Source organism: Conger conger, chromosome 4 (genome assembly GCF_963514075.1).
Source record: "Conger conger chromosome 4, fConCon1.1, whole genome shotgun sequence".
NCBI lineage: Eukaryota > Metazoa > Chordata > Actinopteri > Anguilliformes > Congridae > Conger > Conger conger.
The window spans coordinates 34,222,299-34,275,607 of record NC_083763.1 but is presented as its reverse complement, the minus strand read 5'-3'; the positions used below and the strand labels follow the sequence as shown (position 1 = coordinate 34,275,607).

At 41.3% G+C, this 53,309-nt stretch overlaps 1 protein-coding gene across 3 annotated transcripts; it reads right to left on the bottom strand.

Annotated features, from left to right (window-relative positions):
- Nucleotides 1-5,611: 5,611 nt before the first annotated feature.
- On the bottom strand, nucleotides 5,612-43,191 carry cip2a (cellular inhibitor of PP2A). Of its 3 annotated transcripts, none has more exons than XM_061239988.1 (22): nucleotides 43,053-43,191; nucleotides 42,707-42,809; nucleotides 41,885-42,032; nucleotides 39,480-39,595; nucleotides 39,043-39,137; nucleotides 36,127-36,223; nucleotides 35,042-35,164; nucleotides 34,072-34,217; nucleotides 33,703-33,778; nucleotides 33,163-33,396; nucleotides 32,882-33,041; nucleotides 31,713-31,854; nucleotides 31,047-31,146; nucleotides 30,472-30,590; nucleotides 29,992-30,163; nucleotides 28,967-29,041; nucleotides 28,389-28,499; nucleotides 10,401-10,597; nucleotides 9,113-9,226; nucleotides 7,595-7,677; nucleotides 6,943-7,082; nucleotides 5,612-6,195 (listed from the first exon to the last, which is right to left on the bottom strand). In XM_061239988.1, the coding sequence occupies exons 2-22, from the start codon at nucleotides 42,806-42,808 to the stop codon at nucleotides 6,046-6,048; spliced, it is 2,700 nt and encodes an 899-aa protein (XP_061095972.1). In that variant the 5' UTR covers nucleotide 42,809; nucleotides 43,053-43,191; the 3' UTR covers nucleotides 5,612-6,045. The 3 variants fall into 3 exon arrangements, with proteins under 3 accessions (XP_061095972.1, XP_061095974.1, XP_061095973.1); XM_061239990.1 differs by having other exon boundaries at nucleotides 28,967-29,035; XM_061239989.1 differs by having other exon boundaries at nucleotides 39,480-39,592.
- Nucleotides 43,192-53,309: the final 10,118 nt, after the last annotated feature.

Sequence of the window (53,309 nt, the reverse complement as noted above, 5' to 3'; positions counted from 1 at the left end):
GCTTGGTGTGTGTGTGTGTACGTGTATACACAGTACTGTGCAAAGGTTTTAGGCAGGTGTGAAAAAATGCTGAAAAATAAGAATGCTTTCAAAAATAGAAATGTTAATTGTTTATTTGTATCAATTAACAAAATGCATGAACAGAAGAAGTGAATGAACAGAAGAAAAATCTAAATCAAATCAATATTTGGTGTTACCACCCTTTGCCTTCAAAACAGCATCAATTCTTCTAGGTATACTTGCACACAGTATTTGAAAGAACTCAGCAGCTAGGTTGTTCCAAACATCTTGGAGAACTAGCCACAGTTCTTCTGTGGATTTAGGCAGCCTCAAATGCTTCCGTCTCTTCATGTAATCCCAGACAGACTCGATGATGTTGAGATTAGGGCTCTGTGGGGGCCATACCATCACTTCCAGGACTCCTTGTTCTTCTTTACGCAGAAGATAGCTCTTAATGACATTGGCTGTATGTTTGGGGTCGTTATCCTGCTGCAAAATAAATTTGGGGCCAATCAGATGCCTCCCTGATGATATTGCGTGATAGATAAGTATCTGCCTGTACTTTGCAACATTGAGGAGACCATTAATTCCGACCAAATCCCCAACTCCATTTGCAGAAATGCAGCTCCAAACTTGCAAGGAATCTCCACCATGCTTCACTGTTGTCTGCAGACACTCATTCTTGTACCGCTCTCCAGCTCTTCGGCGAACAAGGTGCCTTCTGCTACAGACAAATTTTCAAATCTGTCCAGAGAACCTGCTGCCATTTTTATGCACCCCAGTTCCTGTGATTTCAGCACAGTTGAGTCGCTTGGCCTCGTTTCCACATCGGCTTTTTGGCCGCAATTCTCCCATGAAGACCGCTTCTGACCAGACTTCTCCGCACAGTAGATGGGTGTACCTGGGTTCCACTGGTTTCTGCCAATTCTGAGCTGATGGTACTGCTGGACATCTTCTGATTGCGAAGGGAAGTAAGCATGATGTGGCTTTCATCTGCTGCGCTAAGTTTCCTTGGCCAACCACTGCATCTGTGGTCCTCAACGTTGCCCCGTTTCTTTGCTTCTTCAACAGAGCTTGGACAGCACATCTGGAAACCCCTGTCTGCCTTGAAATTTCTGCCTGGGAGAGACCTTGCTGATGCAGTATAACTGTCTTGTGTCTTGTTTCTGGGCTCAGTCTTGCCATGGTGTATGACTTCTGACATTTAACTGTCTTCAGCACCCTCACCTTGGAAGCAGAGTTTGGCTGTTCCTCACCCGGTTTTTTACCCTGTTTGTTTCAGTTAATGATTGTGTTTCAACCTACATATTAAATTGATGATCATTAGCTCCTGTTGGGTATAATTGGTTAATCACACACCTGACTATATGCCTACAAAATCCCTGACTGAATTGTACCTAGAAGAATTGATGCTGGTTTGAAGGCAAAGGGTGGTCACTCCAAATATTGATTTGATTTAGATTTATCTTCTGTTCACTCACTTTGCATTTTATTAATTGATAAAATGAAACTATTAACATTTCTATTTTTTAAAGCATTCTTACTTTACAGCATTTTTTCCACACCTGCCTAAAACTTTTGCACCGTACTGTAGTTCTTGCAAAGCTTTGAAGTAACTTCAAAATCCTGAAACCTTCTGTTTATTTCCAGGATTACATGATGATTACAGGATTTCCAGATGTTACTGCTTCTCTGTCTCTTGAGGATTTAGAGAATATAATACAAGTTTCCAGGCTCAAGGATATATGGCCCATCTTATGACTAGAAAGCCAGAAAAGACACTTAATCTTGAAGCCTGAAAACAAGATGACTCTGGGAGACCATTTCTGTTAGTTATTTCTGATTTGTAACGGTTTGTGTAATGTTAGGGGCTAGAGGTCAATGTGCACTCATCATGTAGGAAAAATTCACAGAACAAGACTAGACTAAAACATCAAACCGTTAGAGTTGAGCAAGCTGGTTCCTCCGAAACTCTCAAAGCTTAATGCCAAAAGTATACCAATATGTATGCGGCCTATAATCAATATATATCACATGTATGCTGCCTATTACTCATATAATCAATATGCAAGCCAATTAACCTATATCATTAATTGCAGATGAGCTTATGGAAACGCAAGAAACCACAGTGTCAACTGTAGAAAATGTAATCCAATGAACCTATGTCCTTTATTACAGATGAGCTTATGGAAACACAAGAAACCACCATTAATCAAATGTTAAAGTATGATTGAGTATACCTATATATTTTCAAACTGATGAACTGCTAATTTGTGCTAGAAGTATAGTGACCCATATGTAACCTGAATTGAATAAAATAATGCGTATGCTTAAAAGGAAAATTGGAAAGTACCGAATAACACCATGTTTTGCATGATTCATCTTTTATGATTCCTCTTTAGTAGAAAACAGCTTGCAGGGCAGGATGTCTTGCGCTGTGGGGGTGGGCTAGCTTGGTCAAGGACCGTTTTTACAGCTGTATGCCTGTACAATGTGATAAGAACATTTATAGCTTATGATGCAAAATGTCAGTTATTAATCAGCTGGTATTTTCTAGGAGGAGTTATGTTGAAAGAAGTGTATAAAATGTGTGTGAAACCAACAATCGAGGTTCAATTCTGCAGAATTGATCCGGCTTTGTGCACTTGTGTTAATAAAGTTTTCCTGAAGAGCTTGCTGCCGTGGTGTCTTTTCCCTCGTAAAGTTGTTTTTCGACAAATTAGAGATTGGACCCGGGGGCTCGTCCGGGATACGAAAGAGGGATTGCTGAAGCTCCCGGCGCCAGGAGATGAGGGCGGAGGGTACTCGCCCCTTAAAAGCTGCAGCTTATCAAAAATTGAGAGTATTTAACAACTTGTGTTTCGGATTGGGGCGCTGTTCCCTCTGACCTCCTCTCCCTGATGCTGGAGGCGTCGTCCTCTCGTATAACTAACCCGTCAACTAACACTGCAAATTCAGGGGAAGAAAGCGGTAAGCACACCAGGAAATGTACGCACCGAACCGTGAGTGAATTGAGTGTGGTGTGACGTCACAACTTGTGTTAAAAAGTGCTTTTAAAGCAGAGCTGATATTTCAAAAAGTAGGTCTGAAGGTATATCATGGCTGCTGATGCTTTAAGTTGTTGCGGAGCTGATATTACATTACATTACGTGGCATTTAGCAGACGCTCTTATCCAGAGCGACGTACAACAAAGTGCAAATCAAACACAAGAACAAGTGCAAAAGTGGACCTGAGAGGACAGTACAGTTCCGAAATTCAGAACCCTTGAAGAGTACAATCAACTTTCAAACTAGCATACCACAGTTGGCAGCTTGAATACAACAGCCAATAAAAACAACAATACCTATACAAGTAACGATATCTATACATAAGTGCCATTACGGTCTAAGGCTAATCACGGTGATTGTGAGTTGGGGAGGGAAAGGTGTAGCCTGAAGAGATGGGTCTTGAGTCTGCGCTTGAAGGAGGTCAGAGACTCTGCCGTTCTGACATCCACCGGGAGGGCATTCCACCACCGTGGGACCAGGACAGACAGCAGTCGTGAGCGTGAAGTGCAGGTGTGGCGAGGGGGAGGCGCCAGACGGCACAAAGTGGCAGAACGGAGGAGTCTTGTTGGTGTATAGGTCTTGATAAGGGATTTAATATATACAGGGGCTGATCCTTTAAACTGCCTGGTATGCGAGCACCAAAGTTTTAAATTTGATGCGAGCCATAACAGGCAGCCAATGGAGGTTGCTGAGCAGGGGGGTGACATGTGAATACCAGACGGGCTGCAGCATTCTGGATGAGTTGTAGGGGTCTGATGGCAGATGCTGGAAGGCCAGCCAGCAGAGAATTGCAATAGTCCAGGTGGGACAGGACCATTGCTTGAACAAGGAGCTGGTGGTGGTGAGAAAAGGGTTGGATTCTCCGGATGTTGTACAGGAAGAACCTGCACACATTAAAGCAGGGATGAAGATCACCTCCGTCTTGCCTGGGTTGAGCTTTAGATGGTGGTTGCCCATCCAGCTCTGGATGTCTCTCAGGCAGGCGGAGATACGGGTAGATTATATTATGGCTGCTGATGCTTTAAGTTGTTGATGTTGTAGAGGTGCCAGAGACTTGGAAGGAGAGAAACCCAAGAAGGGCCGCCTGCAAGAGCTCTGGTAGAAGCGCGTTGGGTAAAACACTGTCATCTAAGGTGTGAATGAAGAGAAATTGTTGGGTGTATTGTTGCTGCTTTATGTTGTTGATGTTGTAGATGTGCCAGAGACTTGGAAGGAGAGAAACCCAAGAAGGGCCGCCTGCAAGAGCTCTGGTAGAAGCTTGTTGGGTAAAACACTGTCCTCTAAGGTGTGAATTAAGAGAAAAGATTGTTGGTAAGAAAAATGCTGTTAACGCTGTGCTTATGCTTAGATGCTTGTGCTTGAGCGGATATAACTTTGTATTGAGGCAACGGAGGTAAAAATCGTAAGAATCGTTATGTACAACCATAAAAGGGTGAAAAACAATAAACTAAATTTAGTTAAGAAAGATATAATATAGATAATAATAAGAAACTTAAAGGTTAAAGATATAATATTGATAATAATAGGAAAATTAAAAGTTAAATATATAATAATATAGATAATAAAATAAAAAAAATAATGATAAATATATTGAGGGAAGCATAAAATAATGGAAAGGGGAAAGAAAACGCCGGTTGATATAATCGCAGGAGTATATCCTAAATGTGAACAGGAGATAGAAACTATCTTAGATAAATGGACAAAAAGGACTAAGAAAATGGCCACAAAATGGCCAAAAGGTGGTACATTTGATAGAGAAATATGCGACCAGATGGGAGGAGTAATAGCAAATTGTAGAACAGGAGATAAAACACAATTAAGAAAGCAAAAACGGGAACAGGAAAAAGCGATCCTAGGGTGGTTCAGGTCCCTTTCCCTAGGAAAGGGAATGTGGGTGGGTAGAGACCACTGCAAAATAATGACTCCTCCTCCGTATGCCCCGGGACGTGATTAAATACACATGCTACATGCCCCCAGACTCCAATTCCTCCTCCCCCTCTGCCTCCTGTGGTCAGCTCTCTGACATTATCAGAGAGCTTATTACGATGCAAATCATGTTACGTCACATGAGAAATCGTAAACATTTCGGAAAAATAGCAAGACCCTACAATATGAATACTTCTACCAAAATTTCACACACAAATCAAAAGCTCCATGATGATATGAAAAGCTCAAAAACATGAAAATATGTGTGGGCCTTTAGAGTCGCAGCTCTTGTTCACAATGCAACAATATGCAAGTTCATTCACTCCCACTGTAACCTTGACGGAAACCACTTACAAATTGCAGACAGAATTAAGGTCAGATTAGAAACATCTACAATCAGAAAATCATAAAACCTATACTTTGTGTGTGTGTGTGTGTGTGTGTGTGTTTAACCAAGTGAATCTTACCTGAGCACACACTCTCCCACTCACTCTTTTGGTGATATTTATTACAGTCAAATCTTCCCAACACCATGCAATTTTGTCATTTTTTCTGTTCCTGTATTTTCTTTACTGTACGACCTACTGGGGGCGAAATCCAGGTTTTGATTAACAAATCACTTCAGTCAAACATTCAGTCTAAGCCAAATCATTTATTAAAAGAGACAACAATAATACAAATATAAAACACAGATATGGATGTGAACAAGATTATATAAAATTATTTTATAAAACATCTGTCACACAACTGTAATAATCAAATACAGGTTGGTACTGATAATATTAAATCCTGCATATCACTGCAGGTAATGTTTTCATGAAGGCAAGATTTTAACTATTCAAAATTGAGTTTGCTGACAGCAAGGACGCTACAATAAGTTAAATTTTAAAATAAATGTTGCTTGCAAAAACAACTTTTTTGCTTATGAACAGCTTGACTATGTGTGGGTGTGTGTGTGGGTGTGTGAGAGACTGTGTGTGTGTCTGCATGCATGTAGTTTGGGGTGGTGGTGTTGGAGGGGGTGGTTAGTCATTGGGACAAGCTGATCATTTCAGCATGTCTGTGTGTGCATTACAAAGACAGGTTGACGGTTTCATTCTTCAGCTTTCCACCAGTAAAAGTGTGGATCATAGCAAGCATCTGACCGTGTTTACTCAGCTCCTCGTCCTTCTTCTGCAGCTTGGCCTCCAGCTGCGACTTTTGCAGCTCCAGGGAGGAGGCCTGTGATACAGGGGCAGAAAACAACCATCTTCAATCTGTGCCTACAGCCCTTTCGAGTTCCACCACCCCAAACACAGACACTTTCTCACTAATCCACATTGTGTAAGCTGGTACACAGGGCACTAAGAAAGGTTGCTTCGCTCCATGTGTATCATTTATAATAATTACCAATAATACAAAATGTGCAAATAATTTTCATGGTATGGGGGTGGCTAGCCCTAAACCCAGTCCTCACCCCAATACTGCATTACAGAGCTTTGGAACAGAACACTACAAATTCAGATTCATGTGTGCAGGGAAACACACAAATGATACTGCTATAGTTACTCTCATGATTTGTTGACTTACCAAAGGTGGAACTAACAGCTGTTCTCTATGATCTTTAGTTTTCCGCAATGGTGTATTTTGAAAATTCACATGCTTCAACTTTGCTACCCCTATTATATTGTCAAGCTATAGTTTAAACATTATGTTAGTGGAATTCCAAGCTGGCTGTTAACCCAACTAGCAACATTATAGCCATAATTCTAATGGTAGCCTCTTACCGTTAGAATTAATCTTATAATTTACTAATAAATCAACATTTAGCAATATTCCATTACCTGCCAAATGTCTCATGAAAAACAATTTCCCATTGATTTCATAATCTTTTTAAATGCTGTTTATACAGACAGATGAGTGAGTGAATTTGAGAGGGTGGTCCTCAGCTGGTGTTTAGTATGATGCCCTGCTGATGTGAAGTTTCACCTTGATGCTGGCATCTTTCCTGGCCTGCTCAGTCTTGTTAAGCTCCTTCCTCAGCACGTCGATGGTGTCCTCCATGTCCATCCTCTCTCGCTCCCTCTCTTTGGAGCGTTCGTCCTGCCGCTTCAACTCCTGCTGCAAGTCTGAGCCAGCACAAAGAGAAGAGCCTTGAGGTCAGATTAGAACACACAGGTAACCTGTAGAAAAAAATGCTCAAGCTAGGTTTTGAAACAGCTGATAGCGGACCAGCTACCAGCACTAGCTGGTTGACCAGCTCATACCCAGCAAGACTAGCTTAAGGCCAGGTTGACCAGCTTAATTGTCAAGCTGGTCAAGCTGGCATAGATAGATTTTACAGCAGGGTACTAGCGTGTGTAGCGTAGTGGCTAAGGTACATGACTGGGACCCAAAAGGTCACTGATTCGATCCCTGGTGTAGCCACAATAAGATCCGCACAGCCATTGGGCCTTTGAGCAAGACCCTTAACCCTGCATTGCTCCAGGGGAAGACTGTCTCCTGCTTAGTCTAATCATCTGCACGTCGCTCTGGATAAGAGCATCTGCCAAATGTCAATAATGTAATGTAATGTGTGAACCTAAAGAGGAAAAAATTGATGCATGTGAGCAGCCTGAAAAAAATGGCGCAAGATGTGTACCTGAGATCTCTCCTCCTCTCTCCTGTAGGTCTGAATCGAGGCCTTTGATCTGCTCCTCCTGTTCTGCCAGCTGGGTAAGAAGTCTGAGGGCGAGAGAATCAGCTGCCATTCATCACCCCAAAAATGATTCTTCCCCAGAGAATATTGACACTTTTTAAACTAATTTCCCACAACTGACTAACCAATGAACAATGAAATTTATACATGACAATTACGGTATTTAGAAGATGTTTTGAGCACTACTGACATTAGAATTCATACAAGGTGTGAATCAATGCTACATGGAAATGATAGGTTGTTTCATTCTGTTGAACAAACCTCTACTATGCTGTAACAACCCAAAATACATGAGCATTTCACTCCATTGTTTTTTTGTTGCCATCTGAGATCAAAACATTTAGCCATATATGTTCAAAATTGTCATGTGAATGCCATGGCCTATCAGTCCCGGCATCCATAATTCAAAACCATTGTAAATCCCTTCCTATCATTGAAAAAAGCTTACTGACATGTTGACTCACCCTCTACCTGTGTTTATAGTCCAGGCCAGGGTTTCAAAATATGCAGTTGACGGGCCGGCACTATCAAAACATCATTTAGCTGTACAATAATTCAAGCTTATTGGTTGAAAATTGGTTCTAATTGCCACGGCCAATGGTGTTTCAACTTCAGTGTGTTCACAGAGAAGGGGAGGGATAAAAAGTGTTGTGGTTTGAGCGTATTTGTTGCTGCTCTCTTGACCGTTAGAAGTCCGAAATTACCTATTGTACCAATGGAATGGTTGCAAACTTGCCACGTTGACTCCACGGACAGTGAAGAAGATGGTGAGGGAGGCCATAAAGAACCCAAGCATCACAGTTAAAGAATTGCTGAGATTTGTTGCATCTTGGGGACAAAGTCTCAAAAAGAAGCATAAAATGGCACCGCTACACCAATCTTTGGAAGGGTGGCAGGGTGGAAGACAGCCCTTACTGAGCACAATAAACAAAATCAAGTATCAGGAATTTGCCAAACCTCATTGGAATTATGACAGGAAGAGAGTGCTATGGTCAGATGACACCAAAATGTTATGTTTTGGCCATAGACACCATCCATATGTTAGGCGCAAATTTTAAACTAGAGGTGACAATCATTGTGATGCTTGTTTTTGGGGAAATGCATTTTTCATTGTTGATTCTATTGAATCAATAAGGCACACTACACTTTTTTTCCAGTATTTTAGATATAGCTATCCACCAAGAGAAGGATAGATATAATGCAAGATAACAAATAATAATCATCAGTGTCATGAGTATAGTCAACTATAGAAATGAGAGGATAGGCTATATGGCAAAAATGTGTTTGATATACTTTGCTGTTATTGAAAAAGTTTGGCGTTTCCAAGACCTTTGGCCCATCCTCAGCCTAGTACAATTGAGAACCCTATCAACCATGTTGCTCATTGTGTAGACACTGCTTTATTCTACCCACGAGTCTCACACCTGTCTTGACTCCCCCTCCACCTCTGCTGAGTCTCACCTGTCCTGATGTAGTTTTAGACTCTCGTTCTGCTTTCTCAGAGTATCAGCCTGTTTGTTCAGAGAGATGTGGGCAGTCTGCAGCTCCTTCAGCATCCTCTCACACTCACTATACCTATAGGACACAGAGAGAAAGCATAGGAGGTATACTGACAGCTGATATATCCTCAAGGACACATTAAAGTTATTATGAGAGCTTTACATGACAAAGGTCACATTAAAAACATTACTTATTTTGTATGTCTTACATTTAAATTTCTCAGAGCAGCAGTGCAGTGCAACTGGTATGAGGTTACCCTGCCCTGTTCCCACTGGCCAAGAAATGTGTACAAGTGTGATTGTTTAGCATACTTATGTGCAGGTGTCGGGTACTTGTGCTAGTATAGGATACTACACAGGTAGTATAGAATACCTGTGCAGGTATATGATACCCATGCAGGTGTAGTGTATCTGTGCCATGTAGGATATGGGCGTCGTTGTAGGATACCTGTGCTAGTATGGGATACCTGTGCAGGTGTAGAATACCTGTGCATGTGTTGGGTACTTGCGCTAGTATAGGATACCACACAGGTAGTATAGGATATCTGTGCTGGGATATGATACCTGTACAGTCTTAAGACACATGTGCTAGTTTATGATACCTTTGCTAGTATAGTATACCTGTGCAAGTGTAGGATACCGGTGTCATTGTAGTGTACCTGTTTGGTGTAGGATGCCGGTGTCATTGTAGTGTACCTGTTTGGTGTAGGATGCCTGTGCAGGTGTTGGGTACTTGTGTATTATAGGATACCTGTGCTGGTGTATGATACCAGTGCTAGGATAGGATACCTTTGCAGGTGTGGTGAACCTGTGCAGGTGATGTTTTAGTGTACCTTTGTTGGTGTAGGATACCTGTGCTAGTATAGAATACCGGTGGAGGTGTTGGGTACCTGTGCTAGTATAGGATACCTTTGTCATTGTAGTGTACCTGTGTTGGCATAGGATACCTGTGCAGGTGTAGGATACCTGAGCTAGTACAGGATACCGCACAAGTAGTATATGATACCTGTGCAGGTGTAGCGTACCACACAGGTAGTAGAATACCTTTACTGATGTATGATACCTGTGCTAGTATAGGATACCTGTACTGATGTATACCTGTGCTAGTATAGGATACCTGTACTGATGTATGATACCTGTGCTAGTATAGGATACCTGTACTGATGTATGATACCTGTGCTAGTATAGGATACCTGTACTGATGTATGATACCTGTGCTAGTATATGATACCTGTGCTGGTGTAGGGTACCTGTGCAGAAGCTCATTGTAGGAGCCCTTTAGACTCTGGTGCTCCTGGGAGTCAGTCTGCAGGCGGGTGTTGTGCTGCAGCAGCTGCTCGATGTCAGCCTTTGTTCGCTCCGCCTCCAGCATCTGAGTGCTCAGGTCCCCCTGCAGCTCCTCCTTCCTCCGCTCTGCCTCCTTCAGCAGGGACGCCAGCTTCCGCGCCTGTCAATCACCACATTCACGCATTCTGTATGTGTGCATACACCTGATTGTGTGTGTAGTTACCCGTGAATACACATCTGTGTAAGGGTATTATCATGTACATGTGCATTTACAGCCGGTGTGTCTGAAATGGCTTGCTATTCACCAATTACTCATCCGTAACTAGTGAATGTCCATATAGTGTGCTATATAGCTTACTAAATAAAGTCAATTTGGAGAGCAGAAGTCATCTTTTGCAAACGGCGTCATCACGTAGGCAACATGATGTCACTGAGTGAGTGACATCCAGAGCTGGATGGACAACCACCATCTAAAGCTCAACCCAGGTAAGACTGAAATGATATTCATCCCTGCTAATACCTCTCCCCATCTGGATCTCTCCATTTCCCTCAGAGATACCACACTCAGGCCATCACCCAGTGCAAGGAACCTCGGCGTGGTGATGGACAGCAAACTGTCCCTTTCCGAGAACATTGCGGCGGTGACCCGGTCATGCAGGTTCTTCCTATACATACGGAGAATCCGCCCCTTTCTCACCCCCTACTCGACCCAGCTCCTGGTCCAAGCGATGGTTCTGTCCCGCCTGGACTACTGCAATTCCCTCTTGGCTGGCCTCCCAGCGTCCGCCATCAGACCCCTCCAACTTATCCAGAATTCAGCAGCTCATCTGGTCTTCAACCTTCCCAAATACTCACACGTCACCCCCCTGCTTACTTCCCTCCACTGGCTGCCTGTCATGGCTCACATCAAATTCAAAACATTGGTGCTAGCCTTCCAAGCAGTTAAGGGGTCTTCCCCAGTTTACCTACAAAAAATCGCCAGACCCTACACCCCTGCCAGACGTCTTCGTTCAGCCTCCACAGGCCGCTTGGCACCTCCCCCTCTCCGAACCTCCATCTCACGCTCACGACTACTGTCTGTTCTGGCTCCACGGTGGTGGAACGAACTCCCCGTTGAGGTCAGAACTGTAGAATCTCTCCCCACCTTCAAGCACAAACTGAAGACGCACCTCTTCAAGCAGCACCTCTCCCCATCCCTCCCTACCTCCCTGTGAACCTTAATTGTTGTCTTTGTGATTTACTTTGTGTTTCGGTATTTTTAGTTGGCTAAGTAAGCAGTATTTGGATAGTTAAGTTTGGTCACTTTTGCTTTGTTGTTTGTTTGTTTATTTGTTTGTTTAAAAAAAAAAAAGCGCACTTATCCCTGGTTATGGGTATGCACTTTGTTGTACGTCGCTCTGGATAAGAGCGTCTGCCAAATGCCAATAATGTAATGTAATGCAACGCGCTGCTGCATATAGCCAAAAAACCATTAACAAACTTATATAGCCGGTCCTTAAAACATTATTTTAGGTGTGGGACATGTAAAAGAGCACATTTGCACTAAACGTCTACAACACATCCGCCCTATACATTTATATCCGAAAAATAAACAGAACACAGGGTTAGAATAATGCTGTTGGCGCTTTAATTCAATAGACTGGATGTAACTTACTTGTTCGTTACACATAACATTAATTGTCAACTAAAAGACATTATAGCGTTTTAGCTAGCTAACAAACAGTGCCACTTACTGGATGAACAGGGTTTTGAATTATTGGATAATGAATACAGTATATTAGGTTTTATTAGGGTAGTTGTACTTTATTATAATGCCCAATGGAAACGCATTTGTCATCAACGTGGCAAAACCCAGAAGAGCTATTCTTTACTTTGAATTGCTCCTGGACCACGCCATTGTCTCTCACAGCTTAAAATGAGAATGAAAAAAAGGTTTGTGTACACTATCATAAAGTTAGGGAAAATGCTGGTTGCAAAGCATTGTGGTTTCGTATCCACCTTTCTAATGACCACAGTTGTTCACTAGATTTTACGGTGGATTGTGGGATATTTCTAGTGCCCTCAAAATGTGAGTAAAATTGGATTTTTGAATTTGGACACTAGAACATGATGGCTGACAGCCAATCTAGTTTAATAGTTAGTGATTAGTGACATTTCAGACACAGCCAGTGTCTTTAGAATGCGCTAGTATAGGATACTACACGGGTAGTATAGGACACCTGTGCAGGTACATGATACCCGTGGAGGTGTAGTGTATCAGCGCCCCTCCCGATTTCCAGTGAAGGGAAGGGAAAGGTGTTTTGTCATTGTATAATCACACTTATAGAGAAGAATAGCCGCCCAATGCCAGCCAGGAGTCAAAATATAGCCTGCAAGTGCGTGTGTGTGTGTGTGTGTGTGTGTGTGTGTGTACTCATACAATATGCATGCTATACGATAAGTCCTAACTAATCATTGACTTTGTTATATTTTACTATATGCTAATGTATTATCATGTACCAATCAGAGGTAGAATTATGTAAATTGTTATATTACACTCTATGCTTATGTATTAACTGTGCACCAATCAGAGGTAGGATAATCTATGTATTAGCAAGACACTTTTTGATTAAATATAGCGGAGACTGCCTCCGCCTCTTCAGTTCATGTTTGATCACCTTTGTGTGTGTAAGAACTGGACTCTTTCTGCAGAGAAATAAATCTGTTTCTTCTTGGATATACTTGGTCGTGCCTGGTCATTATACGGAGAAATTCCTCAGCTCAACAATTGGGGTAGTCGGCAGGATCCTCACCAACCACCCCCTTGCCCCTTATCATATCCGGCATTGGACGGTGAGTATATTGCTTTACCACATCCTTAGGTAATGCTGAGATTGACATGCTATTTATAGGTGAAATTACAAGAGGATAAAAGAACAGTTAATTTTGAGTATAAAGGCATGGGAAAGACCTGGTGCATCTAATAGGAACATGCGCTGGCAAAAATTCCCCTTGGGGGAAGTACGGGGGACAAACTCTACAAGTCTTGTTTTCTGGTATTCAGTTGTTGCTTGTTGTCTGTTGAGTGCTGAAATAAGTCCTCAAGGTGAGGTAAAAGTCCTATATAAGAGAAGCAAAAGTCCTCAAGGAGTAAAGGCTGTCCTCCAGCGGTAGCTGAAAGGCAAAACTTAGTATTGGAAAAAGTCCTTAAAAAGAGAAGGCACAAGACATTTCAGGAGAGGCAAAAGTCCTGCAGCTGTTACTAGCAGGCAAAAAAATAAAAGACCACTCGTGTAGAGGCAAAGAGGCTAGAAGAGCTTGTCTCGAATGTCTGTATCGTATGCAACGTGTACAGCAAGTAGCAGGCTGATTATTGTTGGAATATTTGTTGAGGTATTTGTTGTGTTGTGGGTCTGACCAGTACTGTGTTATTTATAATGTGATTATAATAACTATAATAGGATTATAATATAACATTGTATAATATAATAATTGGAGAAAAAGTGATGGATGCAGAAATGTTAGATAGATCCAAGGTACAGGCAGTAGCAGGGATCATAAATCATTATGTAGAGATAGAATTGCTGCAAACTACAAAAGTTAGGCCATTGGTACAGGGAGTGCATATTGTAAATCAGTTCAAATTGTCTGGTGGATCAACCAGACCAGACATTTATAAACATTAGGAGACAGCAAAAGAAGTAGACTATAATGACAATTTTAAATTAAGAAAATGCTAATTTAACAGGTAATATATACATAAACTACTAATAAGCATTATTGGACTTGACTAAAGGTAAGACTATGAAATAAATAATAAATAGAAAGTCCTCTGTTCCATCCCCTTGTGTACTCATTACACCTCTGATTCATTAAATAATTAATGTGATAGGTCTAAACTATAGAAATGGGTATTTTGATATAGCAAAATAAATGCATTTAAAGATATAATAAGACACCAACACCCCATGGAAACAACAAAATAACTGCATCTACTCAGGGTAGGGTGTTGTTGCACTATAACCAGTCAGAAATTAAGTCAATGCACAATATATAAGATACTTTGAGCCCCCAATAAACAGTTAATATCTATTATAGATACATATACATACACCAGAAATAACATTTGATATTACACCAGATTAAGTAGCAATATGGGAAACACAACTTCAAAAGTGTGGTTAAAAAAACAGGGAAGTCAAGAATTATGATATAAGCTGTAAAGCATTACAGCATCTGATAAGCATTAAAACTCCCAAATCGCATTGCTAGTCTTACAGTGAAAGTCCTTAACTCAAAACACAGAGGGGGGGAAAAAAGAAGAGAGGGGGGATTGAATAGCTTCAGCTGCATTTTGATAGTAAACCCACATCATTTTTCCCCTTTGCAAGAGAAGTTTACCAGGGCAAAACCACTGAAGTAGGCTACAAGCGTAATGCCCTTCATGGCCACAGTTCTTAGTGGAATACTGCAATTTAACAATCCACATGAGCAGAAGTGATCTATACCTAAATAATTTAGCTGCCAATGTGTTGGCACTCACAAAATGCTCTGCAGTGACATTCAAATGGACCAAAATGTAATAAAAATAAATTCTTGTGAACTGTGATGATTTAAAGATTTTGCAAAGGTTTTTCAACAAGGGATTAATAAAAAAAGAGGGACCAGATGTCAGCCAGCTGTTCTACTGAGAATGAGAACTGGGCTGGACCCTACTAACTTATGTAATTGCTGAAATAATAAAAACAGGGTTGTGTCTTTTGATTTAAGTTATCCTCCAAAACAAATGGGGAAAGACATCTGAGACAAACAACTAGCCATACAAATAATGTATGAACCTACCACACAATGTTCCCATTCAATCCCAGAAATAGTCAAGCTCATTATAACATTACATCTTGCATTTTAGATCAATTCAAACAACAATAGTGCCACAGCTGGAATATGCACATATTTTGTCCTGCGTTGGATATAATTTGACGTGGCACCAGATTACACACGTTAACTGTGCTGTTTAAGATCTGCCTCATTCACAAAATGTGTACGCAGGGCCAAAATATATAGTACAAATAGTATGCAGTACCATTTGCTGATTGTGTAATGAGCTGTATCCTTTGTAAATAAGGCATTCATTTCAGGCAGACTGCGACCACACCAACATACGCTCGTCAGGCGCATTTTGCACTGCGAGCGTCAATCCAAAAGTCAATCCAAGAAGGTCTCTTATGAAACACTGATATTCGGACTAATAACACTAACATACAGTCCCCTCCAAAAGTATTGGAACAGCAAGGCCAATTCCTTTGTTTTTGTAATACACTGAATACATATGGGGTTCAGATAAAAACAAACAAGAGTTCAGAATTTTACCTTTTATTTCCTGGTATTCACACCTCAATGTGTTAAACTACTCAGAACACAGCACCTTTGGTATCAGACCACCCAATTTTTAGGTAAGCAAAAGTATTGGAACAGAATACAGAGTAATAGAATATAGAGTATTTAAGCAAATGAAAGCAAATAACACTTAATATTTGGTAGCATATCCCTTGCTTGGAATAACTGTATCAGGCCTGTGACCCATTGACATCACCAGGGTTCAGAATCTTAGCTTTTAATTTCCTGGTATTTACACCTTGATGTGTTAAACTACTTAAAACATAGCCTAGTGGTTATGGTACATGACTGGGACCAACAAGGTCGGTGGTTAGATCCCCGGTGTCCACAATAAGATCCACACAGCCGTTGGGCCCTTGAGCAAGGCCCTTAACCCTGTATTGCTCCAGGGGGGGACTGTCTCCTGCTTAGTCTAATCAACTGTCCGTCGCTCTGGATAAGAGCGTCTACCAAATGCCATTAATGTAATGTAGTATCCCTTGTTTGCAATAACTGAATCAAACCTGCGACCCACTGACACTGTTGCATTCTTCTTCTGTGATGCTTGTCCAGGCTTTTACTGCAGCCTCCTTCAGTTGTGGTTTGGTTTGGGGGGGGGTGTTGCGTTCAATCGTCAGGAGGTGAAATGCATGCTCAATTTGGTTAAGGTCTGGTGATTGACTTGGCCAGTCTAAAACTTTCTAAAAGACTTCTTAATTCATTGCTGCTTCCATCATTAATTACATTATCAATAAAGATTAGTGAGTGCACTCCAGAAGCAGCCATGCAAGCCAAGCCATGACATTTTGGCCTTTCCATTGTTTTGGTAGAGGTTAATCTTGGTCTCATTAGTCCATATAACTTCGTTCCAGAACTTTTGTGGCTCATCTCTGTAGTTCTTCGCAAATTGTAGTCCCGCCTTCCAAAATCTTACTACTGGCGAGTGGTTTGCGTCTTGTGGTATAGCCTCCATAGAGCTGTCCTTCTTCGGTTGGTTGTGTCAGTAACTAGTTTTGATTATTGGCATTGAGACGCAGGTGAAACCTTTTGTAAATAATTTTAGCAAACTTGCATTGTTCACATTACTGAAGTAGCCTGCTCCGTTTTAATCATGTGGAATGCTGTCTGGTTTGTCTCTATCACTGCCCCCCCTCCCCCTCCACAAAAACCACGCTGAGAGTTTATTACTTTATAGCTGCCCACTCCCCCACCCAACCCTGCCGCCCAACATTCCACATGCTGAAAGGAACAAAGACCTTTTAATTTGAAGTTAGGATCTTACTGAAATCATGTTGTTGCATCCTTATGGTTGAAATCTGCATTTTAGAAGCAATTCCAGTTTCGAGTAGAAACCAAAGAGGTGCAATTTGGTTTTGTTACATGGAACACGTTTTTCTTGAAGGTGTAGTTTGCAACTGACTGTATTTAGCAATTATGTGTCTAAAAGTATCACCTTTGTTGTTGGAAGCAGAAGGAAACTCTTTCTTTAGGTATACTATAATAACTGAGCTTGAGTATCATTTAGAAGGTTTATGTTCGGTCTCCTTAGAAAGAGACTAAAATCATGAATCACAATATTATATTGAATATAAAATTGAATGAAAATATCATACTGCTCAGCCCTGCTTCTAACAAGAAAAGGTAACTTTAATAAGTAGATTGCCAGTTCAGCTAAGTCAATTCTGCCTCTCCCAGTTTCCAGTTTTGCCCCTCTGAGGGCAAGGTTCTCCCCTCCTTTTGTTTTAAGCAGATAAAACCTTCCTTCCTTCACATGGTTGGCTTTTTTTACATTATTGGCATTTGGCAGACGCCAAATGCCACACCGTGACACACCGTGACACGTCCAGGGAGTCAAGAGAGTGAACATAAGGGGTGATACTGCTGCTGTGGAGTCTTACAGCTGCTGTGGCAATTTTCATATTTTTCCATCAATGATTTCAGGAAGATTCATGTGATCTGCCTTCTGATCTTTGAAACTTTCATTTCAGTTTCGTGGGTCTGTTTTGAGAGACACATGCTGGGGTTTGGCACTTTCTTTCATTATTTTCTCTTGTGCCTCCTACATGTCTTTGTTTGTTCCTTCTTTGTTTATGGTCGTTCCCTTGTCATTAGATTTAGACATTGATTTTTATGTTTTATCTTAATAAAATCTTAATCACAATTTCCTTGTGAGTTGTGCAGTTTGATATATGTTGATCCAACAGGTTGCTCTGCCTATCAAATAATTTTGCAATTGATTTGATAACTGATATCTTTTGGTAATAATTAATAAATTAAATCAAATATTTGTGCCAAATGTTAAACGAGGGTGTTGGCTGTTAAAATTGCTCTGTACTTCACCTTAAACTTCACTTCCCCAACAGTTCAGATAGCCTCACCCCTGCCCTGTGGAGATCGTTTGTGATGTGCGGTCTATTACCCAAATAATGTGAAACAGGGAATGGTAATGATAGCTGTCTCGTTAAACTGGTGCTCTTATGTTCTCTATGAAATAACCATTGAATGTCACCAAGATTCTAATCCAGATATAAAGCAAACTGTGTATGAAATGTTAGAATTATATATGTGCAAAAATAACCTATAGCTATCCTGTAATACCATTCATATGCTAAAGTAAACAGATTTATGGGGAAAAGTGTGTGTAATCATACTGTAGACTGTGATTCTTTAGGCAATTTATTGTAATTACTATACCGGATGTTGTTATTTAAATCAGCGGTTTCGTATCAGTGCAATACTATGTGTATTTTTCACTGTCATTTTCTTAGCAACAGTGAAATTCCTTAGCAATCAAACAATTATTGTACTGGGCAATCAACAGGGTGTGTAGGTATGCTCAGAGCAAAGCCCTCCCAGTGCGTCAGCACCCCATTCCAGTCTGCTCTCTCCCCTACAGAAGGCACTTCCAGTGTCGTGGCCCTCTATGACGACGGAAGCCCTCCAACCTCTGCTGTCCCCCCCTGACCCCCTGTGAGAACTTCACAGTTGCAGGGGGGCTATGGAACTGCCAGTCTGCCACACGGAAGGCTGACTTCATTACTGATTATGCCTCCCTCCTGTCCCTACAGTTCCTCATGCCTCACCGAGACCTGGATTACACCAGAGAACACTGCCACCCCCGCTGCCCTCTCATCCTCCTTCTCACACACTGTACATCCGGCCGTGGTGGTGTTACTGGTATGGCGATCTCCCCCTCCTGGAAATTCTGTTTTCCCCCTCTTTGACCTATCCTTATCCACTTTTGAATACCACAATGTCTCAATCACCACCCCATTAACCTCCATATTGTTGTTGGTTATCGACCTCCAGGGCCACTGGGAAGTTCTCAATGAGCTTGACACCCTACTCGCCTTGTTTCCAGAGGCGTTCACCTGGAAGTCTCCCAGTCTGCTGCCTTCCAACCACTACTCAACTCCTTCGACCTCACCCTGCAGCACCCCAACCCACAAGCCTGACAACCTCCTTGACCTGATCTTCATGAGGAACTGCTCCTCTAATTTTTTTGGTTTCAGATTTTTTCCAAATTTCTCCCAATTTGGTTGGCAATAGTAGCCAACCGCGGCACTCCTGAACCGTGCATTTTCCGCTCTGCTTTCCTCTCTCTCCTCAGCACTTCACTCTCTCTGTCCTCTTGTCCCTAGGCCTGCACGATCTTCCCCTCCCAGTCCATGGATGTCTTGACACTCTACACCTACGAGCAGCTGAGAAGTGGGGGAAATCCAAAGACCCATCTGACCCTTTCTTCCTACCAGTCTCTCCTGATGGCATTGTCTTCTGCCATTACCACCACCAAGGTAGATTACCATCAAACCAAAATGTATAAGTCCACTTCTAACCCTTGTCAACTGTTCTCCATTTTCTCTTCTCTCCTTCTCTTCTCTCCTCAGCATACCTCCCCCGCCACCTCAGTCCTCCTTCACGACCACCACCGCCACTCTGCCCCGCACCCTCTCTGTGCCTGCCCTGTTTCTCCACTTTCCCTCTCCCCACGAACACTGATGTTTCCTAACCACATGTACCTTCGACCCAATCCCTTAATCTCTCCTACCAGTCCAGCTTTAGACGTGGCCGGCTCAATGGAGACTACACTCCTCTCGGTCAATGAATTGCTTCAGGCTGCACAAGCAAAATCCCTCTCCTGTCCCGATCCTTCTAGATCTCTCTGCGGCCTTTGACACAGTCAACCACTCCATCCTCCTATCCTCCCTGGCAGCTACAGGGATCTGCAGCACAGCCCTAGAGTAAATTGAGTCCTACATCTCTGGTCACTCCTCCCAGGTTATCAACCCCTCGTCCCCATATTACAGCAGTTCTCCAGGGCTCAGTCCTTGGCCCCCTCCTCTTCTCCATCTACACTAGCACTCTTGGCCCTGTTATCTCTGCACATGGTATGTCATACCACGGTTATGCTGATGACACCAACTTTCTCTCCTTTCTCCCATCTGACACACAGGTCTCTACCTGCATCTCCATCAGCTAGAGACATCCAGAGCTGGATGGACAACCACCATCTAAAGCTCAACTCAGGTAAAATGGAGCTAGTCTTAAACTCTCCCTTCTCAAATTTTTCCATTTCGCTAGGGGACACCACAATGACCTCGTCCCCCAGTGCAAGAAACCTCAGAGTGGTGACGGACAACAGGCTGTCCTTCTCTGAGAACATTGTGGCCGTGACCCGGGCATGCAGGTTCTTCCTGTACAACATCCAGAGAATCCATCGCTTCCTTACCACCTACTCAACTCAGCTCCTTGTCCAAGCAATGGCATGCGCCGTCAGACCCCTAACAACTGATCCAGAATGGCTTGTCTAGAATTCATTACATTACATTAATGGCATTTGGCAGACGCTCTTATCCAGAGCAACATACAGTTGATTAAACTAAGCAGGAGACAATCCTCCCCTGGAGCAATGCCAGGTTAAGGGCCGTGCTCAAGGACCCAACGGCTGTGCGGATCTTATTTTGGCTACACTGGGATTCGGACCACCGACATTGCGGGTCCCAGTTATGTACCTTAACCACTATGCTACAGGCCGCCCTATTCAATGTCCCCAGACACTCTCACGTCACCCCCCTGCTCATAGACATCCACTAGCTGCCTGTTTTCACTCCCATCAAATAAAAAAAGGGGCGCTTGCTTATCAGGCAGTTAAGGGATTAGCCCCAACATACATCCAAAAGCTCATCAATTCAATTACATTTATTTTTGTACAGCGCTTTTCACAGGAGACTGTCAGAAAGACAGAGTACAGAAGATAATTAACACAGAAGTGAATTAAACATATCAGCCCTAAGCCCCCGATAGCATACGAAGCAAACAACTTCCTTAGGGGAGGAAAAACCCTCAGTGGCATGAAAAAACTTGTTGATGGGAAGAACGCCGCTATAGGCACATGCCCATCCTCCACTGGACTATAAGTTTGATTTGTGAAACTACTAAGTAAACTAGAAACTCCATATAACCTATCATATGCCCTACACACCTGCCAGACCTCTCCGTTCCACTACCTCCGGACACCTGGCGCCACGCCATTGTCACACCTGCATGTCCCAATAAGACTGCAGCCTGTTCTGGCCCCACAATGGTGGAATAACCATCCTATGGACGTCAGTACAACAAAGTTTTGACCATTTTCAATCGCAGACTGAAAACTCACCTCTTCAGGCTGCACCTTTCCCTCCCTATCTCACTGTAATAATTAGCCATGTATGCCATACATATGCTATATGTAATAATTGCACTTATTTTAGTATGTGGGGTGTTCTAGCTGGCAAACGTGGTATTGCTACTTGGATAGTCATCTGATTATTCTACAAGGGTTCAAGTATTTATCTACAGTGCCCATAAAAAGTAGGCTCTGGACTTTTTCACGTTTTATTATTTTATAACATTGAATCAGAATGGATTTAAAGGCTTTTTCAACAGAAAAGGAAAGTGAAAATTAATCTCTACAAATTGATCTAAATAAATTACAAATGTAAAACAAAAAATAATTGATTGCATAAACATAAAGTCAATATTTAGTAGAAGGACCTTCTTCAGAAATTACAACCTTGAGTCTATTTAGGTAGGTCTGTATGAGTTTTGCACATCTGGACACTGCAGTTTTTTCCCATTCTTCTTTACAAAACTGCTCCAGCTCTGCAAGTCCTGCCACAAATTCTCAATTGGACTGAGGTCTGGACGTCCACTTGACCACTCCAGGGGCCTCATTTATAAAACTGTGCTTAGGATTCACGTCAAAAGGTTGCGTAAGCATGAAACCTAGGACGTGCGTACGCAAAAAAATATTCAGATTTATAAAACAGTGCATACGCACGTCCCACGCCAGTTTTCCTTTATAAATCACAATCAACTCTAAATGTGGCGCAACTTTGCCAGCTTCATGTCCCGCCCACAGTTGCCTATAAATAGGGAGTGAAACACCCCTAATGAATATGCATTTCACGAAGACGACAATGGCAAACGCTGAAAAGAAGGCCAAGAAAAGGGATTTCAGCCATTTGATTGCCTCTGAAAAGCTACAGGTGTGGGAATTATCCTGATTGATTGTAAATGACGAACAGTTCTGCACAACGAATGTGATGATGACGATGATAATAATAATACACGTTATTTGTCTAGCACCATTGAAAACACAGTTACAAAATTAAGAGATAAAACAAACAAAAATTAATAACAATAAACACATTATAAAACATAATATATGAATATGATAACAATATATGAAACTATGCTCGTATCTGCCCGACTGACGCATTGTAAACGGCATCAGTGCAGCGCAATTTGTCCGACTGTTCACCATATTATTTATGAGAATACATTTAATAACATGAAGTATTGTTTAACAATTCGTCTACATATTTGAGGGATTTTACAACAACATCTCCGTTTATATTTATCATCCTAAATCATATTTTTTGGGCACTCCAGGGAGCATCAATCAAACAGCTGTTTGTTTATTCGTTGTAAGAGAGGCTTTTATCCGTTTTTGCAAATTAACTCTTCGTATATGATACGTGAGAGGTAATATTTCACTACATTACATTGCATGGCATTTAGCAGACGCTCTTATCCAAACTACAACAAAGTGCAAATTAAACACAAGAACAAGTGCAAAGAGGACCTGAGAGGACAGTATAGTTCCGAGTCCTAGTGTAAACATGCAGAAAATCAGAACCCTTTAAGAGTACAATCAACAACAATGAATTTCGATTTATTTTACACAGTGGCATCTGTTGTATATCATTTTCGACTTCTCTCGTCGCCAAATGTTGTGTTGCACTTAGGAAGGGAGATAACCCGTATAGCGAGATTCAACAACTCAACACTTTAATAAGTATAACAGGGACGAAGCACGTTCTTACAGCAGCCATACCCAGCCACAACTCCCGGCAAATCTTTATACCTTTTTACATCCTGTTTCACTTCCCGTTTTCCTGGTCTTACGTCACGAGCATTAAAGGCACAGTTTCTCATTTCTCCAGTTAATGTGCGTACGCATGGATCAGAGTTTCCGTGGAGAACCGCACATTTTCCCGTCAAGTTCGTTTTTTATAAATGCCAAAGTTTGCTTAGAAAGTGGCGTACACATTATTTTGTGCCTACGCAACGTGAGGCCCCAGGACTTTTGTCTGTAAGCCATTCCTGTGTGTTATTCACAAAGAGGTAACTAAGATACGGCAAACAACTCCTCCTCGGAAGTGGGATGTTTTTGGATGGCTGAGAGGTAACTTGAGAGGACACTGGTATTGTGCAAGGCCTGTTGCTACTCGGCTTCATACTGCACCTTTGGAGCTTAAGCCTCTACAGGTCATGTATGCCTTCTATTTCATTGTCATTATATTCTGGGTATATTGTGGGAATTTTAATTGGCTCACGAAATATAGCTCATACGGCATTAACTGTGTCATTTGTGCAAAGCATTAATATGTGCCCACTTCTACTAATGTGCAGAGAGAAGCTGTCTACCAGTGGGAATTTCCACTGAACTGTAGCAGCGTGAGCAAATATGTGTCATAGGGCATGAATACCAGTAAGATGAGAAAATCAGAAACATGTGTTTCAAATATCATCATGAGCTTGCAGAAAAACAGGACCGGAAGGTGCCATACTGGATTAACCCCAGAGCTTAGAATTGTTGGCAAGCATGCCTTAGAGGGTCTACAGTGCCTAACGCATTATTATTTTGTGGTTGTGTTTTGTATTTACAATAACTTAAGATTATTCCTTTCTAGTGGCCAGGTATTTGGCATCTTCAGCATCCGATTTTACATTTAAAGACTTATACAAATGAATGAGCTCAATACAACAGCTATTACCATCATAGTTATCAACCATTTGCTCACTTTATCCTATTATTGATTGGTTTAAATTAATATTTTACCTGGCCGCACCACCACCACATTTTAGAGCTTTAAATATCATTATTTATTGCATATTGTGACATTTCTTGCAGTTGCCCCACCTGACTTACTGGTTGTGCCACCTGATTTTTGCAGCTAATTTCAAATTAAACAAGCTTCTACTTGGACACCTGTATTAGGTTTTGGCATTGCTATCAAATCCATACATATAATTTTAAAATAGTATAAAGAGTTTTATGATAAAATAAAATTTTCCTAGTTTTACATTGGTTGTGCCACCTGACATGGAAATTGTTGCCAGCCTACCTACAAGTTGAAAGTACCTATTTTCATCAATATTTGAGAGAGATCTTCAAACCTTTTCACTCTGCCATAAAGGTCCCTTGGGGTCCTCTTGATGATGCAATATCCTGTTCACTGTTCTCTTCACTTTGTAATAAAAGTCCCATGTTTACGGTTGTGCCACCCTGACATTTGAGAACATACAAATTGCCGGACAAAAGTTTTTCAATTATCTCAACCGCTTTAAAACTATTGGTATTTGTAAAATTAGGTTTATTTGAAAGGTTTCAAACATAAAATCATGCCAGTTTTTTTATTTTTTTTTATTGGCATGACCTTTTTTTAAAGTACCATTTTTAATAGTTTTCTTTGTCTGTACATTTGCTCGGATGGTTGCACCGCCTGACATTTTGGGGGTTTGAGATGCCAAACATAAAATATGTATTATTTGAATGTACCGAAAATGTATTCAAATTAAATTTGAAGTTTTATAGAATAAAGTGATACATGGCCTGAATTGAACACATTTTTTGAAAAGGAAATAATGCACTCGGACACAAAAATATGCATGTCATGTCATTGACCCTGGACCCGATATGCATATTGAATAAAGCTGTTGACTCTCACTTGTGCAGAGCTGTTATTGTGTTACAGATTTGTATCCAGCAATATGACCAAATGTAACTGACTGTGCTTAATCAACTGTCCTCAAACAAAGACTGTTGTTTGTACAGAATGATACTTAACTTATTAACCGCACTACGGGGATGGGTGAAATTATGTGAATTTAATGGTCTTTTCTCACAATGTTTTTCTATTTAGTGCCTTTTACAAGGCAGCATAAATTGCTCCAGAAGTAGAAGTGCTGCCAAATAATCCCTCCATGTGCAATCAGCTCTCTTAGAGTAAAACTATTCATAGCATCCTATATGAAGTAATTCAGTTCACCGTTTGTCTAAAAAGTATAAAACTATATTTTCAGAAAACTACGCATGTTTGTATCTCTCCATGATCATGTAATAAAGCTTTTTATGAAGACATTTTTCATATAACCCAGAGGCAGACATTATGAATAAATTGCTATTGGGTTCACGCCCAAAAAAGTGTTGTGTCGAGTGGACCAAACTATTCTTTCTGTTGTTTTTTTTTGTGTGTGTGTGTGACTACGTACGTAAGCCTGGCTGTCATTTTTAATTTGTCCATGGTAAACCCAGACACCCCAAGCAAGGGCACTGCAAACGAGACCTGATCCAGATTTTCACCAAATGGAGAGTTAAATTTGTATTCCTTCTCTGATAAATTAATTTTCTTGTGTTTTTACTGGTAAATGTAACTGGTAAGCCGGAACCATACGTTAAATCACAACCGGTTCATTTTTCATTGCTGTTCTAAAGCATGCATCAGCAGGTAAATACAAGCTGTCTGAATGACGATGAACGTATGTTACAGCCAGTGTGAACATAATGAGATCCATAAACGATAACGATTCTTTTACAATCGTTACACCCTTTACAAGTACCAAAAGAAAGTTACACATGATTTACAAAGCACCTGCAAGGTGAGGAAAGCTCTATGTAATGGCGACACCATGGGCCGTCTGGAGCATGCATATATAAATTGTGTTATCTACAGGAATTTCAGAGGGGTGGACAACCCAGCTTTGTGCAAAGACACAAATTCTTGGTCATTACCAGCCGAGTCCTATAATGATACAATTGCCTGACAACAAAGATAACACTGAATCTGCCCCCTGTAATTTGTTTTCCGCTAGAAGTAAATTGATTCACTGCTGAGACAAATATTTAGACAGCTGCAATAATAAAAATAAACAAATAACCATGTGTCCAATTCTGTGAACTGTTGCTCAAGTTGTTCCAAAGAAATACCGAAGAGGTCCATTGTCAGAATTCAACCAATCTCATCTGTGGTTCTGGCACAATTACTGAGCTCAAATTGAAGTTAATACCTTGTAATAATGTAATTCTACATGAAAAAATTGGTGTGTGTAAAACCAGCCTTTTACTTTGTGTACAGATATCATCATGACTTTAAATTATAAAACAACAGAAACCAGGTGTAGCCTCAAATGTTAACTAATGCAGCACAAAAACTGAAACTTGGCATGACCTTTTTTTCTGAAAGCTGATAGCTGATAGCCGATAGCCGAAACATGTTTCTCAACCTGAGATGTGGATATTGGAACTTTGGACTTGGGTCTTGACTTGACAGAAAATAAATGTCAGTTTTGCAGCTTTACAGAAAATAAATGACTTGAGACTCGACTTGGACTTGGACGTTAAAGAATGATGACTCAAATGACTTGTTTCTGTTCATTTAAGGTTTTCAGTTTAAATATTATAATAAATATTAAACACGTTAAATGTTGAAAGTTACACTCCAGCTGTAGACTATTTCTGGTTAGCCACACACACACACACACACACACACACACACACACACACACACACACACACACACACACACACACACACACACACACACACACACACACACACACACACACACACACACACACACACACAATGACAGTATGATACACAGCCGGATCTTTTGGCTCCGGGGCATTTGTTAGTATGCACATGAGCCTCATATATTACTCAGTTGATTATTCGCAGCTGTATTAGTTCACAGCGTAAAAAGCCAGCCATGCGCAGCTCCCCCAGATTATTACCCAGCCCAGTTATGGAATTGATTTTTAATATCCCCTTTTAACATTAACTTGTGTAAACCACAAACAAAGTGTAATTGCCAAAATAACCTTTACCCCTCTTTTAGAGAGAATTTGTTGACGCCACTTATAGCCCTGTTGTAGCCTATTAATCCAACAAAGATAACGATGATGCTGCACAAAAGCCATCTGCTTAGTAGCTTAAGTAGTAGTTTATTCAGCTGTGAATAAACATTAAGAAAAGTTTTATCTTTTTCACTAGCTCGAATTATTATACATTATATATTGTAAATTATAATAAAAATGATATTCGTCGTCATACTTTTTGAACAGGTTTGATAGATTGGCCAATAATATAATTATTAGACAGGCACTAAAACCGTGTCTTTGTTTTCTCTTTATATAGGTAAGATAAATAAAAATAATAATAATAAAAATAAGTGACTTGGGGCTTGACTTGCCTTAACTAAGGACTTGGCTTCACTTGACTTGTCCAAGAAAAAATGACTTGGAACTTGCTTGAGACTTGGACCAAATGACTTGAGACTTACTAGTGAATTGAAAAAGAGGGACTTGGTCACATATCTGTCCTCAACTAAAATTTGACACATTATTGTACTTGTGAGCAGCAGCTGAAAACCCATCAACGGCATGGTTCCTTTAAATCAATACTTGAGTGAATCATCGTTAGTTTGATTCACAAACCTTTTCGAGCTGTGAAAGTGCTCAAGTATACAATTATTTTATCGTCAATTGTCTGTCCGACCCAAGAGTTGTCCATCATTTTGTCCACATACACGTCTGTGTGTTTGTGTGCATATATACAGTGGGCTCCTGAATTACTGTGTGTATATATATATATATATACATACACACTGTAAACTAAATACATGTGGCTATTGATATAACCTTTATTTTCCAACATGTATAAAGTATTGTGCTTTATTAATGATGCAATGGAATCAACTAATCTTTTCAAAGAAAAAATTATTTCCCCAAAAAAACAGGGCTCAATTATTGGTACCTCTGATTTAACACTTTGTGCAAACATACCTGAGTTTTTTCTTATAATACGGGTGAAGAACACATTGGAGGGATTTTTGACTGTTCCTCCATACAGAACTCTGCAGAATCATTGATATCCGCACTCTCCAGTTCAGATGACAAGTTTTTGTTGGGATTTAAGTCTGGATGAGTGTGTGCGTGTGGGTGTGTGTGTGTGCGCGCACGGGCAGGCATGTGTATGTGCAATTCCTCACCTCGGCCTCAGCCTGTGCTCTCTGGCAGCGGTACTGTGCGATGAGTCGGTCAGCCTGAGACAGCGCCAGAGCTTTGGCCTCCAGCAGGTCCTGCAAACGGCTCTCCTTAGACTGAAAAAGAAGAGAGCAGAGCAGTGGGTGTGCAGCAGTGATGCAGTGAGTATGTACTGTAGAGCAGCAGTGATGCAGTGAGTATGTACTGTAGAGCAGCAGCAATGCAGTGAGTATGCACTGTAGAGCAGCAGCAATGCAGTGAGTATGCACTGTAGAGCAGCAGTGATGCAGTGAGTATGCACTGTAGAGCAGCAGAAATGCAGTGAGTATGCACTGTAGAGCAGCAGCAATGCAGTGAGTATGCACTGTAGAGCAGCAGCAATGCAGTGAGTATGCACTGTAGAGCAGCAGCAATGCAGTGAGTATGCACTGTAGAGCAGCAGCAATGCAGTGAGTATGCACTGTAGAGCAGCAGCAATGCAGTGAGTATGCACTGTAGAGCAGCAGCAATGCAGTAAGTGTGCACTGCCAAGGCAGAAGAGGATACCGCTGTTGTGTGCAAAATGAGAATTTCAGGTACATACTGCCAGTGCACAAATCTTCTGCTCGTACACATCCATGATCTCCGACACTCGCACGTCCTTCACCTGCTCCTGTAACTAATCAAACAGATACTTCATTCAGTGTTAACTACCATATACACAAACCCACCCCACACACAGACACACACACATACACACACACACACACACACACAGGCTCTGTTCCTTTAAAGGCTTGCTATTTTTCAACTTAAAAGTATCAAAAAAACAACTAGGATCAGACTGTGTTCACTTCTGCCCAATTGCGTACTTACCTACCTGAATTGGTAATTATAAAAATAATAATAATAATTAATAATAATAAGTGTTATTCTATAGACGTTTCTGTGCGTGACCCTTCTTTCTTTGTGTACTGTATCTGAAAAGCATATGGCCAATGGAAGGAGGAGGAGCGCAAGAGGAAAAGTGTATGGATTGGCTGGACAATGGTGCAGCTTTCTTAGTGAAAGAAAGGGTGGACTTGGTGGCTAACCACTAACAAAATGAATGGTCAGCGTTCAGTAACGTTAGGTAGTTGCCATTATAAAAACCTAAATTAGCTGAATGTTCAGTAGTGTGCTTTTGTTGCTACAAAGGTCGGCAGCAGGTTGTCTAGCTTACTGCCCCAATCTACTGAAGGGGAAAGGCGCCCACCCATGTAGCCACATTTGTTCTACCATAGATACATTAACAAAACTAGACAATATATGCAAAAAAATAAATGTGACAATGAATTGATGCATTTGAGAATATGCCTGCTTATGTTACATCATTTTGCCGTGCGACAGGCGCTAATGTAGGTCTGTCCCATCCTCATAAGCTAAGGCCAGCTACCACATAGCTTTGCTTCACTGGACAGCGAAGTCAGTCGTGCCAGAATAATCTTGCAGTTTTATTGGTGGGTGAGCTTCATAATCTTTGGGGTGCAGGCTGGGTTGAGAATGGGGAGGTGACGTTTTTTTATTGTAAACACAGAAGTCAAGCAAGGAAAGAAATCCTGCATAGCATGCCTTTAATTGAAAACGCACCTCCATTCCGCTCTGAAGCTTCTCGATGAGGTTGTGTATGCTATGGGGGGACGAGCTGGGAGGGTTAGCACTCATCGTGGGGAAGGTCCTCCCTAATGTGGGTGGAGACTGTATGGACAGCTCCACCTCCCGATGTCGGTATGCATTGTTGGCAGCAATACATTCTCCCAGGCTGAGAAAAAGGTAGAGGAAAAGTGAGCCAAAGAGAGGGAAGAGTGATAAAGAGGGATTGAGAGAAGGCCAGCGAGAAAGAGAGGGATAGAAAGGCTGAGCAAGGATATTTCCTATTCATAATCTAACTTTGGCACCAATTTATGTTGTGAAGACATGCCAATAAAAAGGCAGAAGTTGGAAAATGGTGGGTGAATTAGAGGGAAATATGTGCATAAGAATCACAGGTGGAAAAGAAAGACGAGACTAAAAGAAGGAGGGACAGCGAGGGAGGGAGAAAGAGCATTCCATTGTGACAGGGACATTTACACAATTGCAGGGAAATCAGGGAGGGGTGCAGCTTCCAGAAGGATCCGCAGTGCAGTTTGCACATGTTCCCTGCGGTCCGAAGCCAGGGCCAGGGACAAGGGCGTGACCATCCGCTGGTCCTGGAGGGGCAAGAAAGAAGGCGTGGCCAAAAAAAAAAAAAAAAAAGGAAACAAGCCGATCAGCCACAACACTGTTCCTACAGTTCCTCGAGCACAAAAAAACGAAAACTTTCTTTATCAAACTCAAAAGCATTCCACATGGATTTCAAAAGATTCCCATATTAAACTCAAAAGTGTTCCATATTAAACAAAGGTTTCTCAAAATCTTTTCATATTAACCAATAGAAACCAACAAACACGTTTGGATTTTACAAACCTGTTGGGCTAATGCGGACATATCATGAAATTTCATGTTTTGCACGGATGGTTGACTGTTGTGCTAGAGTAGTGTTAGTTCTGCAAGATCCTGTGAAAGGTTCCACAAGATCCTGCAAAGTATTTTTTCTTCTTACCATTAAGGGGCTATGTAGAGAAGCTACAGATATGGAGGGGAAAAATAATCATTAAAAGTTATACCTGCAAAATCCTGTAGAAGCTGGTTTCCATATCCCGGACGACCTGTTTGAACTGGCTCATTAGCTGCAGAACCTTCAGGACCACCTCCGCACCCACCTGGCTTTGGGTCACAGTAAAGTACAGCTATGACTTTACCTGCAATAACACTGGAAACTGTATGCCAGGCAGCTTGTAACCTCAACAATGTTATCAGGCCAAAGCAAGTTGCATTTTTGAGGTCGGTGTTTGTAATAGCTCAAATAGGTCAATCCAAAATGAGATGCGTTAAATCCAACTATGCTTTGCTGCCGCCTGTCGAACTATGTAAATTAAGTCCAGAGAGAAATAGTTTTCTTTGCTCTGATTTGATAAAATCCTTTCAAGCCCCAACCCTACTAGCAATGGTGCAGGGGTTGCCATTTTCTGACAAAATAACATTCTTACATCATGAGCAACATAATATATATGTCTAACATTCCCAAATGTCAATTGCCTGTGTCTTGCCTGAGTACCTGTCTCATGTACACCTCACCTGGACTGCCCGTCTCACATGTGCATCTGACCTGGAGTACCTGTCTCAGGTGCATCTCACATGTACCTTTCATTGCTCCAGCATTACCAGTGTAATTTTATTTATTTAATTTTTAAGAGTATCATCTCTCAGCTCTCTCTCGGCCACAGTCTCACCTGAGGTCAGAGCTGGTGGCTGGGCAGCCGAAGCCTGTGTCCATATGGCTATTGGAGAGCAGGAGTTCCACCTGTGACACGCAGAGCTGGGAGCTGAGCTGCTGGGACACTTGCATCTTCATCTCATCATGCGAGCTCAGCAGTTAGCACGTCAAGGACCAAACACACCATTCATCTCCATCATGCATGACTAATACTAACTCACCACAACATACAGCTCCAAAAAAGAAATTACCATTTCATCACGCACAGCTAACACGGCACAAATTCACCATCATGCACAGCTTAAGGTATGATAGGGTCAAGTCATCATTATACAGTCATAGTGCTAGTTCAGTACTAACAAACCAGTGTCTCCATTACACATGCTAATACAATAAGAACACACCACTGATTAATACTAATGCAGTACTAAATCACCACATAGTGCCAACAATAAAAAGCATAAAACTCTGATCACACACAGCTACTGACACATAATGCCAACTCCCCATCACACCCAGCTAATGTTACTGCAGTACTCAAGCTAGGAGTAAACTGGATAAGAAGGTGAATTGAGCAGAAATCAAACTACAGCAGAACACAGCTCCACATACAGAAGTGTGTATACTCATTGCATCTGAACTGTTTGTTTCATGACAGTGGGGGTGTGCAGATTTTGATTCTGTGGTTGTGATGTGCACAGGAAATACGAAAGTAATGTTTGCCACAGCAAACACAGAAAACAATGAGCTAATGCAGCATTAACTCGTACACAGTGAATGCTAACAAAGTGCCAACTTGCAGAAAGCTAAAACTGCACTATTTTGCACACCGCTAATGCCAATGTCACACTAACCCATTCACAGCTAATGCTAGTGGTGCATTAGCTGTGAGTTAGTGTGACATTAGCATTCTCGGTGTGCGAAATAGTGCTTTGTGCAAGTTGCCACTTCATTAGAATTATCTGTGCACCACTAACTCACACACAGATCATTCTAATGAAGCGCCAGAAAGCTAAAACACTAATTTGCACACAGCTAATGCTAATTCCGCACTTCCGAACTCAGAGTTCATGCTAATGAATGGCAACTCCCACAAAGCTAATGCAGCACTAATTCGCACACAGCTAATGCACCACACTGTCACCTCAGTCAAACACAGCTGGCCCTAAACCAAAGGGAGGATATCAAGCAGCAGATCCATCACACGGGCAGCCCGAACACAGTGCTTCTTCACCTGCAGCTCACTGAGCGGCATGCCTGGACCCTGAAGCAAGCCCAGCAGCACCGGCAGCAGGAGGTCCAGAAAGGCTCGGGCTGACCCAGACGGGAGAGACACGGCCACCTCCTGAGGGGGGAATCAAAGGGGAAAGAATGGCAGCAAGATGAAGAATGGAGAGGACAGCGGCCACAATAATATATACAAGGTGGTCCTATCAAACAGCCTCTCTAGTTTGACAATGATGCACCTCAAACAGCTCCGCGAACAGTGTCAGAGCCTGCAGGTAGCAGGTTTCAGGCCTGTCCAAGGGCAGGCTGGCCCACTGCAGCAGCGCCAGCCCTGGGTCCGGCTCCGGCCCGCGACCCTGCCCATCCTTCTTTGCCAAAGCCTGCAGGCGGGGCCCCGGGGCTCGTAACACACTCTGACACAGCTGCCTGCGCAGGCCCGGCACTGAGCACAGAGCAACCAGCAGCTCCAAAACCTGCATCAGCACAACAAACAGGGTTAGAGTCTGAGCATATCTTCAGAGCCACAAATGAGCAAAGTGAATGGTACAGGCAAAGAGGAAAACTTCCTGGAGAAATATTATGTTTTAATACATGGAAAGGGAACTTTCGTATAGGTTCAAAATGATTGAGGACAAAGCCATCCAAATGGTTTCTCTTGAGCAATGCTGCATTAACTCGTACAAAGATAATGCTAATCCCACACAAACTCATACAGTTAATTCCAATGCACTAATCCATACTTCTCTGCATTAATGCTCTGAAAATCCTCCCCAGTTTACCTTGGCGGCCGAGTCTGGGTCCTTTCCATGCAGCAGGCCAAGTACTTGAGACAGACAGAGCGAGAAGTGCTCGTACCTGCAGACAAAAAGCACACCTGTGACATCGGCAAATAAGCTTTGTGGCTCAGTTCATTATCTTCACCATCCGAGTGGAGCAAACCACCAATTCTAAGGCACATTAATCATCTTCCAGGGCATCACAGTCTGCAAGAACCACTGATATTTACATTATCTGTACAGCCAAACCCTATCATGACACAGCACTGGCCAGTCAGCATAGTCCATGCTGTATAGCAACCACAAATGCCATTATTATGATTTGATAACGTGTGTTCGGGTCATGAGGTGTGTCATGCATGCAGGTCTCACCTGGTGAGGTAATCTGCAATCTTGGGGTTCTTCAGCAGATCCACTAGAAGATCTACAGCATACTTGCAGGTCAAAGTTCCATCACCATTGACAATGATGTTGAATATGAGCTGGAAGGTCTGGTATATGTTCTTTGCATGGAACAGCTGAAGAAACATATGTCCAATTAAGCCCCCCACAGCAAACAGAATGCTATTCAGCCCCACTAGACACTGCTCACCATTCAACCCAAAACAGTTCAAAGCACTTTTCAGCCATGTACTGCTCACTATTTAACCCCATGCTACATACTGCCCACTGCATTTCCATGCTCAGTATGCATTTTCCATAAATCGCTCAATGGTATACACCCAGTGATTACTTTATCAGCCAATATCATGTGGCAGCAACTCAATGCATAAAAGCATGCAGACATGGTCCTGTTCAGTTGTTGTTCAGATCAAAAATCAGAATAGGAAATTAACGTGACGTAAATGACCATGGAATGATAGTTGGTGCCAGTTTGAGTATCTCAGAAACTGCTGAATCTCCTGGGGTTTTCACATACAACAGTCTCTAGAATTTAAAGAGTCAGGGGTAATAATATAGGAATCATAAAACAACACATTCATTTACACAGAAAGAAACCCCAAGAGGAGTACTCAACCAATTACAAAACATGTTACGAAAACAACTAAAACAACATTCACAATAATTGGTGTAAAACTTGCCACTATAAAGCCTCGATACCATAGGGCAGGGAACATCAAATCATGGTCCTGCTTGCTTTCCACCCTCCTCCAGGTGTTAAGACTGGCCCATCAGTAGCACTAATTGTTCAGCTAATTACCAGTGAGAAAAGAAAACCAGGGCCGAATTTGGATTTGGTTGGTGGAGCAACTCCAAAGACTGGTGACATGTCATTCCTTTCCCCATTCTAATATCCCCAGTGACAGTACGGCTGTGATGCATTGCGGAGGGCATGACTTACCTTCTCCCCAACCTCTTCGTTCAGGGTGAGGCTGGCCAATATGGATAGTGCAAACACCACCACAGTCAGGCTACTGTGTGCCAGGAAGTTTATGAGTGTCCTGTAGAAAGCTTTAACATGGCTCTGCAAGAGTAGGCAGAACCCCAGACATTATCATAATTAATCAGGAAGTTTATGAGTGTCCTGTAGAAATGTAAAGAATTTTAACCTGAGCATCTATTCTATACAAATCTGCAAATGCTACTGTGAATAAGGAATACATTGATGTTCCCAAATTCTGCAAACCAGGAGCAGGCAACCCTGGTTGTGGAGTGATTAAGATGTTTGGCAGTTTGGCAACCTAGTGCTTTGTTGGGCTTTCTATGAATTTTAAACTTCACAAGCCTGTTCATTTCTATGTAAAAGTAACAGGTTACAGCTCTGAAAACATGGGGCTTACAGCATTTTATGAGAAATATATAGTGAGCTTATTAACACATATTATATATTTTAATTCAAACAATGTAAGTAACTTCACATAACTGAATACAACGCATAGTTTCTGATTTAAACCTGGGACACCAGAGGAGTTAAATACCTGAGGTGCATTCAAGACAGAGAACGTTCACAGCGAACTATGTTTGCAGCAAACAGTTACTGTTGAATGATTTTAACATTCCATTTAGCTTGCCTATCAATGCATTCTGAATATAAATGGATGCAACTTGGATTTAACGATGCCAGCTAGCGGATTCCTTGATTAACTGTGATTTTTTTTTTTTTTTTAAGGTAAGAGCAAATATTACATTGACTAAAGTGTATTATAACAGCCATAAGATTGTCAACTTTGTTCTCTCCGCGTCTTCCTGGTCGGCAGCCATTTATGTTTATGGTACACTACCTTTTCAAATGTTTGCGGCAAACAGAAAAAAGTTTTAATATGTTCGCAAATGTTAGCTAACGTTTGTAATCTTGAAAGCACCTCTGGCCAATTAGAGGCATTAATCGATCAATTAGATGACAGGTAGAAAAGAAAACCTGCAGTACTACTGGCACAGAGGGCCAGATTTGAGTATCTCTAGCCTAGTCTCCAGTGCATCTCTTACCAATGATTTGACGTGTGTCTGCACAAATGGATTGCTCCGACACAGGTTTGCCAGTACACCCAGGCAGGGCATTGTGAGGTCTTCATTAGGAGATTGGCTGAAGGACCAATGGGACAGAGAAAAGGCCTACATTAGATAAATGACGGAAGGAAGAGAGAGGACGCAGGTGGAAGACGGAAGGGGGTGTGTCCCATTGGACAGAAAGCGCATACTCCTTCACTCTACTGCCACCCTCCTCCACTCCGTGCCCCAGAATCCAAGCTTTGTGGACTCCCTCCCTGTCCCATTTTCAAAGGAGAATAACAAAATGGCTACAACACACCCCGGGTGAATTCCACCCATTTCTGGGTGACTTTTGAATTTCTTCCACATGACATATTACCAATACATTTGCTACAGATGTTAGTGGGAAATACTTGTTTTTCAATATGAACACTGAACATTGGAAAACGATAACTGACATATGAAGCACTATATAGGCTAGGCTACGTTTCAGTAATCTACAGAAATGTTTCTGAATTAGCGTATGGGAGATGCAACTAACAATAGCCAAGAACATAAACTGTAACAGTACAAGGTGTTCAGATTAGACACCAGGATTCTGGGATTACAGTAAATAGTTATGTTTGTTTTTACTTTGATCCAATGTTGCTGGTCATGCTTGTGTTTTTACAGGTTACTGTATCCTACTATGCAACTTATGCTTGAAGCTTACAAGCAATTTTGTAGCTTTAAATGGGCTGACCACGTGCACAATCTCTAATTGGCTATGGGAACATGTGTGGGCTCTGCAATAAATAACGATTATGATCAGGCCATTTCTTCAGCACAGGACGTCGACTTTGATGACGAAGCCGAAAACCGTGTCCCAATTTTCTTCATTCCCCCTCGTTCACTCCTTTGCTCCACATCCTTTCCGAGTGGGGAGTGGAGTTAAGGAGGGGAGTGAAAGATAATGGGACGCAGCCCTGGGGTCAAGGTCTGCCATCTTTAAGGACAGTCCAACCCCTTAAACGTTCATTCTAGGAGCCAAACGTAAAAGTTTTTTTTTCCATAAAGTATGACATATGGATTGTTCTTAATCGTGGCAATTTCCTTGACGATGTTCTGGCCACGTTGGAGGACAAGTGGCCAGAGCAACCCATTCATTTTTGTAGTCAAACACAGGGGTTAAACTAGGCCTAGATGAGATGGAAATGATTATGATGGTGCCCAGTCAATATCAGTTTTCATATGAAGAAGAAAGATCTAAGTGGGGGGGGGGGGGGGGGACTTCACTGCTGCAGCAAACCTCTGTGCGCCTTCTGTAGGACTGGGGACCAGCTGCACTCAAATGTAGCCTAGTTAGTTAAACTTCAAATCCTACTAATACTCTTGATTTATGCATTACAAACATAAAAGCAGTGGCACCACTGAAACAATGTAACTACCTAACAGTCCTAAAGCCTACAGCTACATTCAGCAGGTGCAATCACAGTCACTCACCAACGGTAAAACATATTTCCTGCACACAGCGTAATTTTTTGGTAACATTGTGGCATTTGGCAGCTTGGTAATCAAGTACAGGTTTCATTTATGCATATGATATTTCAGTAGCGATCTAGTTAACCAACTAGCCACTAGACAGTAATCGTGAGGAGATAACATTTCCCTTGTTGTTCATTGCTATCCACTTGTCTTAGTAATGAAACATGTCCAAGAGTTAAGATATAACCAGTTAGTAAGTAATCACGGTGCCACAGCATTAATTAGCTCATAGCTCGTTAGTTTGGATTTTCCACTGGTCCTTCGGATTCTTCAGCTCACTGGCACATGCCAGCTTTAATGTGACAGAATGCATTAAAAGTAAACTTAAGAGTAACAAAGTGATCCAAACAAACTTGTGTATATTCAATTTTTTGCCTACTTATAATCCACCTGGCTCTTCTTTCGGTTGACAACCTTCTATTTTATTCTCCCTGGTGGGCAACAATTTTTGGCAAAGAAATTAACCATAATGTATCTTTGTTATCGATGTATTACTATGCTTTGTTGTCGACCCGAGATTTAAAAAACGGTATTTTTGGCAGAAAAATACATTGAGTTCTATGGGCCGCTTGTCCTCCAACATAGCAGATGAGTCAAACAAAAAACATCCAGCGAGCAGCAATTCTCCAGGCAGAAACGTTGTTAATGAGAGAGGTCAGAGGAGAAGGGCCAGACTGGTTGAAGCAGACAGTAACGTAAAAAAACACACTTTACAACAGTAGCATGCAGAAGAGCATCTCTGCGTCCCAGAATCTAGTATAAACTATGTATACAACACATCAAACCTCTAATTGGATTGGCTAGAGCAGCAGAAGTAGACTCATAAGTCTAAAGAATATACTTCTAATTAAAGTGCTGATTTTGATTTTACTACATTCCGCTAAGCATAGTTAAAGGTAATGCTTGCTATTTAAATTCTTAAACTCTTTTGCCGTTTCTATTCATGAACACCAGCCTACAGGTTTTTTGGGTTGTAACCTAGTGCAATCCACTCGTGTCCAGTGGTCACACACTATGACATTTCAGCAAATATAGTGTGCCATCCGGGTAGTGTCAGCACACGATTTTATACAGCTAGGGTTTCAGACATACTAATACTATTTTCACAGCCTAAGTAGTAAGATAGTATGCATTTTGGTTGGTGCTGGTTGGTTGGTTGGTGCTGGTTGGTGCCTTGCATGGCAGCCAATCGCCGTCGGTGTGTGAGTCAATTGTACAGCGCTTTGGATAAAGGCGCTATATAAATGCCAGCCATTTACCATTTTACCATTTACCATTTTTGGATGCAGCCTGGGTGTGGGAGTCGGGTTTCAAAGAGAGGTGGAGCTGCAGGGAGGAGGCAGGTCTTCGAGGAAAAGTGAAGTGAGACAGGAGATGAGCAATGCTTACACATGGTGTATGAGGAAGGCTATGAGCTCATCCATGTAAGGGGTACAGTGGGGAATCCTCATGTTGTAGGTGAGCTTCTGTAAGACTGGTAGGCACTGAGATGAGAGAGAGAGAGAGAGAGAAGAGAGAAGAGAGAAGAGAGAGAGAGAGAGAGAGAGAGAGAGAGAGAGAGAGAGAGAGAGAGAGAGAGAATAAGGGATAGGGGTACAACAATAGCTGAGTTCCCATACCTTTTCTGAAGTAAGACTTTTCAAGCATTTTTAAGAACCATTATCAGGAATCATCCAGCACCTCATGGCTATTAAATGGTTGAAATTGCCACTTTTTGATCACACCACTAATGAAAGCAACAAAATCCAAGCATTTTCAACTAATGCATTCACATTTCAAGTGTGTGCGTGTGTGCATGTGTGTACGTGCGATTGTGCATGTGTTACCTGCAATACAACAGGCTCCCTGGGGGTGGCACTGTTGCAGTGGATAACAGAGGCCAAAGTGCCTGTGAGGTTATAGCTGCTGAGGAGGGCCTCTCTGCTTTCATCGTCAGAAGCTGCTTCAAATAGGAAATAAAAATACAAAATAAAAAAACAATAATGGCAAATCATGAGCAGAAAATAAGAGGCTAATCAAGAATGCCATCAAGTCACTGATGAAGCCGGGCAAGACTATTGCCGCATTTACATGCGGAACATTTCTTCATTCCGAATAATTTGTTCCAAATGAACAGTTTACAGTGCTATGCTAGCGGATTTCATCATAGTCTGCAACAACAACTTCATATAAGCAAATTATGCATTAAATTGTTCTACAAACACAAAATGACAAGGCTCCAAATCCCAAATTATCGCTATGCAGCTTTTCAGGTTGCCATCAATAGGCCACTGATAACATGAATGTATCCCATTTATAATCAAGTTTATAATCATAGTAAGAATCATGCCAGTTAAGTCAAATTTTTATTTCCAAATGTGGTCTGCTGAATATAATTATCTTGCAACTGAACGACAGAAGGCGAACCCAAGCGCAGGTTTACATTTTACTTTTTTTTGTTTCTTTTTTACATTTGAGTCATTTGGCAGACGCTTTTAATCCAAAGCGATTTGCAAGTGCATAGGTTCTTCCACAAGTTAAAGAATGACATCCATAACTAGTAAAATACACATGAAAAATACAGTCATCGTAAGTGCAATTATAATTATTTATATATATATATATATATATATATATATATATATATATATATATAATATAATATAATATATTACCACAGTCTCCAATACGTTCATACGTAAAATCGTAACATTTTTAATTGGCTGGGTCGGAACCAATTTTAAATTTCGACTTTTAACCCTTTAGCAATCTTTTCCAGCGTTTTATTTTTTTTGGTGGATATTTCTGTGGATCCCGCTTTCATTAATTTTATGAAACACCTGTTTGAATTACTTTCAAACCTGTCAAACAGCGAAGCGTTTCACAATTTTTACTTCTTTCAATGTTGATTGCAAAATATTATCCTATGAACGAGCATGCGCAGAAAGAATAGCCTATGCAATTTATCCAAAGAAAGTAGTCGGTTTAAGTGTTTACATGGCATATACTGTATTCTCCTGTTAATTGGATTGTGAAAAGGTTTCGACTACCCCTTTTAAACCGAATAATATTTCAATCGGAATAGGATAATTTGTTCAGATTGAGTGGTTACGAGGCATTTTTATTTCGATCGGCCTGTTAATCCGACTAAACACGGAATACAAAGCACCACGTAAACGAGGCTAGTGATTTAAACTCTTGATCCTCACATACACTGACACAGTTGCCTGACAAAACGGCAGCTGGATGAAAACTAGAGCCTGATTGGCCAATATATCAGGAGGATTATAACGACAGCCTCGATTGACTCATGTAATACGTACAGTGCCCTCCATAATGTTTACGACAAAGACTCATTGTTTATTTATTTGCCTCTGTACTCCACAATTTGAGATTTGTAATATATATATTTTTATGTATGTGGTGCACATTGTCAGATTTTAATACAGGGCATTTTTATACATTTTGGCTTAACCACAAAGAAATTGTGTTTCATATGTAATGTTTATACATAGTCCCCCCATTTCAGGGCACCATAATGTTTGGGACACAGCAATGGTACGTAAATGAAAGTAGTCATGTTTAGTATCCTAGTAGTCATGTTTGTTGCATATCCTTTGCATGTCATGACTTGCTGATGTCAACATCATCAGAGTATGAATATCTTATTTTCAGATTGTCCTACAAATGATACTAAAACTCTTTGCATTTCAATGGTTCTCTACAGGAATTTGGGGGTGGGACTAGATTCAGCTGTAAATTATACTGATACAGAATGGAACACATTGGCTAAATGGCTATAAGTCATCAAGGGTCCAAGGTATCAAATGAGCCTCAAACCACCATGCTGCTGGCAGATATGCAGTAGATACTAAAATAATTGAAGACTTAAAGCCATTTAGCCAACAAATGTGTTCTATACTGTATCAGAATAATTTACCGCTGAATCTAGTCCCAGAATCTAGTATAAACTACACGGTGAAACCATAATGCCCTTGATTAAAATCTGACGATGTGCGCTTATTTTTTATTATTACAAATCTCAAATTGTGGAGTACAGAGGCATATAATGAATGATGGATCTTTATCACAAACATTATGGATGGCATTGTATTTAATATATACACAAGAAACTTCGATTCTAAAGACAGACAGATTAATAAAGCGAAAACAGTCTGGATGCAAGAGACAGGAAGGGCAGAAAGACAGAGCAGACATACAAACAGAGACTGCGTGGAGGACAGGCTAATACCAAGCTGGGCCAGCAGGGAGATGATGGTTCCTGTGAGGGCAGGGCTAGTGTTGGGGTCCCCCGCCAGCTCGACCAACCCACTTAGGCACTCACTGGGCAGCACCTGGCCGGACACCAGCAACCTGCCACACTTCACACCAGCCAAGTCCTACACAGCCAACGCAGACCACAAGACAGAACCAGTCTGAGAGCCGTCTCAATTCAACCTACGGCACTGCCATAAGGAAGGAACATTTGGGCTATCAAACCTCAATTCAACAGACATTACAAAACTCATAAATCAATAACTATAAGACAAATTACAAACAAATAACATACAAACAAAAATGCTTTGATTATGACCAGAAATCAAATGCCTAATTTAATAAACCCGAAAATGAAGCGCCGGACCTCTAGTGTAGGTTTTCAAAGCAGTTGCAGAGACAGAGCCATTTGTGCTACGTATAATACCATACAGCAGCAAAGGGAAATATAGCCACTCTTAATAATCCCAGCCACACTTTTGTGAGATAATGACCTGCCAAGTGCATTACATTTAGTAATAAGTGTTGGCAGTGGTTAATTTCTGACCTTGAAGTTTCCATTTTCCATTATCAAAACAAAGTTAGCTGAGTTGATGAATTATGATCAATATCTTGATAGATGAATAAAACAGGAATCTGGTTGACAGTGGAATAGAAACCTGGCAAACAAGCACTTCACACCATAATAATGAATACACCACCATTCAGACATGTAGCTAATAGACGAGTAACCTGTTAATGCGAAAATAAAACGGTCAGGCGATCTCGAAGAAGTGAGACAAGTAAATCTCCCACTCACATCAATCTGTCTCTTGAGTTGTGATGCATTGGCCGCAGATCTGTTGTTTCTGTATTGACGGATGACTAGCAACATTGATTTCAAACACGTAGTTGCGTCCATCCTACAAAATGTAAGAGTTGAACATTAGCTACCAGCCATGTAGTCGGTCGTATAAGAACACACACATTGTTAACAAGCTAACTAATGCTATTCAGTTCCTGTTGCAATTCTATTATATGATCTACTAGCTGCCTCATATATGTGGCCTTATTCTGACAAGGAGCTGTTACTACTAGCTAGCTATAACGGAGCTAACTGCAATCTTAACAAAGCACAGTTTAACGACGCTAATGAATCAACTCACCTCTGTATAACAGGAATACAACAATAACGTTGCCGGTCTGATGTTGTCACAATCTAGCGTTTCTATTGTTAAATGCACGTAAAACCTCCACTGTTATTGTTGACCTACGGCATTGCACTGCTTCCGAATAACTTAACTTCCTCCCGCTTTCCACTTTGAACAACCGGAAGAGTCCATTATCGTTATGGGAAAGTCAAAGGCAAAGAGGTGGCATATAAACAAAATAAACACTACTTTGTACTTACTTTTGTTTGTTAAATTCCGGAATACGTTTTACTGTACAATAATAAAAGTAGACATCCTTTGAACAAGTCCAAAATTAGAATATATATTTAGCATGTCTAATGCATGTATCCTTTTTGATTCGTCACTTAGCATGAGCCTAGACGGAGACGTATTTCCGGGTTATGACAGAAATCCTCCCCGCGTCCCAAATCCAAATCCTAGCCGCGTTCATTTGGTGGGAGGTGTGGGATATGTTTAAAAACGGCTTTAATTTCTACAGGTTGAAAGCAAAATGTATAAAATACCCTTTAATAAAAGGTGAGAATATCACATTTAACCACATGTGGATTCTTTCAAATCTAAAATAGTGGAGTACAGAGCCAAATCAAGAAAATATAATTGGAGGGCATTGTCAAATTTGAACCCTTTGTGAACGTGTAATGCATGTAAATGTCTCATTTGGTTCTGTTACATTTGATTGACAGCTTAATAAAAATATCAAAGTTCTGTCCAAAGTGACAAAACATCATTGTAGTACTTAGCTAGTCTGGAGACATTGTATTTTAATGAACCCTTTGTGAAGGTATACTGCATATGCTGTACATGCATGGAAGTACAATTAAATAAAAGCTGATTGTCTGTACTTTTGTATCATATTCATATTTAAAGCTCAAATCCAAACGCCTTAAGTATATACAACAATATTTCCCCATACCTTTGAAGGGCACTGTATGAAATAATGATAAACATATCAGTACCACATGTTTTATTTTTCATGTGACATATTTCTTACACCTTATTCTAGAAGATATATGAGGCTAGTGTCAATCCAAATTTACATGCTCCCTTCACTTCTTTTCAGTAAAACATTTTGTTCATGTAAGTATTGTAGCCATAAATGGGGGATGCTAATAATGTGTGGTTAAAGACAAACTAAAACAGAAGTTAGAGTTAGTAGTATTAGTAGTATTAGTAGTTAGTATGTATTTAATGGATTTGGCAACACCCAGGTCCCTTGGCCTCATTACATAACATTACATTATTGGCATTTGGCAGACGCTCTTATCCAGGGCGACGTACAACAAAGTGCATATCCATAACCAGGGATAAGTTCGCTGAAAGACCCTAGAGGGAAGTACAATTTGAACTGCTACCTGTACAACAAAGATAAGGACGAGGGCCAATTATTATAATTTTTTTATTTATTTATTTATTTATTTTTTTTTTTAAATTTTATTTATTTATTTATTTATTTATTTTTTTTTTAAAACAAGAAACAAACAAACAGAGCAAAAGTGACCAAAGTTAACTATCAAAACACTGCTTACCTAGCCAACTAAAAAATACCGATACACAAAGCAAGTCACAGAGACAACAATTAAGGATCACAGGGAGGTAGGGAGGGATGGGGAGAGGTGCTGCTTGAAGAGGTGTGTCTTCAGCTTGCGTTTGAAGGTGGGGAGAGATTCTACAGTTCTGACCTCAACGGGGAGTTCGTTCCACCACCGTGGAGCCAGAACAGACAGCAGTCGTGAGCGTGATGTGGAGGTTCGGAGAGGGGGAGGTGCCAAGCGGCCTGTGGAGGCTGAACGAAGAGGTCTGGCAGGGGTGTAGGGTCTGATGATTTTTTGTAGATAAGCTGGAGAAGACCCCTTAACTGCTTGGAAGGCTAGCACCAATGTTTTGAATTTGATGCGAGCCATGACAGGCAGCCAGTGGAGGGTAGTAAGCAGAGGGGTGACGTGCAAGTATTTGGGAAGGTTGAAGACCAGACGAGCTGCTGCATTCTGGATAAGTTGGAGGGGTCTGATGGCGGATGCTGGGAGGCCAGCCAAGAGGGAATTGCAGTAGTCCAGGCGGGACAGAACCATCGCTTGGACCTTGGAGCTGGGTCGAGTAGGGGGTGAGAAAGGGGCGGATTCTCCGTATGTTGTATAGGAAGAACCTGCAAGACCGGGTCACCGCCGCAATGTTCTCGGAAAGGGACAGTCTGCTGTCCATCACCACGCCGAGGTTCCTTGCACTGGGTGACGGCGTGAGTGTGGTATCCCCGAGGGAAATGGAGAGATCCAGATGGGGAGAGGTATTAGCAGGGATGAATATCATTTCAGTCTTGCCTGGGTTGAGCTTTAGATGGTGGTTGTCCATCCAGCTCTGGATGTCCCTCAGGCAAGCAGAGATACGGGCTGAAACCTGCGTATCAGACGGCGGGAACGAGACGAAGAGTTGGGTATCGTCTGCGTAGCAGTGATAGGATAGCCCATGTGCAGTGATCACAGGGCCAAGGGAGCGAGTGTAAAGAGAAAAAATAAGCGGGCCTAGGACTGAGCCCTGGGGAGCTCCTGTGGCAAGGGGCCGAGGTGTCGATACCGTACCAGCCCAGGCAACCTGGAAGGAGCGACCAAAGAGGTAGGACTCAATCCAGTCCAGGTGTCCACAGATGCCCGTTGCTGACAGGGCGGACAGGAGGATGGAGTTATCCACAGTGTCGAAGGCAGCAGAGAGATCTAGAAGAATGAGGACAGAGGAGAGGGAGGCTGCACGTGCGGCATGGAGCGACTCACTGACGGAGAGGAGCGCGGTCTCTGTCGAGTGGCCCGATCTGAAGCCAGACTGATGGGGGTCTAGCAGGTTGTTGTTCGAAAAGAAAGAAGAAAGTTAGTAGAAGCAGCTCGTTCTATGGTTTTAGAAAGAAAAGGAAGAAGAGATACCGGGCGGTAGTTTAGGATGATCCAGGGTAGGCTTTTTTAGCAATGGAGTGATGTGGGCCCTCTTGAAGGATGCTGGAAAACAGCCGGAAGACAGGGAGGAGTTGACAAGGGAGGTGACAAATGGGAGAATGTCTGGTGTGATAGTCTGGAGAAGAGAAGAGGGGATAGGGTCAAGGGCACAGGTTGTAGGGCAGTGGGAGAGCAGGAGTTGAGAAACAGAGTCTGTAAGGGGGGAGAAAGTGGAAAAGGAAGGGATGGGCCAAGAGGGGGGGGGAAGGGCACAGTAAGGGGGGCGGTGGTTGTAAAGGATCTGCGGATGACTTCTCATCGAAAAAGTCAGCAAAGTCATCAGCAGCGAAGGAGGACTGAGGTGGAGGAGGCGGTGCGTTGAGGAGAACAGTTTCGGGGGGTTAGAAGCGGAGTTCTGAATTTTGATAGTTTTCTGTGATTTTGTCATTGGTCATCAAAAAATGCACTGCTTTCCTATTGCCCATTTTGAAGGTATGGGTGTGCTTAATCAGTGCTCCGCCTTTACATTATTACCAAACCACAAAACCTCTTCACACAGGTACAGACATAATTAAGTGAACTGCAAAACCTGTTTCAAGCTATCTGCTCTCAACAATCCAACTGTTAATACCTACATTTTGTTCATACTTTTCTTTGGTTCTTATAAGTTATATTAGTAGTCTTGTATAGTTTCACAGTTGGTTTGCAAGCTGCATGTTTCTGCATGTTACTATCTCACTTGATGGCCATTGGTTTAGTGATTAGCCAGATAGCTAGCCCGGAGATAGCTGATTGCTTGTTACATTACATTACATTATTTGGCAGATGGCAGACGCTCTTATCCAGAGCAATGTACAGTTGATTAGACTAAACAGGTGACAATCCTCCCCTAGAGCAATGCAGAGTTAAGGGCCTTGTTGAAGGGCCCAACAGCTGTGCGGATCTTATTGTGGCTACACCGGGATTAGAACCACGGACCTTGTGGGTCCCAGTCATCCCCAATCCCATGCATGCTGCCTACACTGCCAAGACCGGCTGATCTACACCGAGCAAAGCGTTACTGCCGCAGTGTCGGGGGCAGAAAACATTTGTACTTAGACGCACCAACCTCCAGTAGTGTCTGCTCCTGCCCATCCCAAGCACTCATTTGGACAAACTGTGAGAAGCTTTTGTCCAGAATTATTCTGTTCCGCATGATGCCTGCTTGGGCGGCACGGTTGGTGCAGTGTGTAGCACTGCCGCCTCACAGCAAGGAGGTCCTGGGTGTCTGTGTGGGTTTCCTCCGGGTACTCCGGTTTCCTCCCACAGTCCAAAGACATGCATGTTAGGCTGATTGGAGAGTCTAAATTGCCCGTAGGTATGAGTGTGTGAGTGAATGGTGTGTGTGCCCTGCGATGGACTGGCGACCTGTCCAGGGTGTATTCCTGCCTTTCGCCCAATGTATGCTGGGATAGGCTCCAGCCCCCCTGCGACCCTGTTCAGGATAAGCAATTTAGGATAATGAATGAATGAATGAATAATTGTAGCACCTGTTTCCCTTTGGTCAGCAGACAGATAAGTGCTGTGCCTAGATCACCTGGGGAAACTGCAGTTTGTCGAGCAAACATCTTTTAGAGTTTTGTTTTTAAGTTGTGTGATGTGGAGTTGAGGAATCAGGTAGTAGTGCAAGGCATTCTGAAGATCAGACTATTTCAGAATGAGAGCGTCTGTAAACATGGAATTCAGTTTCTCCACCAAACTACTAGATATACAGTAGATACTTCAAGGGTTGTTTCTCCTGAATAATTATCCCATTGAGTTCCATACTGTTTTGGCGTAATTTACAGCTGAATCTAGTCCCACCCCCCAGTTCCCATAAAAATCCATTCAAATTCAAAGAGATTTTTGTATCACTTGTACGACAACATTAACATATGATATCCAGATCCTGGTGATGTTGATAGGTCACAGGCTTCAAGAAGTCATGGCATGCTAACAATATCCAACCAAATACAAATTACTATTTGATTTGACTATCAGGGTGGGGTTTGAGCGGAGGACCAAGTGTGACTGAATAAAACCCCTCCTAGATCCCAGGGGTGGAGTACAGGGATAAGTGGGACAAAAAAATGAGAATAACTCCTGTAACAGGGGGGAGAAACAAAAACAAACCCGAAGGCGATTCTTAATAGATCCTTAATAGAAAAGGAGCCCAAAATGGCTGAAGAAAATAAAACGACCCTTAGAAAACAGGGCGAGTGTACCGACCAGTAACTGTGCTGAATAACGAGCACAGAGAGTGCCCAATCAGGGGCAACAACCTAGCCAAAAACAGCGTAGGCTAAACAAAAACCATGAGGCGCAGCTCAGGAATAAACACAAACCAAAATACATTTACAGGGGACAACGTCCCTCTACCGCCGGCTCACACGAGCCCAAAAATAAAAAATGAAAATAAACCCTTAGGGAAGGCGTCAGTAAAACCACATCAAACGCCTTCCTACCTTTTAGAATAACTGTTTGTAAGTTTGGTTAAGTGAACACACACCTGCACAGTACCTGACTCAAACCTTGAGTCTACCATGTGCATTTACCGGCTTGGTGTTAGAGCGAACAGTAACACAAAAGCACTGAGGCTCATACAAAATGGCCTTAAATACTCTGCTGGGAGGTCATTCCCCTAATGCAAATGTGGAACAGGTGATAACAATGATCCTAGGCCCACTAGCGGTCACCATGGGAATAACCTCCCACCATGACATTGACATTATGTTAATTTGTCTCAAACATTGGAATGCGGGGCTATGTATAAAAAGTGCTGTAGATACGACATGGTGAAACCAATATGTACAAAAATACCCTTTAATAAAAGCTGAGAATCTGCACTTTGACCACATATGAATTCTTTGATTACAAACAGAGGAAATAAAACATTAATAGAAAAAAGCAGAAAGAGGCAAGGTGTGTCCAAACTTGACTGGTAGTGTATCTGTCCATTCACTTTCATAGCACAGCAAAAGAGTCTCAAAGTAACACATTTAATATATAAAAGCATATAGGATATATAAATGAACATAATGGACAATAACAGATATAGCAAAATCGATTATGCCAAAACAGCAGCCTTGCGCCAGCATTCAGCAGAGGTAATAGCAAAATAATTATGATTGCACAAAAAAAGGAAACTGCAACTTGTTATATTATTTATATTTGCATAATCTGCTTTATGTGCTAAAAGTGTCATTGTGAGACCTGTTTTGCCTTAACATACAGTACAGCACTTAATAATGTCTCTCTAATGTCACCTCTTGATGGTGGCTGGTAAGCTGCATCAGAGGACGCAATTTGAAATGCTTCCATTAAGCCCTTGTCTTCTACCAAAGCAACTGGCCTGCAGTCCACAGCAATTCAGTTTGCAATCGTGTTTGTCAGTCTGTCCGTGGTAGATTCATACATTCGCTGCCTGCTCTCTGGTGGTTTGGCGAGCACTCTGATGAAAGAATGAAGAAAATGCCTTTGTGCAAAGAATGCACATCACTGTGTTCTTATCAACAGTGCCATCAGGGCATTTTTTTAAAGTTCATTTAGGCTATTATTCAGAGGGCTGACCAGAGTTTCTACAGCGGCTTCCGACCATCACGCAGTGACCAAACTGTGTGACGTACACAGCCTGCGATTAATAGGGTTATTTTTTTTTTAATGTGTTTTTGTTTTGTTTTGTTTTTTCTTTTTATTAATTAATAAAATTAACGTGTTAAATTGACAGCCCTAAAAATTACATTTGCTAAATTAAAATAGAACATGCTGGACTTCGTTCTGCTGCTGCTCACATTTTTACATATTTTGTCATATTTTCTCTCTCTCTAGTGAAGATAGAGCAGATACTGGTGACAAGCCCTTGTATCCTGGTGCACTGGAGAAAGTGTATTGATTCTGATGTCCTATCTGTGACGACATAATTTAACTGGCAAAGCAATTACTCACTTACTGGAAATATTTAATATAATGTTTCCAGGGCGTGTCCCATCTTCTCATTACCTTTTCCACCAAGAATTAGGAAGTTCATCCAAATTTGAAGCCATTAGAGTGGACTGTCCCTCTCAATGTGACAGTTTTTGACGCCAATGCAAACCTAAAGAATGGCTTCTATTTTCTTGTATGCACAGATTAAGCAACTTCTGCAAGAACATGGTGTCAGTCTTAATGAAAAAACTAGAACCTCCGGGGTTCTCTCTGACATACAGTCTGGTGAAGAGGATCAAAAGTTATATGACAGTGGAGTTCTTGGAAAAGATGATTTGATGCTAATTTGGAATTGTGATGGTGCACCAGTGTTCAGAAGTTCTAAATGCAGCATTTGACCAATTCAGTGTCAAGTAATTGAACTGAAACCAGAAGTGAGGAAAAAGCATGTTTTGATGTCAGTGTTATGGTTTGGGCCAAGTAAACCATCCAGGTTAACATTACTAACACCATTTGTCAAAGAAGCCTCATTATTAGAGACTGAAGGTATTGACTGGCAAGAAACACAGGGAAACTGTCATGTTTCTAAAGTGTTTGTGCTGGTTTGTAGCTCTGAATCAGTGGCTCGTCCATTGCTTCATAACACAAAGCAGTTCAATGGTTTCTATGGATGTGACTTTTGTTATCACAAAGGTGGTAAATCCTATCCATACGATCGACCTGAACCCCCACTGCGAAATGAGAGAGATGATTTCAGTCATTCAATTCGGCTTCAGAGAATGAGCCAGTGTTTGGAATCAAAGGGCCATCTCCTTTTATGCTGCCACTGGTTCAGTCATTTGTTGAAGAACTTTATTTTAATAAGTGTCAAGGCTTTTGGGCATCCCCCATTGCAAGAAAATATCACAGATTTACACAAACTTGGCAATGGCAAGCCTATACACAGCTAAGTACTGGTCTTACAAACATTTTTTGGTTGTATGACAGTTCTGTATCACAGTCAAAAATATGACAAAAGAACAGTGCTGTAGACTTGAAAGATGGTACATTGTGTTTAACTAATGATGTAGTCATTATTAAATAAAAGTGTGCACATGAAAGCCCTGCATGTTGTGCATGTACCAAATGTTGCTGTGTTTTAGTTGAGGTGCTTGATAAATCTAGCAGACCTTTATGTAATGATTCACAAATAATTGTACAGAGTACTTTCATACATGAAGTTAGGAAGACTGGAAACGTCAGTGCCAGATATGATAACAATGAAATGTGTTGAAACAGTTGACAAATTGTACACCTCTGCCAAATCGATATGAACGGGACTAAAAGTGCAGTCATGAGTCATATCACAAGTCCAGTGTTGTAGCCAATGATTTATGTATTACTTAAAGAGACTTACTCCTTTTGTATTTGACTTGATGTTTTTTGATGACATTTTAAAAAATATATGTATGGTATTGGCTTATAATATGAGCCAGTATGAATCAAGTCTGTTACAATACTCTCACACCTTGGAAGAATTAAATAAAATCAGCCAAATGTTTATCTGTTTCTGTGTGGGTTAATAACACTGTGTACATAAAAGATCAGGTTCACTTCCACCCATGTACTATTTACTAAGCTATTCTACCCCAAAGCTGACTTGTTACTATAAACTTGAACAGGTAGGTTTATTAGATAGTATGTAAAATTTGAGTACTGCCTCAAAGAAGCCAATATGTGTGAAATAAGTATTTAATAGGCTACTCTATCTGAGTATATGCAAAACTACAAGCTAAATATACAAGAATAGGCCAAATATATATTAACTTTTCTGTATACTTGTCAGTATAAGTCAAGTATACTTAAATATACTTTTGTTTAGTATATCTCTGATAAGTACATAAAAAGTAAACTGAAACTTTTTGGTAAGGGTTAGTAGACATGTTTGAAGGATAAGGAGCGGAACAATCAAATGTGGTATACCTAGAGCTGATGATCGTTTCTGAGATGTTAGGACCTGGTAAAAACCCCAGCTTTATACACAACCTGATGGGTGGGTTTGGCAGATACTTATCTATCATGCAATACCATCAGGGAGGCATCTGATTGGCCCCAAATTTATTCTGCAGCAGGACAACAACCCCAAACATACAGCCAATGTCCTTAAGAACTATCTTCAGCGTAATGTTGGAATTCGGAATTATGGGATTCCTCCAAAATCACAATTGTATTCAATACATGGCACAATTTTAAAATCCATAAATTAATGGAATCAAACCGTTTTTAGGAAAAACTATTAGAATATTGATGAAGACCATCCCAGGTATACAGACTGTTGACAAAATGAATTTTTGCTGTCAGAATTTGGAATTATGGGATTGAAAAATCCTCCAAAATGGTAACCATATTAAATACATGGCACAATTAATAGTTTAAATGTTTTAAAGATTTATTTTCAGGAAAAACCACTTACATCTTGAATAGCACATGGCCATGTATATATGCCATTGATTGCATGATTTTTTTAGAATTATGGGATTGCAAATCCTTTGTATTTAATACATGGCACTTAAAATCTTTTTTTTTTTTAAGTATCAAACTGTTTTCAGGAAATACCACTTACACCTTGATGAGCACCAAGCCTTGCCATCTTTTTTAGTGTACAAATGTGGAATTATGAGATTATAAAAATCATCCAAAATAACAATTGTATTTGAAACAAGGAACTTTTAAAGATCTATATAAAATTAAAATCAAACTGTTTTCAGGAACAACCAAGCAGGTCTTGAAGGGCACCATGCTATCAGGAATGTAGAACAGCAGGACCCAGTCGTAGAAACCCAGAGAGTAGTGTTCAGTTCAGAATCTTTATTGTAAGATTGGCAGGTCAGACGGGGTTCAATAGCCAGCAGACGGGAATCGAAGGGAATAGGCAGTTCATTATAAAGTGTCCAGGCAAAGAGTCAAAACACCAGCAAACAGAGATAACAAGGATAATCCAAGGTGACGTCGTAGTCAGAGGCGAAGGGTCAATTATGAGCGGGCAGAGTAGACAAAAACAGTATCCAAAGACAGAAGTCAAACAGGTTGATAAACAGCGGTTCAAAACTAGACAGACGAGAAAAGCTAAAGGCAGAAGTAGAAAACAAAACCAACGGGTAACATAACATAACGGGTATCAATCAGAATATCACGCTGGAGAGTATAGTCAGGACACATAACAATATGGCAACGAACCCGACAAACATAGTGGTTTTTATACACTGGTAACAAGACGGAAATGGCAATCTGGTGAGGGAAACAATTAAGAAGTGAAACACAGGTAAAACAAATGAATGAAGTGAACTGACAGACAGACTAGAGGGTAACAAAACATGGAAACACTTAAGCA

What these genes read in the sequence shown, in the direction of transcription:
- cip2a (XM_061239988.1), bottom strand. Translation starts at nt 42,808, where the DNA reads ATGGACGCAACTACGTGTTTGAAATCAATGTTGCTAGTCATCCGTCAA. An exon ending in TGTTCGCGGAGCTGTTTGAG is followed by an intron (nt 33,042 to 33,162) that starts GTGCATCATTGT and finishes TTCCCCCCTCAG; the next exon opens with GAGGTGGCCGTGTCTCTCCC. An exon ending in CCTGATTTCCCTGCAATTGT is followed by an intron (nt 30,164 to 30,471) that starts GTAAATGTCCCT and finishes CCTTTTTCTCAG; the next exon opens with CCTGGGAGAATGTATTGCTG.